Source organism: Lontra canadensis, unplaced genomic scaffold, assembly GCF_010015895.1.
Source record: "Lontra canadensis isolate GAN:19392208 unplaced genomic scaffold, GSC_riverotter_1.0 scaffold33, whole genome shotgun sequence".
NCBI classification, from domain to species: Eukaryota; Metazoa; Chordata; class Mammalia; order Carnivora; family Mustelidae; genus Lontra; species Lontra canadensis.
This window is the reverse complement of record NW_022631027.1, coordinates 16,063,804-16,135,892: the sequence shown is the minus strand read 5'-3', so window position 1 is coordinate 16,135,892 and position 72,089 is coordinate 16,063,804. Positions and strand designations below refer to the sequence as shown.

The 72,089-nt window shown below is 35.8% G+C and overlaps 1 protein-coding gene across 1 annotated transcript; it reads right to left on the bottom strand.

The window, feature by feature from the left end:
- Window positions 1-40,940: 40,940 nt before the first annotated feature.
- On the bottom strand, window positions 40,941-49,517 carry LOC116873421 (pancreatic alpha-amylase). The gene is made up of 10 exons (XM_032867247.1): window positions 49,304-49,517; window positions 48,837-48,983; window positions 47,822-48,019; window positions 47,178-47,408; window positions 45,925-46,058; window positions 45,026-45,148; window positions 44,832-44,931; window positions 42,695-42,813; window positions 42,460-42,585; window positions 40,941-41,165 (listed from the first exon to the last, which is right to left on the bottom strand). The coding sequence occupies exons 1-10, from the start codon at window positions 49,469-49,471 to the stop codon at window positions 40,976-40,978; spliced, it is 1,536 nt and encodes a 511-aa protein (XP_032723138.1). The 5' UTR covers window positions 49,472-49,517; the 3' UTR covers window positions 40,941-40,975.
- Between the last annotated feature and the right edge of the window lie 22,572 nt (window positions 49,518-72,089).

Genomic DNA, 72,089 nt, shown 5'->3' with positions numbered 1-72,089 from the left:
ATTTTCTATCTCTTGCTTTTTCCTCTGTTTCCTAAGATGTTTCCTTAGTTTTACATTCCAACTTTCTATTAAGTTTTTTTTTAATTTTAGTTAGCACATTTTTAATTTCAGAATAATTTTCTGAAAATTTAATTTTCTTACTCATATGTACAAATATATTTCCATTGCCTTTTTGTATTATCTTAAAACATTATAGAATTTTCCTTATAGTGTTAATTTCCATTTTTGTTAATGTATTCTTATATTCCTTGTGGTTTTGTTGTTATTATAAATTATGTTTTTAAATTACTTTTTCCAAATTTTTTGATGTTTTTTAGGAATTGATTCTGTACTGCTATCTTTTGTTTATCTTCCTTTCCACCTTTTATAATTACTTAACATGGGTCATGTGTCATTTAGTTTTTTATTATTAACGACTTTTATTATGAGTAGGTCTCAATCTAGCTAAAATTTTGCATGTGTGTGTTTGAGTTTAGGTGGCCCAGGTGAGCTGGGACAACATCATTTTCTGTACATTGTCTCAAGACACTTTTTTCACCAACTTTTCTGTGTCAGTTTATTTGTTTGTTTTCTTCATAGTACTTTTGCCTGTTTCTAAATATGTTTTTGGAATGAACGGAAAATCTGTATGGCTCATTATAAAGCTTCTTATGTTATAGATTTCCTCTGTAGTGTTAGTCCATTTTGTTTCCCCAAGTCAAACATGGAACTGGATTATCAAGTCAGAGATCTTATTTCAGCATCAATCTTACTAATAATTTCAAAGTTATAGTCAGTCAAGAGGTTTAGACAAAACAGAGAAAAGCCTAAGATATCAAAAACAGCTCCCCAGGTCCCATCTTCCAGCACTGTATATGACTATCTGGCTCAGAACAATAGATAAGGTCTCTAAATAAGGATCATAGAGTCACCTCATACACAGAAGCTTTTAAGATATAAAATATCTCCATTTTAAATATGAGCATTGTATAATTTATAAGACATCACCATGCCTCATAGATTATAGATTCCTGTTACTATAGGTAACCCTTACCCCTGGACACTCCACAAAGGGCATTTGAAAGATAAAGTTTCTTCCTCCCACCAAGTATCGGTAGATCCTTTCCCCAGAAATATAGCTGACAAAGGGATTCTAACTCATCTACCTTGTGCCATCTACCAGGGCATCTGACAGATTTTAGGTAACTGCTTTAATTACTTCTAGATAGCTCTAAATGGACTTGATACAATTATCAGGCTGATCATCAAGCATATTCCTTGCTACTACTTGCAACTCCAATTAACTTCTTCTGGAAAAGATAGATTTTCTTTGTGGCTTTTCCATTCTCACACTATGGAATAGGATTTGTGTAGTTTCAACGCCCCCACTATATTCTAGTAACTCACTATTCAAAGAAAGAAATATTTGATTAGACCTTTAAGGTCAGAGACCACCATATTTCTAAGAGGTTTCTCCCATGTACAAAATCTGGTGGTACTACTTCCTCTATAGATTATACCAAATTCCACTTGATTGGTATTTCTGTGTTGGTTCTTATTATTTATTATTTGGTCTGGAAATCCCACAATTTTATTAGAGATGAAGGGAATTTTTTTTCCTATGGTTTTTGTTCTTGTTATTTTCTATTTTCACCAAGCAGGGGGGTTGGAGTGGAAATAACTTTGTAATCAGCAAACATAAGAAAATGGAAATATTGTTTTAAAGGTCTTCTATTGTTGTAACTAAAAGTTCTACAATTTGAAGAAGTTTCTAAAAACAAGATTTGCTTCAAAGTCATGTGTTTTTTTTTTTTGTAAATCAGTTTTTAAAACTTTATAATTAAGAAAAACCCTATCAATTTAACTTTGAAAATACACAAAAAAAAACTTTTGGAAAGTAAATGCTTAAATTTTAAAATAATTTTTGGATATTACCTTAAATAATAGGCAGACAAATATAAGGGTAAATAAAGACAAATAGAACTAAAGTTTAGATTTCTTTTCAACTATTCTAAATCAGTATCTACAGAGGGAAATTTTATCTGCAGCAAAAAGGAATTTAATTCATTTCAAAGATGTGGAAAACATTATATTTTACTATATTCTTCTTTATTCCTATTTTTGAATTATCGTTCTTAGATATTATTGGGTTACAGAAGGATAAGATGCAAAATTCTCTGATCTGTCGGGAACTACTAGCCAGATTTCAGTAAATGACAGGCTCTTCAGTGTACCTTGTTTATCTTTTTACCTCTCATACCTAGCATTTTATCTTGTTGGTGTTAGTCTCTCTTCCAGTATGTGTGCATTGTACTGTTGTCAAAAATGTGCTAGAAATATTTAAACAATATCCTTTTATTATTCTCATTCTAATAATTATTATATGTCAATTATAATGTTGGTACTTTCTATCTCATTAGTCTCTATGGACTTTAAATGTTATTTGCAATGAGTTAAAAGAAAACAAACTATTCTTTCTAGGAAGGGAAATAGAAAATCTTCAGAAAAATAACACTTGTCAAATAAAAAGAGAGAGAGAAAGAGAAAAAGAAATATCCCAGTCAAATTAAATTATAGAGAGGATTGATATTAATAGAATCAAGTATCTAAGATAGAACTGTGCAGAATTCCTAAAGTAACACCCAATTCTTATAAAATGTACCACTAGGAAACAGAGGTTCCATTTTACATCTCATTGCATCTGAAAAAGCAATCTTCTTTAGCAGAGTCCCAATATCCCTTTACAATTTCAATATGACATTTTATTCTGAGGTTAATAGATATTAATAATACACACAACCACAGAATATCAGTTACAACAAAACACTAAATATAGAGAAGGCAATTCTGTGGCTTCTATTCCATTAGGACACTATCACAGGGCCCAAATATGACCAGATGTAAGATCTTTACACTTTAACTCACTCAGTCCACTATTGCACCATAGAGCATCTGAGCAAGCCCCTCAGTGACAGCGTTTTAACGTTACATCTTTCCCGACATAGTTCGCTCTCTCACAGAATCTCATAGGAACAAAAATTTGAAACTGCAAGTGTACCATCAAAAACAGGGTAGTTGCAAAAAGATTTGGGGTTCAAATAAGATAGGTCATTAAATGCTAATAATTATCACAGCACTGAGTCAAAGTATATTTCAAAATATAAACTTTGCCATATTTAAATGTTATAAAACCCATATTGGTAACCTAATAAATACATCAAAGTAACTAAGTAAAACAATAAGTCAATTCCCAGTAGAACTATTGATATGTTGTGCTCAAGGGTAGGTGGCTTGGAGCAGAGTTAGGTGTTAACGTGGACCCAAAATAACCATCCCAGATAGTCAAAAAAGGAAGCAAAGAGTAAGTCTGATGATCAAAATAATTCTATTAGGGTACCTGGTGTCTCAGCCAGTTAAGCCTCTGCCTTCAACTCAGGTTATGTCCCACAATCCTGCGATCCAGCCCCCGATCAGGCTCCCTGTCCAAGGGGGAGTCTGGTTCTTCCTCTGTCCCTCTCCCAGTTGATACACACGCTCTCTCTCACACACAGTAAATAAATAAGTTAATTAATTAATTAATTCTAATAGTTCTCTAATTTCTATCAGAGAATGACAGATCCATTGAGAATTCTGAAGTGTTCCTGCTTGTCTATGCCTACAAGGTATACTCCATTCTATCTTAGTGTTAAACTTCTGTGATCTTAACCCTCATTGATCTATTTGCTTGCTATTCTGAGAATAGGATGGGATAATGAAGCTAATTTAGCCTGTAAGTTTAATGCCTATAAGAACCCATTAACCCAATATAACCAATCTGAAATGTTTTATTTATTTATTTATTTATTTTTTTGTGGTGGATTCTTAACATGACCAGAAGCTGTAATAATGATAGAATTCCACCAATGAAGAAGACTGCAAGGGGCAAGTCCTCTCTCTTTCCCAAAAAATCAAGAAAATTTGAGGAGAGAACTCATAGAAAGAAAATCAAAACCTGGGGCGCCTGGATGGTTCAGTTGGTTAAGCATCCGACTCTTGGTTTCACTCAGGTCATGACCTCAGGGTCATGAGATCGAGTCCCATGTCTGGCTCCATGCTGGGTAAGGAAACTAAAGATTTTCTCTCTCCTTCTCCCTCTGCCCCTATCCCTCTCTCTCTCCCTCTGTAAATAAAATCTCAAGAAATAGAAAGGCAAAACCTGATCAAAGGGTTAAAGGAAAGGAATAATTCTGAGTACCATAATATTGCCTCCATCACTCAAAAAAAAAATTTTTTTTTACAAGTACCCATAGATTAATTGGTAAGGTCTGGAGAAGGAAACTATGCATATAAATTGATAATCTTTGTGATATATTTTAATTAAAAGACAATACTGATTTAAGACTTATATGTTCATCATTATTGAGAGAAAGGAATTCAAAACAAGACTTTGACCCATCAAGAGTTCCCAACCATCAGTAAGTACATGAGCTCTCTTAGTAGTTTTGGCATAGAAGTGTGGCTTCAGTACACCATGATCTTTTTACAAGGAGACTTAGCATCAGCAGGGAAGGGACTGGCAATCTATATTGATCAAAAGGCAATTTCACGTGGTAGCTTAACAAGCATTGAGGAAACCAAAAAATTTTCAGGTACCACATGGTTTAGAATATGTTCAGCCATGAGATATGGCATCAAGTCTTGCAGACAGAGAATTTAAGAGACTTGGAAGGAAAGCTGTCAATACACAGTAATAGATGTAGTTAGAATCTAAGAGATACAATGAAATACATAAAATTTGGGACATTTTCACTGAGATCTGGGACTAATATGAATGCTTAACTGAGGAAATTAAAATGTTGGTTAAAAAGCCATTTTATTCAGCAAGTCTTCACTTTTAAGACAAAATAACAAATGAATTAGTATGGTGAAAAACTAAGATCATAAGAAAGTAGATGATTCATGAAAGATGCAGGGACACGTGTGTCCTGTATCAATCAAGATGATATGACACAGGAGTCCAGAGAGAAGGGAGGATTTTGGAGACCCTACAGAACCTAAAATAGCAATAAGTATTAGTATGAATGGAGTGGGTTTCAAGGGACAAACTGACTCAAGCACAATGAAAATTTTTTAGTTTTATGGCTGGGAAATACAGGGATACAGATGGCTTCAGACTGGAATTAGCAGCTCAGAAAAACCTCAAAACATTTTCTCTCTCCATCTCTTGGCTCAGCCTTACTATATCTTGGGTATATTCAGTCAAGCTTTTCCCATACAGTGTCAAAGCTGTTCAAACATAGTGTCAAACTTACTTCCTAACAGATTGGCAAACTTGGAAAAAAACAAAAAAAGAAGGAGCTCTTTCCCAGCAGTTTAAGCCAAAGACCAAAGGGTGACTCTTAATTGATTTGGCTTGATTTTTAAGCCTATCCTGGAACCCAAACATTGTGAGAAGGAAATGGGATGTTGTGATAATAATCAACATAGATCACATTCCTTCCCCTGAAGATGAGAAATGAGCTCAACTGTGCCTTCACAGCTTGGGTGAAACATGGTCTCTAGGTGGTTTATTAACGGGAGGTGATGTATTGTTACCAATAAAGAAAGAAATGATCTTTGACAGCAATAAACAATAAATATTCATCACATGCATATGTTGAAAACTTCTGGTTCAGGTGGCCCTAAAAGATACTATCACTAAAGTTATTGCTAACCAAAATAATTATAAAAGGGAACTCTAAAATCTTAGAATTATGGTAGTGGAAAGTGTGCACATGCATGTAATGCTGTCTAAGACATTGCCAATTCTGAATTCAGAATCATACTTGTCCTGAAATGTTCATGATAAAATCTGAGTTGTTTTTTTTTTTATTTTGTTTTCCTTTGATTTTTTCATTTGGGTTGTTATTCCAAACTCTTTAATTGTCAGTGTTAGAGAAATATATACCCATGTTTTTTGCTGTATGTCTTTGCAATTCCTATTAGAATATACAGAGTACTTTCCCACTCAATCAATTGATACTGGGCTTGTCCATGTGTCTTCTTTTGACCAGTGGAATTTTTACGTATTGAGGCAAGCAAATTCTTAAATGTCCTTTCAGCGTCTTAGTTCCTTGTATTTCCGCCTTGTAGCATGAAAAGAACATATCTGGAGTAGTCACTGATTGAAGAAAATGAACAGACTTGACTTTACCCCATAGCCTAGAGTCAATCCCAGGTAACTGCAGCATGAACCAGTCTCCCCAAATAACCTGAAGACAAGAAAAATAAACATTTGTTGTTTTAAGTTACTGAGATCTTGAAATCATTGATTGTGCAGCATTATTGCAGCAGAAAACTAAACATTAAACTTTTTACCTTACTTGTGAGTTATATTCCACTTATTTTTCAATATAGCATATTATATAAAAATGGTGCAGTTAAAAATAGTAAGAAAATTTTGACATGTAACATGTTTTACAATTTAACACAATTTAACTCTTACGCTGCTCAAAAATTTTTCCACATAAGATAGTAAAATTTAAAAAATATCTTAAAAATGCATTTTATAGATTTCTTCCCATACTTAAGTTTATAAACAATGTATCATGCCCCTCTAGGTGCTGTCAGGCTGTTCTGAATAGGGAGGGAGAAGATGGGGGAAAATTTTCCAGTTCCTCACCCCATCCCACTGCAACTTTAGAGAACTCTCATTGCTAGGTTTTTATACAGTGAAATTCCACATAAAGTTTCAGTTTTTACGGAGGGAGAGGGGATTTTTCTGCTACATTAACATAGAAGTTTGTAGTCTATTCACTACACAGTCATCTTATCTAGAAAAATACAAATTTTCTCCTTATTCCTAAAAGTAATTTGTTTATATATGTATATAGTAATTAAATCCAACTATAAATGGTTAAAAATAATAAATAATTACGCTAAATTGTGCCTCATAGAGGAAATACTCCTTTCTCCCACAGCCTAAATAATCATGTTATGAAATGCAAGTGTTTTTCTTATCACTCTTTTAATCATCTCCTTACCAGAATATGTATCAGGTTAAAAATGGTCTATTTTAATTTTTTTTTTTTCCTTGGGAAGGATACTCTTGAGGGAGGAGATGAACCATTCTTTGTCATTTGCATTCTTAAGGGTCTATACCTGTAGAATACACATGATACTAATAAGTAAAAAATTTTAAAAAATATTTTCATGCCACTTTTCAGCTGATGTATAGGTAGAAATGATTGACAGATTTTTACATTCAGAACATTTGTTAACCTTAATTGGAAAAGGAAATAGTAGGTAGTGACTGACACTTAGAGGTTGGAAGACTATCCAGAGACTTCTTATATATTTTCACCATTATGATGTCAATAATTACTATCACTGAAGTCACACCTTTAAGTTAAGACATTATCTCCAGATTTTTAAATAACTATTAAAATTTAATTCAGTTAAAATTTTTAATTTATTTAATAAAAACTATATTAAAGGATTAACATCAACTAAATATTTGAAACAATGAAGAGAGATAAATTCAGTATTCTTTGAAGACTCATTTCCTCTTCTGTTTGGATAGCTTACCAACAAGCTGACACCACAGGTCTGAATAAACTCAATGGGAGAAAAGGTATTAACCAGAAGCTGGATTCCAGAAGCCACATTTTTAACAGAGTCACTTATTTACTGTTCTTTCTCCATATTTATGTCACATTGTTAGGATTTGGGGGTGGGGAATTTTTACTGAAGTATTTTCAGTGGTCACCCACTCCAGGTGTGCTAGTCAAAACATAACACCCAGTAGGACAACAAATTGTCTATAATATTTGTTTGTAACATTCCTCAGTAAACCTTCTTTTATTTTTACTATAATGGAGTTAGAATCTTTTTTGAAGGACAAACATGTTACCTTTGACATGAGTTAACAAAAAGGGAAAAAGTTTTAATGAAAGGATTTTGGAGAGTAAAATCACATAACTGCAGGATGCTCTTCTTGTTCCATAAGGATAGGAGGGCTCCAAAAAGGAAAAGAAGACCAAAGACAATCATGGGGTATGCAAAGGAATTCCAATGCAAATTTACTACTCTAGAAAGCTCTGAAATTCTATTGAAATGTCACTAGCAAAGAATAATGAAAGAATAGAGAAAGAAACTACAATTCAGAAGTTATTTTCTTCATACTCTTTTTCTTCTCCTTCTTTCTTTTCTCCTTTTAAATTGTTGACTTTAACATAAAACACTTATTACCTTTCTAAAATACCAAAAAAATGAAGATGATTTTTCCCTACTCATTATTTGTTTTCGTAAGGAATAGCTACAGTCACAGAACACTCTGGCTTCACTGTGTTATTCCACTCACTAGAGGAAGAGGGCAACATCTTCTTGATGTTTAGAAAGAAATTCTGGGCACATGTAACTTAGCTCCTTCTTCTCTTTCCCTTGGGATTGATTCAGATATTCTGCTGATAAAGATATTCTGCTTTCTTTGTTTTTTTCTAGAGATGTTTTGCTCATCTTTTTGGGATACCTCTGTCCCATTTCAGGCTGTTGAGTGGGAATTTCTAACTAAGTCTTAGGTTCACCATTAGAAATGCCACTTGCCCATATTGGAAAGCATTTAAGTCTGCATACAGTAGCTCTAAAATATTTCGGTATAGTATCTCTAAAATTAAGCCTCTGTAAAATAACACTGCATTTTGCTGATACATTCACTTCCTCAGAAAAATTTCTACTGAGCTATTAGTCCTTTTTTTCTACCTTTTTAAGCTGCTTTTATTAAATGCATATACATTTCTTCATTGTTTTGTTACCTTTAGAATAAAAGGAAGCCAATATACCAAATGTTTTTCCTCTCAAATGAAAATTATAGGTTTATTCTCACTGAAGTAGAATTTTACAGGATATAATTCCATATTTTAATTTTAAAACATATTAATACTCATATATTATAGGGAAGCATTTTATATATTAACTTTCTTCTACAAAGCCAGGAGTATTACAAAAATCATTAGTTCCAGATTGAGAGGCTTTGTTTGGTTTATAGCATGCTTGAGGTGCCAATTGATTGATAGTTAAATCAAGGGATCATTCAATTATTTCTATCCCCAATGATGTTAAAATAGTAAGCAGGAAGCAGGTTGTCATTCAAAATCAATTATTTCAACATAAGACAATAGAAGCCTGGAGTGAGGACTGTCAAATACAGGTTCATGTAAATCTGAAACAATAAAAAGACTGGCAGACCCATGAACTAGTGGACTGCAGAATTCAGTTTCATTTAAACTACATAGCTGGGAGACGGTGAGATGAGGGAAGCAAACCATAAAGGTAATATACACTAAAACTTAATAAACTAATTCCGTATTAATATAATGAGTGATAATTTCTAGAATTTCATTATCTTACATAGACAGTGATATCCTTTATATTCAGAAATGTCATTGCTGGTATCAATATATCAAACCTAATAGGAAAGTCGTGACAGAAAAACGTATTCTGTTTTTAGTCTTACTCTACCTTTCCAACCTATGTTCCATTAGTATCCTAAAAGTTCTTTTCTCCAGAACTAATCAAGTAATCTATTCCTTGCCATGAAGTCTCATTCCTTTGTGCTTCTGTCATTCCCTTTTTCTTCTTGGAATATCCATGACTCTTTTCTCTTCCTTATAAATTTTTCTTAGCCATATCAAGACCTTCCTTTTCCATAAATCTGTCTCAGATCATTTCAGCACATGCATTATCTCCTTCATTTGAAATCAAGCAACCTATTATCCATACTTTGATTTGCATAACTTTAAATATTTTCCTCTAATTTCATTAATGTATCATGTAGTAATATTTTATTTTCCAAACTATACTTTGTACTTAAATATAGATAACATATTTCAAAGTATTAAAAGAGTGCTGTATACTTAATATGTTGGATTGGTTGATGTGCATTTTTATCATAATATACAGATTTGTTTAATCGTTACTTATAGCTCTTACAGCACGTTTAAGATTGTAATATACAAAGCTGAGGCTGAAGTCTCTGATAGAGGAATTCCTACAGATCTTATATCGGACCTAGAACTGAATTAGAAACACTATACAGAGACAAGATGGCGGAGAAGTAGGAGGAAGTGCTGTTTCAACCTGTCCCCTAAAATGAGCTGATTATCTACCAAAGAACTCTGATAACCCATGAAATCAGCTTGAGATTAGAATTATACACTTCTGGATCTCTATGGGGGCAGAAGATGCCAGTGAACAGGTAAAGCAGAGTGGGAACATTGGACTGATATCAGAAGATAAACAAAAGGGGGAGGGAGCCACCAGAAGTGACCCATTGGAAAGTAATACCCCAATACGAGAGTGCCCTGTGATAGGGGACCAGCATTAACTTGGAGTCTGGTTGAAAGAACTCAAAAAGAGCAAAAGATCTTAAGGGGAAATTGGTGTATTGGGTGGTTAGGGAAAGGAACTTAAGCCCACAGACCCAGGATGGCCACCACCGGCAGGAAACCAGAGAGCGCAGCAAAGATGCCAGGTCTTGGTCCCTGGGCCACCGGCGCACCTGAGAGCATCTGGGTGGTGGCACCCATGATGGTAAGGGAGCTTACTGTGGACATCAGCTGGCAGAACCACAGCCTTTTGCACTCTGTATGCATGCTGCACGACCAGGGTCTGAGTCGTGTCCCACACCCTCCCCTGAGATAGGTCTGTGCAGGTGCCAGCCAGCACTCTTTAGGACCCGGAGAGTCTAAGCACTCTCAACCCAGGCCAGCATGAAAATCTCAGTGTGCCATCTCTGCCTGGGACCTCTCTGGCAGTCTGGAGCTGCCCAAACAGCCATGACTAGTATTTCTCATGCTTTTGGGTACAAGCAAGAGTTCCTATGACCTCAGAGACCATGAGTGGGGACATGCTCTGCCAGCAGCAGGGGGGAATTTATGTGCTCTGGAGCACCCAGAGGGGAACAGACTGAGGCTTCTCTCTGAGATGGAGGTCTGGGTGCAGTTAGCTTTCCTCTAAACTTCCAAAGAACTGCCAAAAGCTGCCATGGGGAGAAAAAACAAGCTAACAAACAAACAAACAAAACCTCCAGAGAACAAAAGCCCGGAAATCCCGTATCCTCAGAACCCAGCCCCTTGATGGGGGCAAGAGAACTCAACTCCCTGAAAAACCATGTGGCAGGCCCCTACCCCAGAAAGCCAGAAAAAAAAAAAAAAAAAAAAAAAACAACAACAACAACAACAACAAAAAAAACAAGAGGACAACCACCACTACTTCATAGATACAATTTTTATAAAAACAAGAGGACAACCACCACTACTTCATAGATACAACTTTTATTTTTAATGCATTCCTGCTATTCTGGTTCTTTTCATTTTTTTTAAATATAATTTTTTTTTACCTATTTACCATCACAATGAGCTGTTCATACAATCAAATTCCATAATAACCTTTTAACCCACACTACTCTGATACATACACCTGTGTTTTTCTTTTCCTTTTCTGTTTTTTAATTTTTTTAATTTATTTTTTTAAATAATAATATAGAGATAAGCTTCAAGGTAATCCCCTTTCCCCAGTCAATGCTACCTCTATAGGTAAACCAGTTTTAATCCCTCTTTATCTCAGGAAAGTTCAGTCCGTTAACGAGATATCAAGATACATCCAGGAAGAATAAAAATAACATTCCTAGCCCACACTGAGAATTTATAACCACCCTCCCATCTTTTTCTTATGTCAGTGTTTCTGTGTATTTGTTTTTGTTCTGGTAGTATATAAATCTTATACTTGGGTTCATTTTGATGGGGCTGTTTTTTAAATTTATTTACTTATTTTTTTCTCTTGTCATCTACATTTGTCAGTCCTTTTGTTTGTCTGTTTTTGTTTTTATACTGCATAAATTTTACCTGTGGGGCCCATTTGGGCTAGGCCTTCTCTTTTATTTTATCTTTCTTTTTTTTTTCTTTCCCTGTCTCTCTCTCTCTCTCTTTTTCTTCTTTTTTCTTTCTTTTTGGTGGGAACTCTCGATTGCTCAGAAGCGTTCCAGAGTGCACCTTGCCTGCACCATGGTTGATACATTCAGCTACACATCCATTCAGCTATCTCTCATCAAAATGACTAGGAAGAGAAATGCCCAAGAGAAGAAAAATTCAGAGACTGGGCCCTCTCCATCAGAGCTATTGGATATGGACATAAACAGTATGTCGAAAAGGGAATGCAGGCTAACAATTATCCAGGCAATAGCTAGGTTGAAGAAAGCCTTTGATGACAAAATAGAATTGACTAGGGAAGAAGTGAAAGCCACCAGGCATGATGTCAACAATGCACTCAATGAGTTCCAATCTAATCTAAATTCTCTAAAAGCTAGGGTAAGTGAGACAGAAGATAGAATTAGTGATCTGAAGGACAAAGAGATAGAGAAAAGGGATCAGGAGGAAGCCTGGAACAAACAGCTTAGAAGTCCTGAAAAAAGAATTGTGGAAATAAATGATGCCATGAAACATTCCAACATCAGAATTATTGGAATTCCTGAGGGGGAGGAGAAAGAAAGAAGACTAGAAGATATAGTTGAATAAATTCTCCATGAAAATTTTACCAATCTGGTGAATGGAACCAGTGTTTGTGTGCTAGAGACAGAAAGGTCTCCCCCCAAGATCATAGAATCTAGAAAGACCTCAAGACACCTGATTGTGAAAATGATGAATCATAATTTTAGACAAGAGCTCCTGAGAGCAGCTAGGGGGAAGAAATCCCTTACTTACAGAGGAAAGCCCATCAGAATAATGTCAGACCTGTCCACAGAAACCTGACAAGCCAGAAAGGGCTGGCAAGATGTATTCAGGGCACTAAATGAGAAAAACATGCAGCAAGACTGACATTCAAAATGGATGGAGAGATAAAGAGCCTCCAAGACCAGTAGGGTTTAAAAGAGTATGTGACCACCAAGCCGACACTGCAAGAAATATTAAGGGGGAGTGGGGGTTTCTATAAAAGAGGAAAAGAAACCAAGGAATATCATTGAACAGAAATGTATGGAGACAATCTATAGAAACAAAGATTTCACAGGTAACACAATGTCAATAAAAACGTATCTCTCAATAATCACTGTCAAGGTGAATGTGCTAAATGTGCCCATAAAATGACACAGGTTTGCAGATTGGATAAAATGACAGGACCCATCCATATGATGTCTCCAAGAGACCCATTTGAACCTAGAGATACAACCAAACTGAAAGTGAAGAGATAGGGAAGCATCTTTCATGCCAATGGACCTCAAAAGAAGGCTGAGGTAGCAATTCTCATATCAAATAAATGAGATTTTAAACTAAAGACTGTAGTCAGAGATTCAGAAGGACACTGTGTCATTCTTAAAGTGTATATCCACCAAGAAGATCTATTTACAATTGTAAATATTTATGCCCCTATTATGGGAGCATCCAAATACATAAGCCAACTGTTAATGAGGATAAAGAGTCATATTGATATGAATACATTAATAGTAGGGGATCTTAACATGCCACTCTCAGTAATACATAGATCATCCAAGCAGAAAATCAAAAAAGAAACTAGCATTGAATGACACATTGGACCAGATAGACCTCAAACAGAACTTTCCACCCTAAAATAAAAGAATGCTCATTCTTCTCTAGTGCACATGGAACCTTCTCCAGAATAGACTATATACTGGGTCACAAATCAGGGCTCAACCAATGCCAAAAGATGGTATATTCTCAGATCACAATGCTTTGAAACTGAAGGTCTACCATAAGGAAAAGTATGGAAAGAATTCAAACACTTGGAAGCTAAAGAACACGTTGCTTAAGAATCTTTGGATCAACCAGGAAATCAAAGAAGAACTTAAGCAATTCATGGAAACCAATGAGAATGAAGACACTTCAGTCCAAAACTTATGGGATACAGCAAAGGCGGTCCTAAGGGGGTAATACATAGTCATCCAAGCCTCCCTCAAAAAAATTGAAAAGTCCAGAACACCAGCTCTCTCTACACCTTAAAGACCTGGAGAATCAACAACAAATTAATCCAACTCCACACACAAGAATGGAAATAATCAAGATTAGAGGAGAAATCAATGAGATAGAAACTAGAGATACAGTAGAACGCATCAATGAAACTAGAAGCTTTTTTTTTTTTTCAAAAGAATCAATAAGATCGATAAACCATTGGCCAAACTAATCCAAAAGAAAAGAGAGAAGGCCCAAATTAATAAAATTATGAATGAAAAGGGTCAGATCACAACTAACACCAAGGAAATAGAAAAAATCATCAGAAATTATTATCCACAGTTATATGCCAATAAGTTAAGCAATCTTGATGAAATTGATTCACTCCTAGAAAACTATAAACTTCCAAAATTGAATCAGGAAGAGATTGACAACCTGAATAGACCAATATCTAGAAATGAGATTGAAGCAGTGATCAAAAACTTCCCAAAAAAGAAGAGCCCAGTACCAGATGGATTCCCTGGGGAATTCTACCAAACTTTCAAAAATGAAATAACACCTATTCTCCTGAAGCTGTTTCAAAAAATTGAAGCAGAAGGAAAACTTCTAGACTCTTTTTATGAAGCCAGCATTATCCTGAGCCCCAAACAAGACAAAGACCCCACCAAAAGGAGAATTTCAGACCAATATCCCTGATGAATATGGATGCTAAGTTTCTCACAAGATTCTAGCTAATAGGATCCAACAGCACATTAAAAAGATTATCCACCATGACCAGGTAGGATTCATCCCTGGGTTTCAACATTCACAAATCAATCAATGTGACAGAAAAAATCAATAAGGGAAGAGAGAAGAACCACATGGTCCTCTCAGTTGATGCAGAAAAAGCATTTGACAAAATTGAGCATCCCTTCCTGATTAAAATGCTTCAAAGTATAGGGATAGAGGGAACATTCCTAAACTTCATAAAGTTTATCTATGAAAAACACACATAAATATCATCCTCAATGGGAAAAAGCTCACAGCCTTCCTGTTGAGATCAGGAACATGACAAGGATGCCCACTCTCACCAATCTTGTTCAACATATTATTAGAAGTTCTAGCAACAGCAATCAGACAACAAAGAGAAATAAAAGGTATTCAAATCAGCAAAGAAGAAGTCAAACTCTCTCTCTGTGCAGATGACATGATACTTTATATGGGAAAATCAAAAGACTCCACCCCCAAACTACTAGAACTCATACAGCAATTCAGTAATGAGGCAGGATACAAAGTCAATGTATAGAAATCAGTTGCTTTCTTATACACTAACAATGAAAATACAGAAAGTGAAATTAGAGAATCGATTCCAATTACTATAGCACCAAGAACCATAAGATCCTGGGAATAAACCTACCCAAAGAGGTAAAGGATCTGTACTTGAGGAACCTCAGAACACTCTTAAAGAAATCAAAGAAGACACAAAATGATGGAAGACCATTCCATGCTCATGGATTGGAAGAATACACATTGTTAAAATGACTATACTGGGGGAGGAGTCAAGATGGTGGAGAAGTAGCAGGCTGAGACTACTTCAGGTAGCAGGAGATCAGCTAGATAGCTTATCTAAAGATTGCAAACACCTACAAATCCAACGGGAGATTGAAGAGAAGAAGAACAGCAATTCTAGAAACAGAAAATCAACCACTTTCTGAAAGGTAGGACTAGCGGAGAAGTGAATCCAAAGCGACGGGAAGATAGACCGAGGGGGGAGGGGCCGGCTCCTGGCTAGCGGCGGAGCAATGGAGCACAAAATCAGGACTTTTAAAAGTCTGTTCCTCTGAGGGACATCGCTCCAGAGGCTTAACCGGGGTGAAGCCCACAAGGGGTCAGCATGGCCTCAGGTCCCACAGGGTCACAGAAGAATCAGGGGTGTCTGAGTGTCGGAGAGCATACAGGTATTAGAACGGGGAAGCTGGCTACAGAGACAGAGCCAAGGAGTGAGCTCTAAGCTCGGGGTTACCTTGAACCGGTCACTGGCTCGGGGAGCTCGAAGCACGACCGGAGGCCAGGGTGACGGGAGTAATTGGGCGCTGTTCTCTGAGGGTGCACTGAAGAGTGGGGACCCGGGCTCTTGGCTCCTCCGGGCCTGAGACTGGGAGGCCGCCATCTTCATTCCCGTCCTCCGGAACTCTACAGAAAGCACTCAGGGAACAAAAGCTCCCGAAAGCAAACCCGAGCGGATTACTCAGCCCGGCCCTTGGTAAGGGCGGTGCAACTCTGCCTGGGGCAAAGATGCTTGAGAATCACTACAACAGGCCCCTCCCACAGAAGATCAACAAGAAACCCAGCCAGGACCAAGTTCACCTACCAAGGAGTGCAGGTTCAATACCAAGGAGAGCAGCGGAATTCCAGAGGAGGAGAAAGCAAATCACGAACTCATGGCTTTCTCCCCATGATTCTTTAGGCTTGCAGTTAATTTAATTTTTTTTTCTTTTTCAATTTTTTTTTCTTCTGCTAAATTTTTTTAACGTTTACCCTTTTCTTTTTTAACGTTTTTTAACTAGTTTATCTAATATATATATATATATATATTTCCTTTTTATACTTTTTCTTTATTGGTTTACTTCTTTTAATTGTTTCCTTTTTTTTTTTTTCTTTCTGAACCTCTTTTTATCCCCTTTCTCCCCCCTCACGATTTGGGATCTCTTCTGATTTCGCTAAAGCATATTTTCCTGGGGTTGTTGCCACCCTATTAATATTTTACTTGCTCCTTCATATACTCTTATCTGGACAAAATGACAAGGCGGAAAAATTCACACACAAAAAAAGAACAGGAGGCAGTACCAAAGGCTAGGGACCTAAACAATACAGACATTGGTAATATGTCAGATCTAGAGTTCAGAATGACGATTCTCAAGGTTCTAGCTGGGTTCAAAAAGGCATGGAAGACATTAGAGAAACCCTCTCGGGAGATATAAAAGGCCTTTCTGGAGAAATAAAAGAACTAAAATCTAACCAAGTTGAAATAAAAAAAGCTATTAATGAGGTACAATCAAAAAGGGAGGCTCTCACTGCTAGGATAAATGAGGCAGAAGAAAGAATTAGCGATATAGAAGACCAAATGACAGAGAATAAAGAAGCCGAGCAAAAGAGGAACAAACAGCTATGGACCACGAGGGGAGAATTCGAGAGGTAAGTGACAACATAAGACAAAACAACATTAGAATAATTGGGATTCCAGAAGAAGAAGAAAGAGAGAGGGGAGCAGAAGGTATACTGGAGAGAATTATTGGAGAGAATTTCCCCAATATGGCAAAGGGAACAAGCATCAAAATCCAGGAGGTTCAGAGAACCCCCCTCAAAATCAATAAGAATAGGTCCACACCCCGTCACCTCATGGTAAAATTTACAAGTCTTAGTGAGAAAGAGAAAATCCTGAAAGCAGCCCAGGAAAAGAAGTCTATAACATACAATGGTAAAAATATTAGACTGGCAGCAGACTTATGCACAGAGACCTGGCAGGCCAGAAGAACTGGCATGATATATTCAGAGCAATAAACGAGAAAAACATGCAGCCAAGAATAGTATATCCAGCTAGGCTATAATTGAAAATAGAAGGAGAGATTAAAAGCTTCCAGGACAAACAAAAACTGAAAGAATTTGCAAATACCAAACCAGCTCTACAGGAAATATTGAAAGGGGTCCTCTAAGCAAAGAGAGACCCTAAAAGTAGTAGATCAGAAAGGAACGGAGACAATATACAATAATAGTCACCTTACAGGCAATACAATGGCACAAAATTCATATCTCTCAATAGTTACCCTGAATGTTAATGAGCTAAATGCCCCAATCAAAAGACACAGGGTATCAGAATGGATAAAAAAGACAAAACCCATCTATATGTTGCCTACAAGAAACTCATTTTAGATCAGAAGACACCTCCAGATTTAAAGTGAGGGGGTGGAAAACAATTTACCATGCTAATGGACATCAGAAGAAAGCAAGAGTGGCAATCCTTATATCAGATCCATTAGATTTTAAGCCAAAGACTATAATAAGAGATGAGGAAGGACACTATATCATACTCAAAGGATCTGTCCAACAAGAAGATCTAACAATTGTAAATATCTATGCACCTAACGTGGGAACAGGCAACTATATAAACCAATTAATAACAAAATCAAAGAAACACATCGACAATAATACAATAATAGTAGGGGACTTTAACACTCCCCTCACTGAAATGGACAGATCCTCCAAGCAAAAGATCAACAAGGAAATAAAGGCCTTAAATGACACACTGGACCAGATGGACATCACAGATATATTCAGAACATTTCATCCCAAAGCAACAGAATACACATTCTTCTCTAGTGCACATGGAACATTCTCCAGAATAGATCACATCCTGGGTCCTAAATCAGGTCTCAACCGGTATCAAAAGATTGGGATCATTCCCTGCATATTTTCAGACCACAATGCTCTGAAGCTAGAACTCAATCACAAGAGGAAATTTGGAAAGAACACAAATACATGAAGACTAAACAGCATCCTTCTAAAGAATGAATGGGTCAACCAGGAAATAAAAGAAGAATTGAAAAAATTCATGGAAACAAATGATAATGAAAACACAACAGTTCAAAATCTGGGGGACACAACAAAGGCAGTCCTGAGAGGAAAATATATAGTGGTACAAGCCTTTCTCAAGAAACAAGAAAGGTCTCAGGTTCACAACCTAACCCTACACCTAAAGGAGCTGGAGAAAGAACAAGAAAGAAACCCTAAACCGAGCAGGAGAAGAGAAATCATAAAGATCAGAGCAGAAATCAATGAAATAGAAACCAAAAAAACAATAGAACAAATCAATGAAACTAGGAGCTGGTTCTTTGAAAGAATTAATAAGATTGATAAACCCCTGGCCAGACTTATCAAAAAGAAAAGAGAAAGGACCCAAATAAATAAAATCATGAATGAAAGAGGAGAGATCACAACTAACACCAAAGAAATACAGACAATCATAAGAACATATTATGAGCAACACTATGCCAACCAATTTGACAATCTGGAAGAAATGGATGCATTCCTAGAGACATATAAACTACCACAACTGAACCAGGAAGAAATAGAAAGCCTGAACAGACCCATAACCAGTAAAGAGATTGAAACAGTCATCAAAAATCTCCAAACAAACAAAAGCCCACGGCCAGACGGCTTCCCGGGGGAATTCTACCAAACATTTAAGGAAGAACTAATTCCTATTCTCCTGAAACTGTTCCAAAAAATAGAAATGGAAGGAAAACTTCCAAACTCATTTTATGAGGCCAGCATCACCTTGATCCCAAAACCAGACAAGGATCCCATCAAAAAAGAGAACTACAGACCAATATCCTTGATGAACACAGATGCAAAAATTCTCACCAAAATACTAGCCAATAGAATTCAACAGTACATTAAAAGGATTATTCACCATGACCAAGTGGGATTTATTCCAGGGCTGCAAGGTTGGTTCAACATCCGCAAATCAATCAATGTGATACAACACATTAATAAAAGAAAGAAAAAGAACCATATGATACTCTCCATAGATGCTGAAAAAGCATTTGACAAAGTACAGCATCCCTTCCTGATCAAAACTCTTCAAAGTGTAGGGATAGAGGGCACATACCTCAATATTATCAAAGTCATCTATGAAAAACCCACCGCAAATATCATTCTCAATGGAGAAAAACTGAAAGCTTTTCCCCTAAGGTCAGGAACACGGCAGGGATGTCCGCTATCACCACTGCTATTCAACATAGTACTAGAAGTCCTAGCTTCAGCAATCAGACAACAAAAAGAAATTAAAGGCATCCAAATTGGCAAAGAAGAAGTCAAACTATCACTCTTCGCAGATGATATGATACTATCTGTGGAAAACCCAAAAGACTCCACTCCAAAACTGCTAGAACTTGTACAGGAATTCAGTAAAGTGTCAGGATATAAAATCAATGCACAGAAATCAGTTGCATTTCTCTACACCAACAACAAGACAGATGAAAGAGAAATTAAGGAGTCCATCCCATTTACAATTGCACCCAAAACTATAAGATACCTAGGAATACACCTAACCAAAGAGACTGAGAATCTATACACAGAAAACTATAAAGTACTCATGAAAGAAATTGAGGAAGACACAAAGAAATGGAAAAATGTTCCATGCTCCTGGATTGGAAGAACAAATACTGTGAAAATGTCTATGCTACCTAAAGCAATCTACACATTTAGTGCAATTCCTATCAAAGTACCATCCATTTTTTTCAAAGAAATGGAACAAATAATCCTAAAATTTATATGGAACCAGAAAAGACCTCGAACAGCCAAAGGAATATTGAAAAAGAAAGCCAAAGTTGGTGGCATCACAATTCCGGACTTCAAGCTCTATTACAAAGCTGCCATCATCAAGACAGCATGGTACTGGCACAAAAACAGACACATAGATCAATGGAACAGAATAGAGAGCCCAGAAGTAGACCCTCAACTCTATGGTCAACTAATCTTCGACAAAGCAGGAAAGAATGTCCAATGGAAAAAAGACAGCCTCTTCAATAAATGGTGCTAGGAAAATTGGACAGCCACATGCAGAAAAATGAAATTGGATCATTTCCTTACACCACACACGAAAATAGACTCAAAATGGATGAAGGACCTCAATGTGAGAAAGGAATCCATCAAAATCCTTGAGGAGAACACAGGCAGCAACCTCTTCGACCTCAGCCGTAGCAACATCTTCCTAGGAACATCGCCAAAGTCAAGGGAAGCAAGGGCAAAAATGAACTATTGGGATTTCATCAAGATCAAAAGCTTTTGCACAGCAAAGGAAACAGTTAACAAAACCAAAAGACAACTGACAGAATGGGAGACGATATTTGCAAATGACATATCAGATAAAGGGCTAGTGTCCAAAACCTATAGAGAACTTAGCAAACTCAACACCCAAAGAACAAATAATCCAATCAAGAAATGGGCAGAGGACATGAACAGACATTTCTGCAAAGAAGACATCCAGATGGCCAACAGACACATGAAAAAGTGCTCCATATCACTCGGCATCAGGGAAATACAAATCAAAACCACAATGAGATATCACCTCACACCAGTCAGAATGGCTACAATGAACAAGTCAGGAAATGACAGATGCTGGCGAAGATGTGCAGAAAGGGGAACCCTCCTACGCTGTTGGTGGGAATGCAAGGTGGTGCAACCACTCTGGAAAACAGCATGGAGGTTCCTCAAAATGTTGAAAATAGAACTACCCTATGACCCAGCAATTGCACTGCTGGGTATTTACCCTAAAGATACAAATGTAGTGATCCGAAGGGGCACGTACACCTGAATGTATATAGCAGCAATGTCTACAATAGCCAAACTATGGAAAGAACCTAGATGTCCATCAACAGACGAATGGATAAAGAAGAAGTGGTATATATACACAATGGAATACTATGCAGCCATCAAAAGAAATGAAATCTTGCCATTTGCGACGACGTGGATGGAACTAGAGGTTATCATGCTTAGCGAAATAAGTCAATCGGAGAAAGACAACTATCATATGATCTCCCTGATATGAGGGAGAGGAGATGCAACATGGGGGTTAAGTGGGTAGGAGAATAGTAAATGAAACAAGATGGGATTGGGAGGGAGACAAACCATAAGTGACTCTTAATCTCACAAAACAAACTGAGGGTTGATAGGGGGAGGGGGATTGGGAGAGGGGGGTGGGGTTATGGACATCGGGGAGGGTATGGTGAGTGCTGTGAAGTGTGTAAACCTGGCGATTCTCAGACCTGTACCCCTGGGGATAAAAATACATTATATGTTTATAAAAAATAAAATTAAAAAAAAATGTCTATACTGCCTAGAGCAATCCATACTTTGAATGCCGTTCTGATCAAAATTCCACAAGCGTTTTTCAAAGAGCTGGAGGAAACAATTCTAAAATTTGTATGGAATCAGTAGAGACCCCAAATTGCTAAGGAAGTGTTGAAAAAGAAAACAAAACTGGGACATCACATTGCCTAATTTCAAGCTTTACTACAAAGCTGTGATCACCAAGACAGCATGGTACTGGTATAAAAACAGACACATAGGCCAGTGGAACAGAGTAGAGAGCCCAGATATGGACCCTCAACTCTATGGTCAAATAATCTTCACCAAAGCAGGAAAAAATATACAGTGGAAAAAAGTCTCTTCAATAAATGGTGCTGGGAAAATTGGACAGCTATATGTAGAAGAATGAAACTCGATCATTCTCTTACACCATACACAAAGATAGACTTGAAATGGATAAAAGACCTCAACTTGAGGCAGGAATCCATCAGAATTCTAGAGGAGAACATAGGCAGTAACCTCTTCGATATCAGCCATAGCAACTTCTTTCAAGATATGTCTCCAACGGCAAAGGAAACAAAAGCAAAAATGAATTTGGGGGACTTCATCAAGGTCAAAAGCTTCTGCACAGCAAAGGAAACAGTCAACAAAACAAAGAGGCAATCCACGGAATGGGAGAAGATATTCACAAATGACAGTACAAACAAAAGGCTGATGTCCCGGATCTGTAAAGAACTCCTCAAACTCAACACACACAAAACAGATAATCACATCAAAAAATGGGCAGAAAACATGAACAGGCACTTCTCCAATGAAAACATACAAATAGCTAACAGACACATGAAAAAATGTTATTTCACTAGCCATCAAGGAGATTTAAATCAAAACTACATTGAGATACCACCTTACACCAGTTAGAATGGCCAAAATTAAGAAGATAATGTGTGTTGGAGAGGATGTGGAGAAAGGGGAACCCTCTTACACTGTTGGGAATGCAAGTTGATACAGTCACTTTGGAAAACAGTGTGGAGATTCCTTAAGAAATTAAAAATAGAGCTTCCCATGATCCTGCAATTACAATGCTGGGTATTTACCCTGAAGATCCATATGTAATGAAAAGAAGGGCCATCTGTACCCCAATGTTCATAGCAGCAATGGCCACAGTCACCAAACTGTGGAAAGAACCAAGATGCCCTTCAACAGGCAAATGGATAAGGAAGATGTGGTCCATATACACTATGGAGTATTATGCCTCCATCAGAAAGGATGAATGCCCAACTTTTTTAGCAACATGGACGGGACTGGAAGAGATTATGCTGAGTGAAATAAATCAAGCAGAGAGAGTCAATTATCATATGGTTTCACCCATCTGTGGAGCATAAGAAATAACACGGAGGACATGGGGAGATGGAGAGGAGTACGTCATTGGTTTTTGATGTAGTGTTCCAAGATTCATTGTTTACGTATATCACCCAGTGCCTCATGCAATATGTGCCCTCCTTTATGCCCATCACTGAACCAACTCATCCCCCACTGCCTCCCCTCTAAAACCCTCGGTTTGTTTCTCTGAGTCCACAGTCTCTCCTGGTTTCTCTCCCCATCCGATTTTCCCCCTTTATTTTTCCCTTCTTCTCTTAATGTCCTCCATGCTATTCCTTATGTTCCACAAGTAAGTGAAACCATATGATAATTGGCTTTCTCTGCTTGACTTACTTCACTCAGCATAATCTCCTCCAGTCCCATCCATGTTGATGCAAAAGCTGGGTATTCATCATTTCTGATGGCTGAGTAATATTCCATTGTATATATGGACCACATCTTTAGCCATTCAACTGCTGAAGGACATCTTGTCTCTTTTTACAGTTTGGCTATTGTGGACATTGCTGCTATGAACACTGGGGTGCACACGGATCTTCTTTTCACTACCTCTGTATCTTTGGTTAAATACCCAGTAGTGCAATTGCTGGTTCATAGGACAGCTCTATTTTTAATTTTTTTGAGGCACCTCCACACTGTTTTCCAAAGTAGCTGCACCAACTTGCATTCCCAGCAACAGTGTAAGAGTGTTCCCCTTTCTTACATCCTCTCCATTTGTTGTTTCTTGCCTTGTTAACTTTTGCTATTCTAACTGGTGTAATTTTTGGTGGTATCTCAATATGGTTTTGACTTGAATTTCCCTGATGGCTAATGATGATGAACATTTTTTCATGTGTCTGTTAGCCATTTTACATCTTCATTAGAGAAATGTCTGTTCATGTCTTCTGCCCATTTTTTGATTTGATTATCTGTTTTTTGGGTGTTGAATTCGAGAAGTTCTTTATAGATCTTGGATCTTTTTCTGTAATGTTATTTGCAAATATTTTCTCCCATTCCATGGGTTGCCTCTTTGTTTTGCTGACTGTGTCCTTTACTATGCAGAAGGTTTTTAATCTTGATGAAGTCCCAAAAATTCATTTTTTGCTTTTGTTTCCCTTGTTTTTGGAGATGGGTCTTGAAAGAATTTGCTGTAGCCAGTGTTAAAAAGGATACTGCCTATGTTCTCCTCTAGGATTTTGATGTCTTCGTGTCTCACATTGAGGTCTTTTATTCACTATGTGTTTATCTTGTGTATGGTATAAGAGAACGTTCCAGTTCCATTCTTCTGTATATAGCTGTCCAATTTTCCCAGTACCATTTATTGAAGAGACTGTTCCCCAATCCCCCTCCCCCCCCACCACTGGATATTTTTCCCCTGCTTTGTCAAAGATTATTTGACCATAGAGTTTAGGGTCCATATCTGAGCTCTCTTTTGTGTTTCAATGGTCTTTGTGTCTGTTTTTGTGCCAGTAAAATGCTCTCTTGGTGATCACAACTTTGTAATAAAGCTTGAAATCAGGCAACATGATGCCCCAGTTTTGTTTCTCTTTTTCAACATTCCCTTGGTGATTCAGGGTCTTTTCTGGTTCCATACAAATTTCAGGATTGTTTATTCCAGCCCTTTGAAAAATGCTGATGGAATTTTGATTGGGAAGACATTAAAAGTATAGATTGCTCTAGGCAGCACAAACATTTTAACAATGTTTATTCTTCCAATCCATGAGCATGGGGTGTTTTTATATCTTTTTGTGTCTTCTTCAATTTCTTTCATGAGTGTTCTGTAGTTCCTCAAGTATAGATCCTTTACTTCTTTGGTTAGGTTTACTCCAAGGTATCTTATGGTTTTTGGTGTTTGTAAATGGAATTGATTCTCTAATTTCCCTTTCTCCAGTTTCATTGTTAGTGTATAAGAAAGCAATTGATTTCTGTACATTGACTTTGTATCCTGCCACATTACTGAATTGCTGTATGAATTGCTATAGTAATTTGGGGGTGGAGCCTTTTGGTTTTTCCATATAAAGTATCATGTCATATGAGAAGAGAGAATTTCACTTCTTCATCGCCAATTTGAATACATTTTATTTCTTTTCTTTTTTTTTTTTTTTTGTCTGATTGTTTTTGTTAGGACTTCTAGTATTATGTTGAACAATAGTGGCAAGCATGGGCATCCTTGTCATGTTCCTGATCTCAATGGGAAAGCTCTCAGCTTTTCCCTTTGAGAATGATATTTGCTGTGGGTTTTTCATAGATGGATTTTATGAAATTGAGGAATGTTTCCTCTATCCCTATACTCTGAAGGGTTTTGATCAGGAAAGGATGCTGAATTTTGTCAAATGCTTTTTCTGCATCAATTGAGAGGGCCATGAGGTTCTTCTCTCTTCTCCTATTAATTTGTTTCTATCACATTGATAGATTTGTGATTGTTGAACCACACTTGCATCCCAAGGATAAATCCCACCTGGTTGTGGTGGATAATCTCTTTAATGTACTGTTGTATCCTATTAGCTAGGATCTCTTTGAGAATCTTGGCATCCATATTCATCAGGGATATTGGTCTGAAATTCTCCTTTTTAATGGGGTCTTTGCCTGGTTTTGAGATCAAGGTAATACTGTCCTCAGAGAAAGAGTCTGGAATTTTTCCTTCTGTTTCTACTTTTTGAAACAGCTTCAGGAGAATAGGTATTATTTCTTCTTTGAATGTTTGGTAAAATTCTGCAGGGAATCTATCAGGTCCTGGACTTTTGTTTCGGGGGGAAGTTTTTGATCACTACTTCAATATTGTTATCAACTATTGGTCTATTCAGGTTGTCAATTTATTCATGATTCAGTTTTGGAAGTTTGGAAGTTTAGAGGTTTCCAGGAATGCATCCATTTCTGTTGCATGTTTAATGCATCATGTGTTCTACTGTATCTCTAGTTTCTATTTCATTGATCTCTGCTCTAATCTTGATTATTTATTTCCCTTCTTGTGTGTGGGTTTGGCTTAATTTGTTGTTGATTCTCCAGTTCTTTAAGGTGTAAAGAGAGCTGGTGTATTCTGGGTTTTTCGATTTTTTTGAGAGAGACTTGGATGGCTATGCATTTCCCCCTTAGGACCGCCTTTGCCGTATCCCATAGGTTTTGTACTGGTGTGTCTTCATTCTCATTGGTTTCCATGAATTGTTTAAGTCCTTTGAATTCCTGGTTGATCCAAACATTCTTAAGCAAGGTGGTCTTTAGCTTCCAAGTGTTTGAATTCCTTCCATACTTTTTCTTCTGGTTGAATTCCAGTTTCAAAGCATTATGGTCTGAGAATATGCAGGGAATAATCTCCATCTTTTGGTATTGGTTGAGCCCTGATTTGTGATGCAGTATATAGTCTATTCTGGAGAAGATTCCATGCACACTTGAGAAGAATGAGTATTCTGTTGTTTTAGGGTGGAAAGTTCTATATATACTTATAAAGTCCATCTGGTCCATCATGTCATTCAATGCTCATTTCTTTTTTGATTTTCCGCTTGGATGATCTGTCTATTACTGAGAGTGGCATGTTAAGATCCCCTACTATTAATGTATTCATATCAATATGACTCTTTATCCTCATTAACAGTTGGCTTATGTATTTGGATGCTCCCATATTAGGGGCCTAAATATTTACAATTGTTAGATCCTCTTGGTGGATATACACTTTAAGAATGACACAGTGTCCTTCTGTATCTCTGACTACAGTCTTTAGTTTAAAATCTCATTTATTTGATATGAAAATCGTTACCCCAGCCTTCTTTTGAGGCCCATTGGCATGAAAGATGCTTCTCCATCCCTTCACTTTCAGTGTGGGTGTATCCTTAGGTTCAAATGGGTCTCTTGGAGACAACATATGGTTGGGTCCTGTCATTTTATCCAATCTGCAAACCTGTGTCATTTTATGGGCACATTTAGCACATTCACCTTGACAGTGATTATTGAGAGATACGTTTTTATTGACATTGTGTTACCTGTGAAATCTTTGTTTCTATAGATTGTCTCCATACATTTCTGTTCAATGATATTCCTTGGTTTCTTTTCCTCTTTTATAGAAAACCTCCACCCCCCCCCCCTTAATATTTCTTGCAGTGTCGGCTTGGTGGTCACATACTCTTTTAAACCCTGCTGGTCTTGGAGGCTCTTTATCCCTCCATCCATTTTGAATGTCAGTCTTGCTGCATGTTTTTCTCATTTAGTGCCCTGAATACATCTTGCCAGCCCTTTCTGGCTTGTCAGGTTTCTGTGGACAGGTCTGACGTTATGCTGGTGGATCTTCCTTTGTAAAGAAGGAAAAAGGAAGGAATCTCTTCCCCCTAGCTGCTCTCAGGAGCTCTTGTCTAAAATTATGATTCATCAATCTCACAATCAAGTGTCTCAAGGTCTTTCTAGATTCATCGATCTTGGGGGAGTGATCTTTCTGTCTCTAGCACACAAACGCTGGTTCCATCCCCCAGATGGGAAAATTTTCATGGAGAATTTGTTTAACATATCTTCTAGTCTTCTTTCTTTCTCCTCCCCCTCAGGGACCCCAATAATTCTGACATTGGAAAGTTTCATGGCATCATTTATTTCCTAATTCTGTTTTCTTGGTTTCTAAGCTGTTTCTCCCATGCCTCCTCCTGATCCTTTTTCTCAATCAGTTTGTCCTCTAGATCACTAATTCTATCTTCTGCTTCAGTTACCCTAGCTGCTAGAGAATTTAGTTTAGATTGGCTCTCATTGATAGCATTTTTTTTTTTAATTTCTTCCCAAGCAGCTTTCACTTCAGCCCTTAGAGATCTATGTTGTCACTAATGGTTTTCTCCAACCTAGCCATTGCCTGGATAATTGTTACCCTGAATTCCCTTTCCAACATACTATTGATGTCTATATCCAATATTTCTGATGGAGAGGACAAAGTCTCTGAATTTTTCCTCTATTGAGTGTTCCTTCTCCTAGTCATTTTGGTGACAGGTAGTTGAGGGGATGTGTAGCTGAATATATCAACCATGATCAAGGCAAATGGACCCTGGAATGCTTCTGAGCAATCAGAAATCACCACTAAAAGGAAAGAAAAAAAGAAAAAAGAAAGAAAGAGAGAGAGAAAAAAGAATTGAAGACCCAGCCAGAATGGACCCCAAAGATAAGATTTATAAGCTATACAAACAAAAACGGACAAACAAAAAGACTGACAAAAGTAAATGACAAGGGAAAAAAAAAAAAGAACCCAGCCAAAATGAACCTCAAGGATAAGATTTATATAATACCAGAACAAAAACAAATACACAGAAACACTGACAGAAGAAAAAGATGGAAGGGTGGTTATAATTCCTTGATGGGGGGGAGGAAGGTTATTTGTATCTTGATATCTTTGTTAAAGGACTCAACTTTCCAGTGACAAAGGGAGATTAAAACTGGTTTGTATATAGGGGTAATATTGATTAGAGACAGAGGATTACCTTGAAGCTTATATCTACATGTATATTTAAAAAATAGAAAAGAAAAAGAAAAGCACAGACATATGTATGAAAAAAGTTCAGGTTAAAAGGTTATTACAGAATATGTTGTATTGAAACCCTAGTAGTAATGGTAAGTAGGTTAAAAGAATTAAACAGAATAAGAATAGTGAGAATGAATTAAAAATAACAATTATAGCCATGAAATACACAGATTTTAGGGTAATACTAGGAGCTTAATATCTTGTTTTCCCCTGATATTGGGGTTTTACAGTTTTATGGTGACACTGTGGTGGTTGTCCTCTCATTCTTTTGGCTGGCTTTCTAGGGGAGGGGCCTGCCACATTGTTTTTCAGTCAGTCTTGCTTGGGTTGAGTCCTACTGCTCCCTATCCAAGGGGCTGAGCTCTGTGGAAACCAGTTTCTCAGGCTTTTGTTCTCTGGAGGTTTTGTTCTTTGGCAGCTTTTTGCAGCTTGTTGGAGCTTTAGTGGAAAGCAAACTGCGCCCAAACCCCCCATCTCAGAGAGAAGCTTCTGTCTGCTCCTCTCTGGATGGTCCAGAACACACAGACTCCTCCTCTGCAAACTCCGCTGAACCATGCAACCTCCCACAGGCAGTGCACATCCCCAGCCACTCTCTCAGGTGTTGCCCAAAGTGCCCACTTGTCTCTGCACCTCTGTGCCACTAAAACCATGAGTGATATTGGTCCAGGGAGCCCACTTCTGGTGGTTGCCTTTGCCAGGACTGCTGTCTGGGGTCCAGACCTCATGGTTTCACAGGTCATTGTCTGCTGAGAGATCATGACAAGAGATAGTGTGCTGAGTTCTTTCAAGCCCGGGTTGAGAGTGTCCAGACTCTTGGCAGGTCCTAGAGCCAGATGGCTAGTGCCCTCATGGAACACTCTCAGGCATGGATGGAGAGCAAAGTTCAGAGCCTGGTCATGCAGTGCACACAGAGCACAAAAGGCTGTATCTCTAGAGAGCACAGGCTGGCACCCACATCAGACTCCCTCATGTGGGGGACGGGAGTGTTCCCAGCTGAGTGGTGGTGCAAGCCACACAACCTGGGGAGCTCCAAGACCAAGAACTGGAGGCTCTGCCACCTCATTCTCTCTGGCATAGGTCGTTGCTGGCAGTGGCCATCCTGGGTCCATGGGCTTGGGCCTGTGCCCGTGACCATCTGATTCCACCAGTTGTTCCTTAAGATCTTTTGCTCTTTTTGAGTGCTTTTAACCAGACTCCAAGTTAATGCTGGTCCTCAATCACAGGGCACTTTCATATTGGGGTATTACTTTCCAATAGGTTGGTTCTGGTGGCCCCTCCCCCTCCTCTTCATCTTCCAATATCGATTCAATCATTCTTACTTTGCTTTACCTCTCCACAGGTATCTTCTGACCCCATAGAGATCCGGAAGTGTATAAGCCCATCTCAGGTTGATTTCATGGGTGTTCACTGTTCTGGTAGATAATTAACTCACTTTAGGAGACAAGTTGAAACAGTGTCTCCTCCTTCTCCGCCATCTTGACAGTCCTCCTCTTTTAATGTTTTTTAATTATTTTAGCTTATCAATACCTTTTTTAAAAAACCTTTTTAAATTTTTATTGTTATAGTCACATTTTATCCCTTCATTGTATTTAACTTCATTTTTTGTATACATATAGGTTCTTTTTCTTTAAGATTTTGGGATATATTTCTTCTAATAGACCAAAATACACCCTAAATCTAGCTCCAGCCTGAACACATTCTCTCTTTTTTTTCTTCTTATATTTCCAACCAACTTATCTTATCAATACCTTTTTTAGAATATTTTTCATTCTCATCTTTAAAGTCATATTCCAAGGCACCTGGGTGGCTCAGTGGGTTAAACCTATGCCTTCAGCTTGGGTCATGGTCTCAGGGTCCTGGGATCAAGCCCCACATCATGCTCTCTGCTCAGCGGGGAGCTTGCTTCACCCTCTCTCTCTGCCTGCCTCTCTGTCTACTTGTGATATCTCTCTCTGTCAAATAAATAAATAAAATCTTTAAAAATATAAAAAAATAAAGTCATATTCCATCCCTTCATCACGCTTACCCTTATTTTTTGCATATACATATAAGTTTTTCTTTCTTTAAAATTTTGGGAGGTAGTTTCTTCTAAGAGACCAGAATACACCCAAAATCAAGTGGGGGGCTCTGCTTTTTTTCACCAGTCTACTATATATATACACATATATGTGTATATATATATATTTATTTATTTATTTATTATTTTAATTTTCCCCCTTTCTACATTCTGCCCCCACCCAGTGGCTAACATATATTTTTCTGAGGTCTTTGTCACCCTTTTAGTATTTTAGTATCTTAATCTCTCATTCATATATTCTTATCTGGATAAAATGACAAAGTGGAAAAACTCACCACCAAAAAAAAAAAAAAAAAAAAAAATCAAGAGGCAGTACCAACAGCCAGGGACCTAAGCAATATGGACATTGGTAATACGTCAGAACTAGAGTTCAGAATAATGATTATCAACATGCTAGCTGGGCTGCAAAATGGCATGGAAGATAGAGAATCCCTTTCTGGAGAAATAAAAGAACTAAAATCAAACCAAGTTAAAAATCAAAAAATCTATTAATGATGTTCAATCAAAAATGGAGGCTCAGGGCGCCTGGGTGGCTCAGAGGGTTAAAAGCCTCTGCCTTCAGCTCATGTCATGATCTCATGGTGCTGGGATCGAGCCCCACATCAGGCTCTCTGCTCAGCAGGGAGCCTGCTTCCTCCCCTCTCTCTTTGCCTGCCTCTCTGCCTACTTGTGATCTGTCTGTTAAATAAATAAATAAAATCTTTTTTTTAAAAATGGAGTCTCTAAAAGTAAGTCACTCCGAGAAAGATAATTATCATATGATCATCCTGATATGAGGAATTTGAGAGGCAAAGTGGGGTATTTGGGGGTGGGGAAGGAAAAAAAGAAACAAGATGGGATTGGGAGGGAGACAAACCATAAGAGACTTAATCTCACAAACAAACTGAGTGTTGCTAGGGGAAGGGGGGTAAGGAGAAGGTAGTTGGGTTATGGACATTGGGGAGGGTGTGCTATGTGAGTGCTGTGAAGTTTGTAAGCCTGATGATTCACAGACCTGTATCCCTGGGACTAAAAATACATTATATGTTAATTAAAAAAAAAAAAAAAAAAAAGACAGAGCAAAATAAATAAATAAATAAATAAATAAAATGAAAACCAGTGGGGGGAAAAAAGATATTGCTATATACACAAGATGTTGTTCTTCTGGATTTCCAATGAATAAGAAATGTAACTATATTTATAGTGCACATAAATATAATAATAGTCAATAAGTGAGTTTGTCTAACTAAATCCAAATCATATTTTAATGGTTTCTAAACATTTTCCATTAAAAGTAACCATGTATCATGATAGTTCTTAAATACATTTTTAAGCCTGAAAAAAAAAAAATGGAGGCTCTTACTGCTAGGATGAATGAGGAGAAGAAAGAATTAATGATACAGAAGACCAAATTACTAAGAATAAAGAAGCTAAACAAAAGAGAGACAAACAACTACTGGACTGAGAGGGGAGAATTTGAGAGATAAGGGATACCATAAGATGAAACAATATTAGAATAATTTGTATATCAGAAAGAGAGGGTGTGGCAGAAGGTATATTGGAGTGAATTATAGTAGAAAATTTCCCTAAGATGGCAAAGGGAACAAGCATCAAAATCCAGGAGGCACAGAGAATCCCCCTCAAAATCATTAGAAATAGGTCCACACCTCATCACCTAATAGTAAAACTTACAAGTCTTAGTGACAAAGAGAAAATCCTGAAAGCAGCTCAGGACAAGAGCTTTGTAACATACAGTGGTAGAAATATTAGGCTGGCAGCAGACTTATCCACAGAGACCTGGCAGGCCTGAAAGGACTGGCATGCTATATTCAGAGCACTAAATGAGAAAAATATGCAGCCAAGAATACTATATCCAGCTAGGTTGTCATTGAAAATAGAAGGAGAGATAAAAAGCTTCCAGAACAAAAAAAGGAACAGAATTTGCAAACACCAAACCAGTCTATAGGAAATATTAAAAGGGGTCCTCTAAACAAAGAAAGAACCTAAAAGTAACAGATCAGAAAGGAACAGAGACAATATACAGTAAGACCTTATAGGCAATACAATGGCACTGAATTCATATCTTTCAATAGTTACCCTGAATGTAAATGGGCTAAATGCCCCAATCAAAAGACACATGGTATTAGAATGATTTAAAAAAAAAAAAAAAAAAGACCCATCGATATGCTATCTGCAAGAAACTCATTTTAGACCCAAAGACACCTCCAGATTAAAAGTGAGGAGATGGAAAATAATTTACCATGCTAATGGACATCAGAAGAAAACTGGGTGCCAATCCTTATATCAGATAACTTAGATTTTAAGCCAAAGACTATAATAAGAGATGAGGAAGGACATTATATCATACTCAAAGAATCTGTCCAACAAGAAGATCTAACAACTTTAAATATCTATGCCCCTAACATGGAGCAGCCAACTATATAAACCAATTAAGAACAAAATCAAAGAAACAGATTGACAATAATACAATAATAGTAGAGGACTTTAATACCCCCCTCACTGAAATGGACAGATCATCCAAGAAAAAGATCAATAAGGAAATAAAGGCCTTAAATGACATCAACAAGGAAATAAAGGCCTTAAAGGACCATTGGACATCACAGATGATCAGAACATTCTACCCCAAAGCAACAGAATACACATTCTTATCTAGTGTACACAGAACATTCTCCAGATTAGATCACATCTTAGGTCACAAATCAGGTTTCAACCAGTACCAAAAGATTGGGATCATTCACTGCATATTTTCAGATCACAGTGCTCTGAAGCTAGAACTCAATCAGAAGAGGAAAGAATTAGAAAGAACTCAAATACATGGAGGATAAAGAGAATCCTACTAAAGAATGAATGGGCCACCCAGGAAATTAAAGAAGAATTGACTAAAGTCACAGAAACAAATGAAAATGAAAACACAAATATTCAAAATCTGTGGGACACAGCAAAGGCAGTCCTGAGAGGAAAGTGTATTGCTATACAAGCCATTCTCTAGAAACAAGAAAAGTGTCAAGTACATAACCTAACCCTATATCTAACGGACCTGGAGAAAGAATACCAAAGAAAGCCTAGACCCAGCAGGAGAAGAGAAATCATAAAGATCAGAGCAGAAATCAGTGAAATAGAAACCAAAAGAACAGTAGAACAAATCAACAAAACTTGGAGCTGGTTCTTTGAAAGAATTAATAAGATTGATAAACCCCTGGCCAGTCTTATCAAAAAGACAAGAGAAAGACCCAAATAAATAAAATCATGAATGAAAGAAGAGAGATCATAACCAACACCAAAGAAATACAAACAATTATAAGAACATATTATGAGCAACTATATGTCTGCAAATTTGACAATCTGGAAGAAATGAATACATTCCTAGAGACATATTAACTACCACAACTGAACCAGGAAGAAATAGAAAACCTGAACACACTCATAACCAGTAAGGGGATTGAAGCAGTCATCCAAAGTCTCCCAACAAACAAGATCCCAGGGCCAGACAGCTTCCCAGGGGAATTTTACCAAATACTTAAAGAATTAATACCTAGTCTCCTAAAACTGTTCCAAAAAAATAGAAATGGAAGGAAAACTTCCAAACTCATTTTATGAGACCAGCATTACCTTGATCCCAAAACCAGACAAAGACCCCATCAAAAAGGAGAATTACAGACTAATATCCTTGATGAACACAGATGCAAAAATTCTCACCAAAATCCTAGCCAAAAGGATCCAACAGTACATTAAAAGGATTATGCACCTCTACCAAGTGGGATTTGGGCTGCAAGTTTGGTTCAACATCCCCAAATCAATCATTATGATTCAATAAAAGAAAGAAAAAGAACCATATGATACTCTCAATAGAGGCTGAAAAAGTGCAGTATCCTTTCTTGATGAAAACTCTTCAAAGTGTAGGGATAGAGGGCACATACCTCAATATCATCAAAGCCATCTATGAAAAACCCACAGTGAATATCATTCTCAATAGGGAATAACTAAGAGATTTTCCCCCACGGTCAGGAACACAGCAGGGATGTCCAGTATCACCACTGCTATGCAACGTAATACTAGAAGTCCTAGCCTCAGCAATCAGACAACAAAAAGAAATAAAAGGCATCTGAATCAGCAAAGATGAAGTTAAACTCTCACTCTTTGCAGATGATATGATATTTTATGTGGAAAACCCAAAACACTCCACTCCAAAACTGCTAGAACTTGTACAGGAATTCAGTAAAGTGTCAGGATATAAAATCAATGCACAGAAATCAGTTGCATTTCTCTACACCAACAACAAGACAGAAGAAAGAGAAATTAAGGAGTCAATCCCATTTACAATTGCACCCAAAATCATAAGATACCTAGCAATAAACCTAACCAAAGAGGCAAAGAATCTGTACTCAGAAACCTATAAAGTATTCATGAAAGAAGTTGTGGAAGACACAAAGAAATGGAAAAGTATTCCATGCTCATGGATTGGAAGAACAAATATTGTGAAAATGTCTATGCTACCTAAAGCAATCTATACACTTAATCCAATCCCTATCGAAATAAAATCAATTTTTTTCAAAGAAATGGAACAAATAACCCTAAAATTTATATGGACCCAGAAAAGGCCCCAAATAGCCAGAAGAATGTTGAAAAAGAAAGCCAAAGTTGGTGGCATCACAATTCCAGACTTCAAGCTCTATTACAAAGCTGTAATCAAGACAGTATGGTATTGGCACAAAAACAGACACATAGATCAATAGAACAGAATAGAGTGCCCAGAAATAGACCCTCAACTCTATGGTCAACTAATCTTTGATAAAGGAGGAAAGAATGTCCAATGGGAAAATGATAGTCTCTTCAACAAATGGTGTTGCCATTAATAGTTTAATCCAGCCTGACCATTATCTTCATAACTGCTACCATGAAGTCCATTTCTGATATTTTGTTTAGATCTATATCCATTAGATCTGCTAAAGAGGCCATTGTGTCTGGGTTTTCTTTGTTGGGAATTCCTCCCCCTTGTCATTTTGTTGAGTTGTGGTTGAGGAGATGTATAGCTGAAAATATCAACCGCTATCCAAGCAAGGTGCACCTTAGGAATTTTCAGAGCAACTGGAAGTCACTGCCAAAAAGCAATAAAAAACAAACAAATAAAAAACCCAGCCAAAATGAGCCCCAAGAGTAATATTTATAAAGTACAAAAAAAAAAACAAACAAAAATACCAACAAAAGAAAGAAAGAAAAAAAAAACAGCCAACTGAGCCCCAAGAATAAGATTCATAATGTACAAAAACAAAAACCAACAAACAGAAAGACTGACAAAAGAAAAAGAAAAAGAAAAGAAAAACACAAGATAAAAAGGGCTAGTAATGGGATGGTGGTTATAATCCCTCAGTGTGGGTGAGGAAGGGTACTTCAGTTCTTCCTGGGTATATCTTGATATCTTTGTTAAAGGACTTCACTTTTCAGAGAAACAGGGAAATTAAAACTGATATGTGTATATATATATATATATATATATATATATATATACATATATGTCAGTGTATATATATATATATATACACATATATACGTATATGTATATAGAATAGGGAAAAAAGGACTACATTGAATCTTACATCTATACATATTTAAAAAAGAAAAATAAAAAAGCATATGTATGAAAAAGTTCAAGTTAAAAAGTTACTATGGAATATGTAGTATTAAGCAATCAATTTGAATGGTAAGTAGGTAAAAAAATAAAAGAACAAGAATCATGCAAAAGAATTTTAAAAAGAGAGAGAGAGAAAGAGAGAGTGAGAAAAGTTGTATCTAAGAAATACACAGGCCTCAAGATAATACCAGGAGCTTAATATACTGTTTTCCCCTGGTGTTGGGATTTTACAGTTTTATGCGGACCCTGGGGTTGTGATCCGCTTGTTCTTTCAGCTTGATCTTGTTCTTTCAGCTGCCGTGTTGTTTTTCAGTCAGTCCTGCTTGGGTGGAGTTGACCTGCCTGCTATCAAGGGGCTGGGATCCATGGAAAGAGGTTTTTCTGGGTTTTGTTCTCTGGAGGCTTTGTTCTCTGGTGGCTTTTCACAGGCTTTTGGAAGGTCAGAGCAACATAAATTCTCCACAACCAGACTTGGCCTCAGAAAGAAGCCATGGTCTGCTCCTCTCAAAATGGTCAAGAACACACAGACTCCCCCTCTGCCAACCCCATTGAATACTGCAGCCTCCCACAGGCAGTGCACACCCTTACACATTGTCTCAGTGGTCACCCAAGACCTCCGCTTTTCTCTGTACCCCTGTGCCACCCAAACTGTGAGTGATATTGGTCCAGGTGAGCACAGTCCCGGCAGCTGTCATTCCCAGGGCTGCTGACTGAAGTCCGTGCTGGGTCCTGCCAGCTATGGCGGAGGTGGCAGCAGCTGTGGTCACGGCAGCAGCCACCAGCCCCCAGGAACTGCTGAATGGAGTCTGTACCAGGTCCTTTCAGGCATGGATGGGCCATGGCTGGGACCTGTCCTGGGACCGTCAGCTTAGGTCTGCTCTTGTGGCCACCTGGTCCCAAGAATTACCCCTCAAGTCCCTTTTTTCCATTTGAGTATTGTTTTCAATCCCTTACCGTCTCTCAGCCACTGGTCTCCAAGCTATTGCTAGTCTGCAAGCACAGGACACTTTTGCATTGGGGTGTTACTTTTCAATGGCTCCCTTCTGAGGGCTCCCTCCCCCTTCTGTTTATCCCCTGATATCTGTCTGCACACTCCCAATATCTCTGTACCTCTCTGCTGATGATCCTCTGTCCCTGTAGAGATCCAGAAGTATAATCTTCATCTCAGGTTGAGTCATGTGTGTTCAGAGTGCTCTGGTAGATATCTAGCTCAGTCCAGGGGACAAGTTGAAAGAGAGTCTCCTACTCCTCCTCCATCTTGTGCCCTCCCCCATAAAGACACATTGTTACTGAAGATATGAAGAAGTGTGTATTTAACCAGAAATAGTGGTTAGTGTATAATGTATAATTTCTCATTCAATACACCAAACTAAAAAAGTAGATGTTACTTTCCTTTTATAGAGGAGGAAACTGAGATTCATAGAGACATTTTTAAAATGTCCACTGAATTGATTATGAAAATATATTTCATTACTCAAAACAGATCTTTAAAAACATCAAAGAAAAATATTGAGTTGGATTTAACAGATTTGCAATTATAAGGAAATAATAAATATCACCTTTTATTCTAGTGTAAGTAGTGCTTTCAACACAACTATTTCTTTCTAAATAGGTTATCACATTTTTCCCCCCAGACTTATGTTCAAAGGCAAAAAGAGCAAATAGACTGTGTATTTACCCATCTGTTCCAATTCTTGTGAAAGACCTTTAAAGGTCTTTTAATATATCACTTTACTTCTGTTGTTTTCTTTTTTTATTGGAGTTCTTAGATGATTTCTTCTAAAGCCTTTGGATTTTCTGCAACAAACTGTAAGCTACTACTGACATATCTAGATTTTTCTGGCTTTGTATCTATTTGTGTGTATGTGTGTGTGTGTGTGTGTGTGTGTAGAGAGAGAGATTTGTAAGGGCAAACAAAGCAGAAGAAAAACTCTTATTTACTTAAACTAGCCCTGAGTTAAGCTCCTGAACTTTTTTTCCAGTCAATTCCAAATTGGAGAAGGAATTTACTTTAATATTTAAATATAAAATTTAAATATAAAAAAGAAATACAGGAGTTTCTTTTAATATACAAGAACAAAATGCAAATGTTCAAAAACTGGTTTAAATACTCAGAGATATTTCTATCCCTTTCAAAAACTGTCTCATTTCTCTCTTAATACCACAGGAAAGTGATCTCTTTAGAGATTTGGTTTATTGAACATAAGTGTCTTTTTGGAAACTTTGATCATTTATTGGTCCAACATCTAGATGTACTTTATTTGAAAGTTTAATGATAATAATAATGATACTATTAATCATAATGCTGAGATTAGTCTGGAAGGGTATGACACTGAGCTTGTTTCAATCATTCTCTGTGATCATATTCCATGATGATTTTTAGTGGTTCAGTTTTGACTTGCAAGTGAAAGTCTAATCATGAACAATGATTCTTCAACATATTTTTCCTTCCATGAGAAGAGAAATTACTCAGTATTCACAGGCAGAATTGCTTCTATACATAAAATGAAACATCTAAAGGAAGAAACTATTAACAAGTTCTTAAGTATGAGAAATCACTAAGAACAAAGCATAAATTTATTTAACATGTATTATATTAAGATCAATGTGGCCTCATTTTTCCTGTTTGAAGAAAACTACATTGACATAAGAGGGGCATAGCTTACAAAAAAAAAAAATTTGAAGGTTGCACTTTGTATATATTATGTATAAGATATCTGTGAATCTTAAAGTGGAGTAAACATCTGTTAGAAATGTGAGGTTAAAGTCCAAGTAAAGATCTGAATTGGAGGTATAGGTCTTCATGTAAAAGTCTGTGTTTTAAATCCATGGAAAAGTTTGCAAATACTTAGAAGAGAGAGGATGAATAAAAAGAAGAGAATTAGATCCAAATGAGTCTTTAGGTCAGACAGAAGATAAGCCAGAAAAAGAATCTGAAAAAGAGCCACCAGTGAGAAAAAAAGGAAAACCAGAGAGTAGATGGAGACTGAAGGAAGAGAGGAGGAGAGGTTGGCTCACATGTTGAATACTGTTGTGAAATAAAGTAAAATGAAGATAGAGAAATACATTGGATTAGTAACATTAGTGTTTTTGGTGATGTTGACAAGAGTAGATTCAGTGAAGTCAGGATTAGAAACTGGACAATGAGGAGATGAAAATGACTAATGTTGAAAATGTAGAGATTGTGTGGTAAAAACAGAAGCTCAGCTAGGAAGGGATGAAAATAAGTGGGTTATACTTAGAAAAATTCTGGAAGTCATGGATTTTTTAGTTGGAAGACTAATAAATGTAATCTCAGGGTACTAATCTAGCAAAAAAGAAAAGATTATTAAATTAGAAGAGAAAGAATAATCTTTTTTTTTTTTTTAAGAGAGAGGGAGGTGGGTAGGAGGGACAGAAGAAGAGGGAGAGAGAGAGAATCTTAAGTAGATTCCATTTCCAGGGCAGAGCCCCACATGGGTCTTGATCTCACAATCCTGAGATCATGACCTGAGTGGAAATCAAGATTCCAATGCTTAACCAACTTGAGCCACTCAGGTGCTCTGAAAAAAAGGGTAATTTAAGAAATAAAGTTACCCAACAGATAAAAATGGAACGGTATTAACACAAGTGAGGAGAATGGCCTTTGATAAAATGAAGTACACTTTCTTCATTATGACAGGAGGAAAGAAAAAAAAAAATAATAGGGACCAGGTGTCTGCGTGGCTCAGTTGTGTAAGTACCCAGCTCTTGATTTTGGCTCAGGTCACGATCTCAGGGTTGTGAGATCAAGGCCCCCGCTGGGGCTCCGTGCTGGGAATGGAGTCTGCTTAAGATTCTCTCTCTACCTCTGCCCCTCCCCATTTGCTCTCTCTCTCAAAATAATAATGATAATAATATTAAGAATAATTATAGATAAATTTACAGGTGAAAGGAAGAGGGAGTTCTAAATTATGGCTTTTATTTTATCACTCAAGCATAAGAAAAACAACTGATAGTTATATGACACAGATGAGATCCTTACCAAATTCCACATTAAAAGTCAAGGTGAAGGAAAATGAATAGCTGGAGGATCAGGAAGAAAATCCAGAACATATAGTATAATGAGAGTCCTAAATAATTACATCCATTCATATGGAGATTAAGAAATGGAACAAAAAACCCCTACATCTACATCAAGTTAAAGACCTTACAAAGAGAAGAGAAAAAATAGAGAGAAAGTGGAAGATTTTTATGAGTTCCATATAACTGAGACTTATATCTTACATAATTTAAGTTTATTTTTTAACTTATTAACTGTAAAAGGACTTTCATAAAGTTGAAGTCACTCAAATGTTATAACTTTGTATGGGAATAATTAAATCAGATATCCCTAACTATTAGAAACACTTGATGGAAGAAATACATAAATACATACTGGGAAATAGTGTTAATGGCAACAAGCATATTTGTTAAGATGACTACCTGAATTCTTAGAAATTCTTTTGACAAATAAGTCATCATGAGTTTTCTAAAATATAACATGGTATCAATTGTAGCTATATTATAATTATATGTGATTTTTATGCTTTTCTGAGCTTTTCAATTTGATTACTTACAGCTTTTACCAAAAATTAATGAATTGTAAGAATACACACACACACACACACACACACAAAGAAAAACACTTGGTTATTTCTCTGAGTATGCGTACTTATTTATTTCAAGTTTTATAATTTAGATTCAGCATGAATTGCAATAAATGGATCTTCAGCAGAATTACTAATAGAAAAATGAGCATTTCCATCCCCAGAAACATAGATTTTAATTCCCGTACAATTGCCATCAATTTTATCTCCAGAAATAACATCACAATATGTGCCAGCAGGAAGACCAGTTTGCAAAGTTAAAGATAATGACCTGTAAAATAAAATTTAAGATTTAACTTGAATTCAGCACAATTAAAAGCAAGATTTCAGACTATCTCTAAAAGCTTAACTGTGTGTCTAAGCAGTCAAAGACTCAGTGAGAAGAAAATATAAAGACCTCTCTAGTAGATGTGAACAGTTTTCCAAGACTAAAAGTAATTTTACAGAAAGCTTAGCAATTTCTTAGCAGTAAATATTATCACAAAATTATGGTTGAGGAATATCAGTGAAAATTTGAGTGAATTGTCACTCTTAGATAAAAGTATTTCCTGTGGTAAACACAAATATTTTAAATTTGTCCTCATTAAACTTAAGAAAATACTAATTACTTTCAATAATTTAAATTTGGTTATTTCTGCAAAAGTCTTTCACAAGAGGAGAAAATGAATTTGGGCTGGAAATAAAAATAAGATAGCATTTTATGAAGAAGTATATGGTTTTAAATATAAAGCTCTCTTATAAATTTATTTTGCTTTTCCCATCCAAAAGACAGAAATTAAAGAAGAATTTAAGAAGCCATAGCTTCCTTTGGCAAGAAAGAGATATAGTCGATTTATCTTTTTGTCAGTAAAATATAATGTAGGCTAAAATGAATTAAGCATAAGTGAAAGCTGGCCTTGGAACTGAGACATTTCAACTGCTTGCAAAGACATCTTCTAAGTCATAGTTCTATATATTAGGAAATCAATATACTAGAGGTAAATGATGTAAGTATAACCAATGAAAGTAAGAAGAAGTCTCAGAACTAAAACTTGAAAATCTTCTGAAGTGAATCACTAACCAACCATAAGATATAGGTTCTTTATACATATGCTTTAAAAAATATATTATTTGTCAGAAAGGGAAGTGAAAAAAAGAAGAAAAAAAAAACAGATACAAGAATACTTGAAAGAGAGAACTAAAAAAAGGCACTTCAGTATTGAGGCAATAGTTTTCCATTATTTAAAAAGAGAGGGGGGTTACTAGACAGTTCTAGTGATTTCACAACCTTTATATTAACTATTCTGCGTATTTTGTGTGGGGTGTATGTGTGAGCCTATGTGTGTGCCTCATATATCTGCATGTAACAGGCAAGGATGCACATAAAATCACTCTACTTAGAACATAGAGCCCTTATAAAGAAGAGATCAGAATAAAAGCCATCATCATTTTTCTTCTGATTTCTGTGGTTTCTTAATCCATTAAGGAATTTTTCAGATATGAAAAAAGTAAATGTGCAAGAAGAGAAAGTAGTAAATCAAGAACATATTAGTATAAAACGTTATTTCTAATTGAGATCTGCTTACCAGTCATCATTGTTAAAGACAATGAATCCTCTGTTTCCTCTTCCAAAAGCTACTTGGTTGCTACCATTATCCCACCAGTTTGTAAAAGGTTGGCCATCAACTATATTACGGAACATAACCATGTTCCTAAAAATATAATACCACATAAAATGCTGATGAATACATCAACAGTTTAATAAAATAAAATGTTAAGAATGTTTATTATTAGAAGATATCTCTAAATAAGAATGCCCACCTTATTTGACGCCATCGATGTTCACAGACCCAATCATTACCACAAGTAGTGTCTGGATTAATAGTAACTTCTTTAATTACCCCATTATTATTTGGTGGCCCAATCCAATCATTAACATCCTTAAGTAAAGAGAAAAAAAGAAAAAATTTAAAAAGCCCTGACTTTTAACATTTCATGTATTTGTCTCTTTTCTCTCCAGAACACCAAACCTCATCTGTCTTGTGTCTCTGCATTGTCTTCATTTAGAATCTAAGTCCCTCGGTATTTTTACAGCCTTTTACCAAGTCCTCACCATTTTCTCCCCAATTTTTCATTCTCTAGTGCCATATTTTAAAGGTAATTTTTTTTCGCCCTTTTATTTTCTTTCCAAGGAATTGCCATGGAATTTTTTTTTAAGATTTTTATTTATTTATTTGTCAGAGAGAGAGAGAGAGAGAGAGCACAAGTGCACAAGCAGGCAGAGGCAGAGAGAGAAGGAGCCCGATTCGGGACTCAATCCAAGGACCCCGGAATTATGACCCAAGCTGAAGGCAGTGACTTAACCGACTGAGCCACCCAGGCGTCCCCGCCATGGAATTTTTAATAAATATCACTGTCAATAGTGCAATGATATTGAAGTGGCAAGGACTTCAGTGTCAGAAACAGCAGAATGGAAACAAAGATTCTATTACTAGTAGTTAAGAAAACTTAGTTAATATACATATCTTCTCTGTATCTAATTTTCTTCAGTAAAATGGGGATATTGTTTAGTTGCTATAAAATTTAAATAATACATGTGAAATGCCTTGAATATGACAAATTGCTAAATAAGCATTCATTTCCTTCATTCTTTCTTCTGGATAAATGTGTTAATCAATACTTCACAATATTCTTTATTAAATTGATCAAAGTTTTAATATTGTGGTTTTCTGATTGGCACTTTTAATGATAGTCATAGAAAAAAAAATGGAAGAAACCAGGTAACTATCAGTCTGATTTGTACAGTGTTTTTTACTTTCGGTATGAAGTTGCTGTACAATGATGCATCTGAAATCTTCAGTTTAAAAATTTTATTTATTTATTTGAGAGAGAGACAATGAGAGAGAGCATGAGAAGGGAGAAGATCAGAGGGAGAAGCAGACTCCCAGTGGAGCAGGGAGCCTGATGTAGGACTCAATCCCAGGACTCTGGGATCATGACCTGAGCTGAAGGCAGTCGCTTAACCAACTGAGCCACCCAGGCACCCTGAAATCTTCAGTTTAAAAAAGAAAAAAAAAATTTTCCACTAACTTTCCAAATACATTCATAATTTTATTTCTCAGTTCCCTTTTTAAAATTGCTATTCAGGGTGCCGGGGTGGCTCAGTGGGTTAAGCCTCTGCCTTCAGTTCAGGTCATGATCTCAGTGTCCTGGGATGGAGCCCCATGTCGGGCTCTCTGCTCCACAGGGAGCCTGCTTCCCCCTTTCTCTCTCTGCCTGCCTCTCTGCCTACATATGATGTCTGTCTGTCAAATAAATAAACAAAATCTTTAAAAATAAGTAAAATTGCTACTTAATATCCCCTATTACCCCAAATATTTTTCTCATCTTTACATTTCCCAAAATACTTTGCAAATTTCTCCTCTTTAATACATATATTTTCTTTCCTCTTAAAAGATACTTTCCCTATTTAATCCCAGTTCAACTGAAAATTTCTTTGGATTCCATACAACTTTTTTTTTTTAAGTATTTAAAAAAAATATATTGTTTGTATTATGGGCAGGTACTGTTTTAAGTTCTTTACAAGTGTTAACTTATCCTTATATCAACCCTATGAAGTAGGTATTTATAAAAAGTGCATATTTTACTTACTATATCCTCATCTTTTTTCTTTCTTTTTTTTCACTATATCCTTACTTTTAAGTGCTTCTTTGGGGTGAGTGTATTTTTGTCATATTTCTGATATTGCTTGAATACTCTGACAATAGAGACCATGAATTTTAATTCTTTAATATCTACTGCATTACTAACAGTGTCCTATATCAGGTTTATACTTCAATATTTGATAAATAGTAAATATAATAGTACATGTATGTACTATCACATATCATGTACAATCACAACAAAACTGCATTCCCTTCCTTGAGAAAAATATATTTTGGATAACACCAAAACTTACTTTTCCATTTTCAAAGTACCTTGGCCAACGGAAGCTTGACATTACTCGTGTAAATCCATATGGATGAGCAAGCATAAATCCAACTCCCATTTTGTACAGTCTGAAGGTTACAAAATGATATCATCATAGAAGAAAATATTTTTAGCATCATTAAAAGGTAGGTTAAAAAAAGGGGGTGGTGCTTTATTACTTACCTAGAGTCCCAGAATGTAAGAATAGATGCTCCTCCAGCTCCATGTCCTCGCTGACTGTCATGGTTATCAACAAAGACAAGTGCTCTGTCAGAAGGCATAAAACCCCATCCTTCTCCCCAGTTCCTATTAAAACACACACAAAGATATGTATTCTTTTCCAACATCTTTAGGGTAACCTAAATGTGTATTTCTTTTGGTATAGCAGGCCCAAATGAAATTTTCTAATTAAAATGATTATTCTATAGGAGTTTTTAAAAAATATATAAACAATATACAGATACATTATACATTCCATGAATATATATATGTATGAATTACTTGTATTACATTCACATTACAGTTATAAGATTTTTGTTATAAAAAAAGTCATTTTAGAGATTTTAGTACATTATAATTTAGATAAAACTTCAGAATGATCAATATCCATATGATATCATACAGAATGGAAAACTGGATTAAAAGTAGGTTTCAATATTATATTGTTATAATGTAAATATTCTAATATTTGAAAATAATTGATAATATATGGAAATCATTTTATATAAAATATGTAAATAAGTATATGTAAATTAAACATAGTCACCTTGTAAGTACTTCATAAATGATGCAATCATTTTAACAATAACGTGGCCTTCACATACTATATGCAAACATGAGTCAAATATAGTATAGTTATATAATATAAAAGTCTCTAGGGTATGTTTTGGGTTTCTAGATACCCTCATGATTGACATTCTTAATAATAAAGATGATAAATTGGAGTGTGGGGAACTATAACCCTCATTACTAGTAACTGAATCCTTAAAAGTTCTAAATAAGTTCTGAAGATAACTCAGATTGGGATAATAAGACTAATACATCTTTGAAATAATTTAATAGACAAATTATATTTCATTTACTTTAAGTAAGCCATCTTCTCTCCATTCCACTTGCGCAGAACTGTGCCTAGTTTTGCACCATACTTGAATTCTGTCACACGGCCATTTCCAAAGTACTCCTCACTTTTAATTGTCTCACCACCCAGATCAATTACCTAGAAGAAATATAGGGAAATATCATTTTAATTTTCTAACTTTTTTTTACCCCTAAAAATATTTATTGCCCTAAATTGAAACACTAAAATCAAGTTCATCCTTTTTTTAAAAAATATTTTCTTTAGGTCTACTGGGTTTTTTTTTTTGAAATATCATTTTAAATCAGAACTTTAAAGACTTTTAACGAACAAGGTACTATTATATAGAAAATGGCTTGAAACTATTTATATTATTTGAAAAAGTGTAAATGGCTTTCCCTAAAGAAAGATTCTTATTTTTGTGCTAAATTATATGCTACAATATTAAAAAAATAATATAACAAGGTGAACTGTTGGCCTGTGAGAATGTTGGCGTAATTTTAGTCTTACACATAATGATAATAAAAAGGCTTGCATTTCTATAGCACTTGATATCAGGTTCACAACATTTCTAAGTGCTTGCTTGACTATGTTAACTCATTAATATTTAGACAAAAACATAACTATTATCATCAACCCTTTTTTTTCATATGAAAAAAAAATGTTGCATAGAGAGGTTAATCAATTTGCCTAAGTGAACACAGCTAATAGTGCTAAAGCCAGGATGTAAACTCAGATAGACTGGCTCAAGAAAACCACTGTAATATTATCTGTCTTTTCTAATGGTCTCTGGGGAGATGGTAAAAGACACAGATGTCTGCAGCATAAATAAATTCTCTGCACTTCCATAAAACTTCTTGTGATAAAGAGTTAGGTATTAAGATACTGTCTCACTAAAAGAGGTTCAAGAAAACTCTTCTATATAAATGATTTAGCCCATAAACAACTGAAATTGTATTAATTAAATCTATCACTTATTTTCTTTTTTAAATTTATTTTATATTTTTTTGTTTATTTGTCAGAGAGATAGAGAGCACAAGTAGGTAGAGCAGCAGGCAGAGGGAGAGGGAGAAGCAGGCTCTCCAGAGAGCAGTGAGCCTGCCAGGCTTGATCCCAGAAGCTTGGGATCATGATCTGAACCAAAGGCAGCCACTTAACTGACTGAGCCACCTAGGCACTCCTATCACTTATTTTCTATTGAATTAAATTATATTATTCCATATACACATGAAATATAGATACATATATGTATTAATGTACCTCCTGGTAAATGAAAGGTTTACTTCCTTCAGAGAACCACTTTGTATTTAGATTATGCAGCTTATCCAAAATTGCCTTCATGTCTCCAGGCCACATGTGCTTAGAAGCATCAATTCTGAACCCTGCTACACCAATGTCAATGAGGCGGTTCAGATATTCAGCGATTGTGGAACGCACATAATCTTTCTCCAGTGCAAGATCAAGAAGACCAACCAGACGACAATCTCTGACCTATTAAAGTAAACATTTTGTGAGCGATAGACAAAACATCACCTTTACCTGAGAATCCATTTGCTTATGCATTCATTTATTCATTACCAGATATTTCTGTAGTGTCTTCCTTGCATTGGGAACTGGAGATACTGACACTCTAGTAGGGACATACCTTTGAAATATTTTCTAGTATAAAAATGGAGTATGTAGGAAATAAAGTAGATGAGCTTTTTGATTGGGACAAATTAAATAGGGAAAAATGTTTTACATATCAATTCAAGTTTCTTATTTTTAAAGAGTCATAATTAGAATCCTATTTTCCTAAGGAATCCAGGCCAGTATTTAAAATGAAGATCAATAAACTATATGTAGATAATTAAAGGCACAGATAGCTCTTTATTTAGATCACTGTGGTTTTTTTCTTTAATTACCTGATAGGGATCATTATAGCTCTCAATATCTCCACTTCCAGTTTTACATTTACCATCATTAAAATCCCAACCAGAGAATGGGACTGCTGGAAAATCTCTATATCCAGGGTTGAAGTAACTTCCACAAGTGCTGCTCGTTCCTGCACCCACACCATTCCCACACATATGATTAATTACAGCATCCACATAAATATGGACCTGAAAAACAAAGTTTTTATTTCAGTTTGACTTATACAGAGGTAATAATCTATGGTATTATTGACTGAAGTTTATGGTATGTTAATCACACTCCAAAATAGGTCTTTGTTATTTTTTAATTTCTCTTCTTAGTAACTCAAAAGTCAAGAGTGAAGGGAAATTAATGTGAACTGAATACCTATCTGCTTTCTATCATCTTGGTAAAATACTTACATGTGTGATAAAATTATAGAACTGAAACTACCATAACTATGAAAAAATGCAGCTTTTTTGGGGGGGAGGTAAGAATCAGCTGAGATGCAGAGTAGTGTGGTCTTTGAAATTTCCATGCATCATCCTAAGAAAGAAGCAGATAGCCTTTATTATTTATTAAGCATCTGAAGGTAAATATTGTCTCTCATGCTCCTTGCCAAAAAGAATATAATTATTTACCATCAAAAACCCTATGTGAAAGAAGACCCAGGAATTATAGGTGGAGATACAAGTCACACAAAAATTACAGCAAATATCACAACTAGAATTTCCAATTCCTAACTAGAAAAGTATTCCCCAGAAATTTGTATAGTTTTAGAACTAAAAGTTGATACTTGCTTTATAAGTTCACTTTAAACTTTGACTTAAATTTCTTTAGTACACAAATAGCACATATACAAAAATTTACAAAAGCTGAACATAAGGTAATAATTAAATTTCAGTTATAGCTTAAGTGTAAAGTAAAATAAAAAATAAATATGGAAAACATTTTCTTCAAAACAAGCAGGAGAGAGGAGAAATTATTTTCCTAAATATTTTATAAAGGAAACTTTAATTCACTTACACCAACATTGTTACATCTAGTCACCATGTCATTGAATTCATCTTCATTTCCTGATCTTGTGCATAACTTGTAGCTAACTGGTTGGTATCTTTCCCACCAAGGTCTTGAAGGGTTATTAATCACAACATTTTCATTGGGTGGAGAGATCTACAAATAAAAAATCATAGTAAGTATCAAATTATGGGTTACTTTATATCACTGGGTACTCTAGAGACTAATCAATAATCTAAAATAATTTCTTAATCTTTGCATATACAGCTACATTTTTAACAAATACATGAAAATATTAACAACATATTGGAAACGTCCTGCTAAAGAAGGATTATATCAGAAACAAAACATAACGTTGCCAACAATACTAAACTTTTTTCTTCCTCAGTAAAACATTTCAGCTTCATAGATACAGATCATCATAGCCATTTACTATAAGCATAGCAAACCCAGTTTATACTGTGAACAATACCCACCTGAACCCCTCCAAATCCTTTTGGAGCTAAGTATCGCTCACATTCAAGAGCAATGTCAATCCAGCGCCACTCAAACAGATGGACAATAGTTGTCCGTCCAGGTTTGGTATTTGGGGCATACTGAGCCCAGCAGAACCCAATGACTGAAAGCAATAGAAAGATCTTCATTTTGCTTTGAAGTTGCCAGCATTCTTTCTAGCAAGTATTTATCTTCCTGTAAGAAACATGTTTTACTAAGTAAATGTTAACATGAATAAACACATAGAGAAAGTGTTTATTCAAAATCAGAAAAGGATTATCAATAACAATATTAACAGGTGAAGAATATCTATAAGCAACCTACTAGGAAAACAATCTAAATGACCTTTTAGAACTTAATGTTTTCCTTACTGAGGGAATATTAACCTTTTTAAACATCTGGCAGCTTATATGTAAAGAAACCTTAATCATGTATTATTTAATTAGGATTAGGTTTTATTTCTGAAGTCCTTCACTAATAGGACAATCACAATCAAAGCCAACTGAACTTATAGTCAAAACATTGCCTTAACTATTTATTTGTAAACATTATAATGTTTCAATTTCAAAAAGAAATAGGATATTCAATCTCATTCTATTTTTACACCACCAACCCTAATTTTTAGCTATTTAAATGTCTGCATTAAGATGTAAGAAACTAATTGGAAGTTGAATGCCCATGAATTGAGGAAACAGACCCTTTCCCCACCTCCATCAAATCATGTGCTTAATGCAAAGCCTATAGCAGTAGAGTGTTTTGTTTTTTTCTCCTTTTGGCTAAATCTCTCTCTCTCTCAATTATTGTCTTTTTTTTAAAGATTTTATTTATTTCTTTGACAGAGAGAGAGAGACAGCTAGAGCAGGAACACAAGCAGGGGGGAATGGGAGAGAGAAAGCAGGCTTCCCACTGAGCAGGGAGCCTGATGTGGGGCTCGATCCCAGAACCCCAGGATCATGACCTGAGCCAAAGGCAGACACCTAATGCTGGAGCCACACAGGCGCCCCAAGCTAAATATCTCTTATACTTGATAGGACATTAAATTGATGAATTCAATCCCATTTTTTTTCTTAATATAAGTAAAAACCTATAAAAGAGAATAACAGTACAGATGGGGAAAACTTAAACCATTTATCCAAAAAGCACTTTGCTTAAACTGAATGCTGTTTTTGCTTAAGCATGTAGATGATTTTCAGGATACAGTGATGAATAAGACAGGATTCTTATTCTCAAGAAGCTTACATTCTATTGAGGAAAGAAAATATATGAATGCTCAACATTACTCACAATCAGGGAAATACAAATCAAAATTACAACAAAGTATCACCTCACACCTGTCAGAATGGCTAAAATTAACAAGAAACAACAGGTGTTGGCTAAGAGATGGATAAAGGGGAACCCTCTTACACTGTTGGTGGGAATAAAAACAGGTGTGACTACTGTGGGAAACAGTACGGAGGTTCCTCAAAAAATTAAAAATAGAACTACCCTATGATCCAACAATTGTACTAGTAGGTATTTACCCAAAGGATACATAAATATAGATTCAAAGGAGTCCATGAACCCCTTTGTTGATAGCAGCATTATCAACAACAGCCAAACTATGGAAAAAGCCCAAATGTACATTGACTGATGAATGGATAAAGAAGTGGTGTGTGTGTGTGTGTGTGTGTGTGTGTGTGTAATGGAATATGAGCCATAAAAAAGAATGAAATCTTGCCATTTGCAACAATGTGGATGGAGCTAGAATGTATTATGCTAAGTGAAATAAGTCAAGCAGAGAAAGACAATTATCATATGGTTTCACTCATATGTGGACCATAAGGAATAGCACAGAGGACCACAGGGGAAAGGAGGGAAAACGGAATGGGAAGAAATCACAGACAGAGACAAACCATGAGAGACTCTGGACTCTGGGAAGCAAAGGAGAGAGGGTTACAGAGGAGAGAGGGTTTGGGGAATGGGGTACCCCGGTGATGGGTATTAAGGAGAGCACATGCAGTGATGAGCACTGGGTATTATACAACTAATGAATCATTGGCTAACTGAACATAATGGGGAAAAAAAAGGAAAATTAAATAAGATAAAAACAAAAAGGAAGGCAAACCATAAGGGACTGTATAGTTAAAGAGAACAAACTGAGGGTTGCTGGAGGGGAAGTTTGTGGGGAATGGGCTAAATGGGTGATGGGTTTGAAAGAGAAAACTTGTTAGGATGAGCACTGAGTGTTATATGTAAGTGATGAATCACTAAATTCTGCTCTTGAAACCAATACTACACTATATGTTTACTAACTTGGAATTTAAATAAAATTTAAAAAATGAAATCTTGCCACTTGCAATAACATGGATGGACCTGGAGTTTATTATGCTAAGCAAAATAAGTCAGTCAGACAAAGATAAATATCATATTATTTCACTCATACGTAGAATTTAAGAAATAAAACAGATGGTGCACCTGGGTGGTTGGTTCAGTCAGTTAAACATCCGCCTTCGGCTCAGATCATGATCCCAGAGTTCTGGAATCGACTTTCACATTGGGCTACCTGCTCAGTGGGGAGTCTGCTTGTCCCTCTCCCTTTGGCCCTCACCTCCACTACTGCTCTCTCTCTCTTGCTCTGCACTCTTTCTCAAATAAATAAATAAATAAATAAATAAATAAATAAAACCTTTAAAAGTAAAAAAATAAAATAAATTTTAAGAAAGAGGGCGCCTGGGTTGCTATGTGGGTTAAGCCTCTGCCTTTGGCTCAGGTCATGATCTCAAGGTCCTGGGACTGAGTCCCACATTGAGCGCTCTGCTTGGCGGGAAGCCTGCTTCCTCCTCCTCTCTCTCTCTCTCTCTCTCTCCGCCTGCCTATCTGCCTACTTGTGATCTCTCTGGCAAATAAATAAATAAAATCTTAAAAAAAAAAAAAAAAAAAAAGGAAAGAAAACCTATGAACATATGGGAGGGGGAAAAAAGAGGAGAGAGGGAAATAAACCATAAGAAACTCTTAATAATAGAGAACAAAGTAAGGGTTGAGGGAGGGAGGTGGGTGTGGGATGGGCTAGATGGATGATAGGCACTTGTTAGGAGGGCCCTAAGGAGAGCCCTTAAGGAGTGTCCTTCAGGAGGGCACTTGTTATAATGAGCACTGGGTGTTGTATGTAAGTGATAAACCACTTAATTCTACTCCTGAAACCAATTTTGTACTATATGTGATCTAACTAGAATTTATATAAAAAGCTGAAAAAAGAAAAAGGAATTAAAAAAATATATGAATTAATAATAATAATAATAAGCAACTGAAGATAAGTTCAATAAGTTCAATAAGAACTAGTATGAATTAACAGTAATAAAATAGAAAGTGACTTTGTCATCAAGGTATTTTAATAGTCAGGAAGTCAGGAAGATTTCTCTGTGGAAATGATTTTCAGCTAGGATTTGACAGATAAGAAGGAGCCAGTCATTTGAAGATGAGAGAAAGAACAATCTAGAGGAAAATACAACAGAAAAAACCCAAGGAAAGAAAAAAACCAAAGTGACATTAAAAAAAAAAAAAAGTAGCTAAGCAATGTGTAATAAAGTGAAGGGTAAACTGACATGAGGTCTATTAGGCCAGATCACTTAGGACCTTGTAGAATATAATGAGAAAGTCTTTGAGTCTGTAAAAAGCAGAGCGAAGAAAGTTTGTTATATTTGAAAAGAAAATCATGCTTGCTATCATGAAGAAATTGGATTATGTGAAAAGAGTAGAGATAAGGAGATCAGTTGCAATTTTTTTGGTGATCTAGGAAAGAGGTGAGTGGCTTGGACTAAGGGCACTGACAGGATATAATTCAGAGACAGAAAGGCAATAGGTTTACGGATAGATTAGAGCTGAAGAATGAGGGAAAGAGAAAAAATCTGGAAAGGTATTTGGTGATATCATTCGTTAAGATGAGGAAAAACAAGGAAGTACCAGTCTTAGGGAAGGGTCATGCGGAACACTATGGTCCATAATTACTCCTCTATCAACCCTAATGCTTTCCTTTGGTCCTTCTTCTATCCCACGATATAAACACAATTTGTCCTACTTTCTTAGTCAGTTCAAGTTGTTAAAATAAGATTCTTTTAACATATAAAATATTTTTTATATGTTAAAACATATAACTGGTGGCTTAAACAACAAATATTTATTTCTCATAGATCTGGAGGCTGGGAAGCCTGAAATCAAAATGTCAGCAGTTCCAGTGTCTGCTGAGACACAGATAGCCATTTTCTCCTGTATCTTTACGTGGTGGAGAACAGAGAGTGCTCCAGTCTCTTTCTCTTCTTATAAGGACACCGATCCCATCATGGGGATCCACTCTCATGACTTCATCTAAACCTAATTACTTCTCAAAGCCCCACAGCCTTATACCATTGCACTGGGAGTTAGGGTTTCAACATGTAAATTTTGGGGGAAAGGAGACATAAATGTGCAGACCCTAACACTTATCCATTGAAAAACTAAAATTCCCTCACATTTCACAAAAAATTTAATTGCTCCATGATTTTCCAAATATCACCTTCCAATATCCTTATGTACTTAGCCAACATCCTTGTGCACTTAGCAACTATCTTCCTTCCAGATGCAGCTGAAGTAGCAATTTTTGAAGGTTATCTTGATATTTCCAGGCATAGTTAATAACTCCTCTGTATGATAATTTTTTAACTTATATGACATTATTAAGCTATATTTGATTTATATTATAAATATACTATAAATAGCTAAGTATTTACATGCTCATCATTCTATACCAAACTTCTTAAAGGTAGACCTTCTACCTAATATTCTTAGAAACTAGCAAAACACATAGCATAATGGCTTATATGATCAATAAATTTTTGTAATATAAGGCTCTAAATTCCAAAGACTCCTGGGTGGCTCAGTTGGTTAAACATCTGCCTTTGTTATGATCCCAGGGTCCTGGGATTGAGTCCCACAATCTGGCTCCTTGCTCTCCCTCTCCCTTTGCCCCTTCCCCTGCTTGTGCTTGCGTTCTCTCTCTCTCTGTCAAAATAAATCAGTAAAGTCTTAAAAAAAAAAAAAAAGACTAAATTTCAGGCATTGTATAAAATTCTGGCATAACATGGGTGATGTCCTCAATGATTATCCAAAGTAAACAAACAGTGTCAGAAATTATGTGATACAATCTAATCTTTGTAAAACCTTTGTACAAATGAAGGAACTAATGCCAGATAAACTGAATAAATTGTCTGGGCTCATATGGTAAATAGAGCCAGTGATTTGACAATAGATTCTACCACAAATCAACATTCTCTGTATTACACCAACAGTTATCATAGAATTCTAGAGGTGTAATGTCCAATATCATAGCCACAGGCAATATTTGGCTACTGAGATCCTGAAATGCTAGTCTGAGAGGAGATGTACTGTAAGTGTAAAATATACTCCAAATTTTGAAGAATTAGTATTAGAAATTAGTGTAAAAAATAATTTTATGTCATTTATGTTGAAATAATATTTTGTGATTCATTAGGCTAAATAAAATTTATTATTAACACTAATTTCTCCAGTTTCTTTTGACACCTTTCTCTTTTTTTAAAGATTTTATTTATTTATTTCAGACAGAGAAAGGGAGAGATCACAGCAGTGGGGAGGGGCAGAGGGGGAAAGCAGACTCCCTATCGAGCAGGGAGCCTGAGCAGGTCTCAATCCCAGGACTTTGGGATTGTGACCTGAGCGGAAGGCAGACGCTTAACCGACTGACCCACCCAGGCACCAGAGAAAGGTTTTCAAAAACAAATAGGAAGAAGAATTTTCAGGGAGGACAAGAGACCAACTGGATGAAGATGAATATCAGAATAAGAAAAAAGAGCGAAGACTGACTAGACAGTGGATGATAATAGGGCTGATGGTGATAATGAGTTGAGAATTAGATAAGAGCATGGTTTGAACTTCATAGTTAAGCTTTCAAATGTTAAGAAAATGACCTTACGAGTTAGGTAAACTACAGTTTAAATCCTGACCTTGTCATTTATTATCTATGTGGCCCTGGAAAATAATCTTTTTTTTGGGGGGGGCGGGGAATAATCTATCTATGAACTAGAAAATGTAATATGTACCTCATAAAGTTGTCATCATGATTGAGTGAATTAACATCAATAATACTGTTACCCCAGTACATGATATATTAAAAACCCAATATATTTGGTTTCTGTGATGTTGCTATTACTGTTTTATTATTTTTATTGCTGGTACTATTCAAACTGCTCTAAACTCATGCTCTCTTTCTACTTTCACTTATAGTCACTTGGACATTCTCTCTTTCCATTCCATTCTTTCCAAATTCTAATAATAGCTTCTATTCTCAGAAGTATTTGCATACTCCCCCCTCCATGGGAATAGGGATAAGAAGGAACCAACAAGGTTTTCCACCTGCTCTTTTTTCCACACTTTCTTTTCTGTTTCTCTCTTTTTGTTTTAACCTCTTTAGAGCTTATAGGAGATCACATGTTGATTTTGAAATAACTTCTCATCACTGCCTCATCCATTATCTCTGAACTGTTTTTAATACTGTTTCACATGTATCTTATGATGTTATTATTAAAATAATAGATAACTTGCAGACATAAGCTGAGAAATTTTACTAGCATCACAGCATAGGTGGATGTATACAATTATACAATAATCTTCTATCAAGGGTCAGTCATTGTCAAAGATTTCCTCATTTAATCTTAATTTTTATCTCAATCAATCTAAAGAGTTATAAACTCCATAGGAGAGACATTAAAACAATTAAAGCCTCTTTAAATCATGTGAAGTAAAATCTGCAAACAAATCCTTGACATCTTTGATATCAATAACAAAACAAAAAGGGGGGATCTGGGTGGCTAAGTCAGTTAAGCCTCTGCCTTTGGCTCAGGTCATGATCATAGTGTCCCAGGCTCAAGGGCCGAATCAGGCCTGCTCAGTGGGAGCCTGCTTCTCTCTCTCCCCCAGGCCCTCCCACAGCTCATCCTCTTTCTCTCAAATAAACAAAGAAAATATTTTAAAAAACAAAACAAAACAAAAAAAAGAAACTTGAAATCATTGTTATGTCTACTTCCCATTATGGATTTCCTAAAATTGTTTTCCTCAGAGAAGATATTCACAGTTATTAATACTAATATCAATGCTCCATTGCCCATATCTCATTGCTTGGATTGCCTTACAAAGAGGAAATTTCCTTCTATTTTAAAGCTTTAAGGGCTACTATAATATGTCAAATGAGATTTATTGGGAGTTCCTTAAAAACTTGAACTAGGACATTTGGTAAAAAAAGCAATACTCCTTAAGAGTTATTTATATTTGGGGGCGCCTGGGTGGCTCAGTGGTTAAAGCCTCTGCCTTCAGCTGGGGTCATAGTCTCAGGGTCCTGGGATCGAGCCCCACATCGGGGTCTCTGCTCGGCGGGGAGCCTGCTTCCCACTCTCTCTGTCTCTGCCTGCCTCTCTGCCTACTTGTGATCTGTCTGTCAAATAAATAAAAGAAAAAAAAAGAGGTATTTATATTTGAAGTGTCAATAAAACATATACAATGCTAAGAAGTAAAAAATAGGGTCTCAGTTGGTTAAGCCACTGCCTTTGGCTCAGATAACGATCCCAGAGTCCCAGGATAGAGTCCCAGGGTCCAGTTCCGCAGGGAGTCTGCTTCTCCCTCAAACCTTCTCCCCTCTCATGCTCTCTCTCTGTCTCTCTCTCAAATAAATAAATAAAATCTTTAAAAAAAAAGAGAGAAAAAGAAAAAGAAGAAGAAAATACTATTAACTTAGACTTCTCCATAAGTTTGCTAGTTTCTGATGTTCTCAAGTATTTTTTTTCTCAATCAGTATTGAGATATTTGTTATTTTATTTAATGTCCACAATATAAATGACATCCTGGGGGAAAAGCTCTAGAATAAATTCAGGATTTCTCTTGATACATGAAATACCATAAACTTAGTGATTCAGCTTAAAGTCTACTTAAACCATACCATGTCATAAATAGAATAAAGGAGCTCTATTAAAATGTTAGGTAAAAAGTAGTAGTAAAAAAACTAGTATCTATTTCTATGGCTTTTCTATTTATATAAATGTCAGTCAGTTACCTATATAAGTATTAGCTATGACAATGTTCTTTCCCCCTATCCAAAGCAACCTCGCATCTCAGGCAGATAGTAATATATTTTTTAACATGTAAATAAACTAACATTAACCAAGAAGAGACAAGTTATCTACTCTTATCATTTGTAGTTATTAGCCTGGATACCTCATAGCTAAATTTCTTTAGGTTGTTTAATTAAAGTATCATAAAACATTTTAATGGAAATACCTCATACGTCACATCTATGGTTATTTTTCACTTTTATTTATCTGTAAGTATTTTTTTCTATTTTCATTGTTTTGAATATTTTAGAGCTTTAGGTAGTATTATTACTACAGTATTTGGTCAAGTTAGTGGTTTCTCTTACTGAAAAAGTGATAATTCTTCTAAACTTTGCATTGAATCATGTACAATTTTCTCAAAACTGTCTCCTACAAGCTCTCTATTCTCACGAAAAAAAAAAAGAAAAAGAAAGAAAAGGAAAATAAAAACAGGAAATTGAAACTGAGCTCAAGATAATAAATCACATGGGAAAGTTAGAGAAAAGAAGCAAATATAATCAAGTTTGTCTACCAGATTTCTTAAATGAAAGAAATATTTTGAGCCAAGGCTCAGACACACTTCAAACACAAACAGTACATTTTGTGCCGCTGGAAACTGAAAGTTGAGTTGTCAACAAACCTAAAATATGTCGTGAAGCTTTGAGCAATATCAAATCATATGATAGAAACCATTTCTTTCAAGAAAAAAGTGGGGGGTAGGGACTACATGATACTCATAAAACATTAAAATAACTTACATCACTTCTTTAAATCAGCAACCTCTCAAATCCATAGGTCAGTCTTTTCAATTATAGAAAAACAAAAATCAGACGTTTTGCTTTCTCTTCAGCAAGGGAAAAAAACGCTGAATTTAGGACTTTATAGATTTTCTATAATTCTTTTCTTTCCAATAGGTGCTCTACAACCCTTTCCAATTCTTCAAACCTAATTTGTTAAAAAAAAAAAAAAAGTCTAATGTGAGCTCCACGATTATACTTGATTGGCTACCATCACTCCCGGTTGCTGAACAAACCACAGTCTTCTCTCCTCTGCTCAAGTTGCTGTCCTACCACCACTTCTAATTACACTGAGCCTTTTCAGTTGTTTGCTTTCTTTTTCTCCTTCTCTTTTTTTTTCTTCCTTTCTCTTTCTTTCAATATCCTCTCCCAATCTCAATTAGTCTTTTTCTTTCCTGAACCATCTATAGCAATCTGTAAGAAAACTTTTTTTGATAAAATAACCTTAAAGACAAAAATTAAAATGATTGTGTCAAATTAAACAAGTGTGACTAGGATGTACACAAAGTCTCTAAGCCAAACATCTAATTTTGAATATAAGCTTTGCCATCTTCTGTGTGAACCTTAGGGAAATCAAAGACTATTGCATTTAGGTCAGTTGGAAAATGGGGGTAATAGTATTATTGATAAACATGATAGAAATATAAAAATAACTAAAACCAACTAACTATATATTGAGTACAACTATGTGTCATTTCAGTGTATTATCACTTTGATTCCTCACACAAACATAAATGCAATATAGAATTATGATTATACCCAGTTTTAAATGAAGGGAACTGAAGTACACTAAGTAAGGTAATCTGTCCATGGTCAAATTTCAGTAAATGCTGAAACTGAAATTCAAAACTGAGCAGTTTAACTCTATAGTGTGTTTGTAGCCAATACTTAGGCTTATCAGTCTCCGTCACTGAGTTGTAAAAAAAAATCAAATACTTTATCTGAAGATATTTTAGAATCTGGTAATTCCTGTTTAGCTAATATTAATATGTTTAGAAAATTGCAAAAGTAGTTCATCTCCTATTTCCTGTTTTTTGAATTTTTACACTAAACAAAATTAATATTTCTCTATTACAGTGTGAGGTTTTTGTTTGTGTGTTTGTTTTATAGAGAGAGAGCATAAGCATGAGAAGCAGAGGGTAAAAGAGAATCTTAAGCAGGCATCACACTTAGTGCAGAGCCTGACATAGGGCTTCATCTCAGTACCCTCAGATCATGACATGAGCATAAATCAAGAGTCCTCAGATGCTTAACCAACTGAGCCACAGAGAGGCACCCCTCTCTGTTACAGTTCTTATTCCAGATCTTATTCATAAATATTCAGTGCTCCTCCCTGCAGGTGAATTACACACCTTGTCCTGTTGAATTTGGGAATATCTATGTAATTTCCTTTGGCAATGAAATAAAAGCAAAAGTAATACGTTTTACTCTGGGGCCTCTGTGATTGTTAAAGCATGTATCAAAATGAAGTTTCAGTGACAGACTGTAAAGTGACTAATAGGACGAGTCTCCTTGCTGATTTAAGGTAAACGTGCGAAATAAACTTGGCTATTGTAAGCCACTGAGAATTCAGGGTTTTTGTTATTATGACATCACCTATTTTATCCTGATTGATGCAACCATTAAGTTCCCTTAATTAAGCTCTTTGATTCTTAGACATTCTACTTGACATTTCTTTTCCCTTGTGATGTAGGAAGAAAGAATAAATCATAAGATCAGAGAACATTAATATTGAAAGAAACTACTGGAATAAGCTAGTCCAATGGTTTCCAGATTTTGAGCTCTTAAGTAATCAGTAGAATCTTTAAAAAATTATATAAAAACATATTCTCATATAAAAGTCATGAAATTCAGTTTCATAAAAAAACTACCACTGATATATTATTCTTTTATTCACATTTTTTATAAACATATAATGTATTATTAGCCCCAGGGGTACAGGTCTGTGAATCACCAGGTTTACACACTTCACAGCACTCACCATAGCACATACCCTCCCCAACGTCCATAACCCCACCACCCTCTCCCAACCCCCCTCCCCCCAGCAACCCTCAGTTTGTTTTGTGAGATTAAGAGTCACTTATGGTTTGTCTCCCTCCCGATCTCATCTTGTTTCATTTATTCTTTTCCTACCCCCCAATCCCCCACGTTGCATCTCCACTTCCTCATATCAGGGAGATCATATGATAGTTGTCTTTCTCCAATTGACTTATTTCGCTAAGCATAATACCCTCTAGTTCCATCGACGTCATCGCAAATGCCAGGATTTCATTTCTTTTGATGGCTGCACAGTATTCCATTGTATATATATATACCACATTGATATATTATTTTTATATTTTTACATTTAGATAAGAATATATTATTCTTATCTAAATCTAATACTCTCATTTTATTGATATAAAAAAACAAGACCTAGGAATGAGATAAGCAGTACTTATACTGAACAAATAACAGCTTAAAAAAACTGACTGTGATGTCAGCATCATGGCACTGTGAGTGATTCCTTTCTCCTCTCCTCTTTTACAATTAATTAGTCACCTATAACTGTATTAAAGTGCCTCTCTGTATTATACCAATTTCTATCTACTTGTGCATCCAAAAGTAAGTGGATAGGATCTCAGAGTGGACTGTGGATTCAAGGGAATTGGTGAACCTGCTCCATCTGGCATAACATCAGAGTGGGATAGATGGCAGAGGAGGCAGAGGACAGGGAGTAACCCACTGAGGCAGCTCCCTCTTCAGGGCAACAATGCAACACTCTGGGCTTTGGGCAACAGAAGGAGCTACTTCCCTGGCAGAGGAAGTGATAAGTGAAAGAAGCTGACACACTACCTAGCTGCATGTGGGTTGCAGCTGGAGCGGCTTGTTTCTTGCTTGTGACACAAGAGTTTTAAGGAGGGACCTCCATGACTTGGGGGAGGGATAGGGAAGGGAAGGAGGCAGACAAGGAATATTAAATGGCACTGAAGGAACTTAATTTCCTTCTGTATGCTTCAGAATTTCAGCAGTAGGTCTATTCATAGATCTCTTGAAGTTCCCTACACTAGGATCCACCTAATGGACTGTGGGCATCCCCAAAGTTCCAGGTGCTAAATCCATATCTAGCCCAACTCGCTGCCAACTCTTTTTGCATACTTCATCCCAAGAACGAACACCCATGGGAGAAACCAAAAACTTGAACTATAGTGCCACCTCCTGGATTACAAAAGAAAGTTTTCTAGTTGCTAGCCTGTTGAGCTGTAATGACCAAATAACACAAATTTTTAAGTAAGAAAAGTGTTTGCTATTTCAAATGTAAAATCAGAGACACATATTGTCAGACACAATGAGAAATCAAGGTAATATGACATCATGAAAAGAAAATAATTCTCCATATACTGAACTCAAAGACACAAAATATTGAAATGAAACTGATAAGAGAATTCAAAATAAATTTTATGAAGAAATTTAATGAGCTACAAGAAAACGAAGAAAGGCAACTCAATGAACTCCATATAAAATTAATGAACAGAATGAGTTCTCTACCAAAACAACTGAAATTAAAAAGAAACAAACAAAAAACAAATTCTGGAGCTGAAGAAGTCATAGAATGAAATAAAGAATGCATTGAAGAGCATAGGTAACAGAGCAGATCAGAAGAAAGAAAGTATAAGTGAGTTGGCAGATAGGATTTTAGAAATGATTCCGTCAGAAAAGGAGAGAAAACTAAGATTTTTAAAAAGTAAAGAAACCCTATGAGCACTATCAGATTCTATCAGAAAAGAAAATAGAATAATTGGTGTACTTAGAAAAAGAGAGAGGGAAGGGGGCAGAGAGTTAAAGATATAATAGCTGTGAACTTTCCAAACCTAGGGAAGAAACTGAACATACAAGTCTGCAAAGCTAGAATACCCTATTATTTCAATGCAAAAAGACCATTTCCAAGACGCTTTATAACAAAACTGTCAAAAATTACTTATGAAGAATGCTAAAGGCAGCTGGGGAAAAAAGAAAGTAATTTACAAGAAAACTCCCATTTAACTATCAGTGGACTTTTCAGCAGAAACTATAGGACAGGTGAGAATGAAATGAAATATTTAAAGCATTAAAGCATTAAAAGATAAAAGATAAAAATTGATAGCTAAGAATATGCTATCTGGCAAAGTTGTCCTTCAGATATTAAGGAGATATAAAGAATTCCCAGACAAACAATAATATCATCAAGGTTTATCTTCATTGTAACATATGACAAATTTTCCTTTTTAAAGGCTGAATATTATTCCCTCATATGGTATTACCACATGTGACTTATCCATCCATCTGTTGAAGTACACTTGTGTTGCTTCCACCTTTTTGGCTATTGTGAGTAATGCTGTTAAGAACATGGGTGTATAGGGTGCCTGGGTGGCTCAGTGGTTAAGGCCTCTACCTTAAGCTTGGGTCACGATCTCAGGGTCCTGGGATCGAGCCCCGCATCAGGCTCTCTGCTCAGCATTCTCTCTCTCTGCCTGCTTCTCTGCCTACTTGTGATCTCTGTCTGCCAAATAAATAAAAATAAATAAATCTTTAAAAAAAAAAAAAAAGAACATGGGTGCGTGAATAATTACTTTGAGAATTTGCTTTCAATTCTTTTGGGTATATACCCAGAAGTGGAATTGCTGAATCATATGGTAATTCTATTTTTGTTTTATTAAAAACTGCCACACTGATTCCCACAGCAACTATACCATTTTAACTTCCCACCAAAAATGCACAGGATTCAATTTTGCCACATCCTCAAAAACACTTGTTTCTTGTTTTTTTTTGTTTGTTTTGATAATAGACATCCTGAGAGTGAAGTAATATCTTTGTGCATATTGATAACTTATACATCTTTAGAGATAAGTCTACTTAAATGCTTTGCCCATTTTTTAATTAGGTTGATTTTTTTGTTGAATTTTAGGTGTTCTTTGTATATTCTGAATATTAATCACTTATCAGATTTTAGGATTTGAAATATATTCTCTCATTCTGTATACATATTTTGATGAAAAATTTTTTAAAATTTTCATGAAATCCAATTTGTCTATTTTTTCTTGTTACCTATGCCTTTGGTAATGTATAATGTATGTATTACATAAATGATTTATGTAATGATTCACTGTCAAATCCAATGTTGTGAAGCTTTAGTTCTGTTTTGAGAGGTTTTTTAGTTCTTAAATTTATATTTTTTGATCCATTTGGAATTAATTTTTGTATACAGTCTTAGGTAATGGTGCAAATAAAATCTTTCATGTGTGGTTATCCAATTTTCCTACCACAAGCTGTTGAAAATACTGTCCTTTCCCATTGAATGGTTTTGGCATCATTCTTGTCATCATTTGACCAGGAGTGCCTGGGTGGCACAGCCAGTTAAGCGTCTGACTCTGGGTTTTGGCTCAGGTCATGATTTGGGGGTCCTGGGATCAAGCCCTATATCAGGCTCCATGCTCAGCAAGGAGTCTACTTGGGACTCTCCTTTTTTCACTCTGCACCTCCCACTTATAGTTGCTCTCCCTCTCTCACTCAAATAAGATAAATCTTAAAAAAAAAAAAAAAAGAATCATTTGACCATATATGAGAGGCTATATTCCTGGATTTTATTCAATTCCATGGGTTTATATGTCTGTCTTTATGCCAGTACCACAATGTTTTGATTATTATAGGCTTATAATAGGTTTTGAAACCAGAAGTGAGTCCTCTAGTTTTGTTCTTTCTCAAGATTGTTTTGGCTATTCAGGGTCCCTTGAGAGAGGAATTTTAGGACAGAATTTTCTTTCATTTTTTTCAAGATCAGTGGGATTTTGATAGAGATTGCACTGAAGCTGTAGATTACTTTGGATGTACTGATATTTTGATTCCACTAAGTATTCCAACCCATGAAAACAGAAATGTTTCAATTTATTATGTCTTTAACATCTTTCAGCAATGTTTTATAGGTTTTTACTGTACATTTTTCCACCTCATCGTTTGATTTGTATTTTATTCTTTTTCATGCTATTATAAATGATTTTTTTTCCATAATTTCCTGTTCAGATTGTTCATTAGTGTACATAAATGCATGTTGCCTTTGCATCCTACTATGCTGAACTCATTTATTCTGACAAGTTTTTTTCTGACATGGTTTTTTGGTGGAATCTTTAACATTTTCTACATATAAGATTATATTTACAACTCAATAAAATAAATAGCAATTAAAAAGTGGACAAAGGCCTAAATAGACATTTTTCAAAGATATACAAATAGGAAACTGGTACATGAAAGGTGTTCAATATCACTAATCATCAGGAAATGCAAATCAAAACCACAGATAATTAGGGCACCTGGGTGGCTCAGTGGGTTGAGCCTCTGCCTTCAGCTCAGGTCATGATCTCAGGGTCCTGGGATCAAGCCCCACATCAGGCTCTCTGCTCAGCAGGAAGCCTGCTTCTCCCTCTCTCTCTCTGCCTGCCTATCTGTCTACTTGTGATCTCTCTCTCTCTGTGTCAAATAGATAAATAAAATCTTTTAAAAAAAACAAAAACAAAAAACACAGAGAAATAATATCTCCCACCTGTTAGAATGGTTATCATCAAGAAGATGAGATAATAAATGCTAGAAAGGATGTGAAAAAGAGAACCCTGTACACTGTAGATGAGAATGTAAAGTAATACAACCACTATGGAAAATAGTACAGTTTCCTCAAAAAAGTAAAAACAGAATTACCATATGATCCACCAATCCCAGTAATCTGTGACAACATGGATGGATTTGAAAGGGCATTATGCTAAGTGAAATAAGCCAGAGAGATTAAGGAAAATACTGCATTGTTTCACTTGTAAGTGGAATTTTAAAAAGAAAGGAGAAAAAGTCAAACTTATAGTCAGAGAGTAGAAAAGTGTTTAATAGGGACTGAAGGGTGGCATAAATACAGAAAAGGTTGATAAAGGGTATAAACTTTCAGCTATAAAATGAATAAGGTTTGATGATCTAATGTATAACATGGAGACTATAAGTGATACCACTACTCTGTAATTGAACTTTGTGGAGAAACCTTAAAGGTAAATATGTCAAATGATAGATGCGTTAATTAACTAGATGGGGGGGGGGTGCAGATTCTTTCCACAATATATGTATATATTAAGTCATGTTGTATACTTTATCTGAAGATTTTATTTCTCAATTGTATCTAATTAAGCTGAAAATCATATCATCTGTAAACAGAGATAATCTCATTTCTTCCTTTTAAATTTGAATGCTGTTTATTTTCCTAAATCCTCTGGCTACAATTTCCAGCACTAGGTTGAACAGAAATAATTAAAGTGGGAATTTTTTACTTGTTCCTGGTTGTACAGGAAAACTTTTCCCTACTTTTCAGCATGGTGTATGATGTTCACTGTGGGTTATCCATATATAGCTTTTATTATGTTGAGATAGTTTTCCTTCTATTCCTAGTTTACTCAATGTTTTTATCATGAAAATATATTAAATTGTGTGAAATGCTTTTTATGTATCATGAAAATGATATGAAAAAACTACATGAAATGACCATATAGTTTCTGTTCTTCATTCTTTTCATGGTTTATATTACATTGATAAATTTTTGTATGTTGAACCATCCTTGCATTCCAAGAATAGATTCCACTTGGTCATGATGAGTAATCCTTATAATATGCTGCTGAATTCAGTTTGCTAGTATTTGGTTGAAAGGTTTGTTTGCATCAATGTTCACAAGGGATATTGGTCTGTATTTTTTCTCTTGTAGTGTTTTTTTCTGGCTTTGATATCAGGGTAATGTCAGTTTCACAGCATGAGCCAAGAAGTGTTGCCTGCTCTTCAAATTTTAGGATGAGTCTGGGAAAGACTGGTATTATTTCATCCTTAAATGTTTTGTAGAATTCACTAGTAAAGCTGTCAGTCCCAGGGCTTTTCTTTTCTTTTTTTTTTTTTTTAAGATTTTATTTATTTATTTGACAGATCACAAGTAGGCAGAGAGGCAGGCAGAGAGAGAGAAGGAGAAGCAGGCTCCCTGCTGAGCAGAGAGCCTGATGCGGGGCTCGATCCCAGGACCCTGGGATCATGACCTGAGCTGAAGGCGGAGGCTTTAATCCACTGAGCCACCCAGGCGCCCCCCCCCAGGGCTTTTCATTGTCAGAGTTTTGATTACTGATTCAATCTCCCTATTAGTTACAGATCTATTCAGAATTTCTATTTTTGTGTGTAATTTATTCTTAGTAGGCTTTGTATTTCTAGGAATTTGTCCATTTCATCTAGTTATTCAATTTGGGTAGAACTGTTCATCATACTCTTATAATCCGTTTTATTTTTGTAGAATCAGTAGTAATGTACCCACTTTAACTTACAATTTTAATAATTTGAGTCTATTTCAATTAGTCCATCCAGTTATAAATATGTCAAATTTGCTGATGTTTTTTTCAACTAATCAACTTTTGGTTTCACTGATTTTCTCTATTATTTTTCTATTTTCTATTTCATTTATCTGTAATTTTTATTACTTCCTCCTTCTACTAGCTTTGGATTTAATTATTTTTTTCTTTTTCTAGTTCCTTAAGTTATAAAGTTTTCTTGCTGGTGTGAGAGCTTTGTTTTTTAGTGTGATTTCTAACAATAAATTCTCCCCCTAGCACCACTTTTGCTGCATCCCATAGTTCTAGTACATTGTTTTGGTTTTCAGTTGTCTCTAAGGGTTTTCTAACTTCCCATGTGAATTATTTTTTGACCTACTGGTTGTTCAAGAATGTTGTCTAATTTAAATCATAAAATGAATTTTCCAACTTTCCTTCTGTTACTGATTTCTAATTGAAATCTGCTGCAGTCAAACATACTTTGTATGCCCCTTTCTATAAATTTACTGAAACTTAATTTGTGGTTTGATAATGAAGTCTACCCTGGAAAATATCTCATGTGCACTTGGGAAGAATGTGTATCCTGCTGTTCTTAGGTAGAGTGTTCTGTTATATGTTAGATTAGTTGGTTTATTGTGTGAGTCCTCTATTTCCTTATCTTCTGTTTCATTCTATCATCATAAAAGGAGTACTAAAGTTTTGAAGTATTATTGTAAAACTATTTCACCTTTCAACTCTCAGTTTTGCTTCATATTTCATTCATTTCATATTCTTAAGGCACATAAATGTTTCTAGTTTATAATCTACAAATATATTATTTTGCTCTATTAAACTTTTATTAAAATCCTTCTTGTCTCTTGCAATCTTTTCAATTTAAGGTCTCTTTTGTTAGTATCAGTAAAGCCACTCCTGCTCTCTTTTGATTACTATTTGCATGCATTTTCTTTTCCCATCCCTTTTTTCCATCCTTTCACTTTAAATCTCTTTGTGTCTTTGAATCTAAAGTGTGTTTCTCGTAGACATCATATAGTTGAATCAGGTGTCTTTATACACTCTCCCAATTGTGTTTTGACTAGAGTTAAGTTCATTTATACTTAATTACTTAAAGTGAGGATCTCCTATCAATTTGTCTGTTTTCTATATGTCCTATAGCTTTTTTGTTGTTGTTGTTCCTCATTCCTGCCTTACAGTCTTAGGTTGAGTTGATTTTTTGTAGTGACGTGTTTACTTTCTCATTTTCTTCTGTGTTTATTCTGTAGCTCTTTTATTTGTGGTTATCATGGGGTTTACATTTAACAATCCTAAATTAACACTTCTTAACTTCAGTATCAGACAAAAACTCTGCCTTTACAGTTGTCTTAACTTCATTGTTGAAGTCCCCCAAAGGACATCTTCATACATTGTGTACTCCAAAACCCAAAACATAAGTAATTATTTTAAATGTCATTAGTCTCAAATTATGTAGAAAACAACATGTGGAGTTACTAGCCACAGTCACAATACTGGCTTATAATTGTTTTAAAAATGTATTAGTCTCCCAAATCATGTAGAAAACTGGTATAGTTATAAACCACTATTACCATATTAACTTTTATAATTGCCCATATATTTCCCTTTATTGAGTGCCGCATTTCTCCAAATAACTTTGAATTACTATCTAGTGACCTTTAAGTTCACTATGCAAGACTCCTTTGAGTATTCTTCCAAAGCAAATCTGATGGTAACAAATTTTCTCCAACTTCATTTGTTATTCCTAATTTTCTCCTCACTTTTGAAGAAAGGTTTTGCTAGATACAGGATTCCTGGTTAGCAGGTTTTGTTTTTGTTTTGTTTTTTTCCATTTAGCACTTTGTACCCAGTGCCTTCTGGTTTTCCAGTTTTTGATGAAAAAAAAAGATCTGCTGATCTCAGAATCCCCTGTGACAATTCACTTCTTACAGTTTTCAAGATTCTGTTTTTGTCTTTTGAAAGTCTGATTAGAGTGTGTCCTGATGTGGGTCTCTGCGTTCATCTTACTGGCAATTTGTTTAACTTCCTGGATCTCTATATTTGTAATTTTCATCAGATTTAGGAAGTTTTCAGTCATTATTTTTCAAATATTCTCTGTCCCTTTCTCTCTCTTTTTGGGACTCTCACAGTGTATATACATCTGTTTGTTGGTGTCCAACAGGCCCCTCAGGCTCTGTTCACTTTTCTTCAATCTTTTTGGCTTCTGTTCTTCAGACTTAATATTTTCATTGTCTTATCTTCATGTTTGTTGATTCTTCTGCCTATTCAAATCTTCCTTGGAACGCCTCTACAGTGATTTTTTTTTTTTTTTTCATTTCACTTACTGTATTTTTCATCTCTAGAATTCTTTTGCTTTTTAGCTTTCTGGACATCATTCTTTAATCTTTTGATCATCTTTCTAAGTTGTTTTAAATACTTTGTCTAGTAAATGCCATCATCTACTTCAGGTAGTTTGATCTCTTTTGAATGGGTCATACATTTCTGTTTTGTTTGTGCTTTTTGAAATGACATTTTTACAATATCTTAATTCTAGAAATAAATTCCTCCCTGGAGTTTGCTGGGACTTTTTGTTGTTTGTTTTGTGTTTTTTTGAGACAGAGAAAATGTATGTGCCCATATGTGCCTGTACATGAGCAGGGGAGGGGCAGAGGAAGAGGAAGAATCCTAAGCAAACTCCACTCCCAGCGTGGAGCCTGACACAGGGCTCAATCTCAAAACCCTGAGATCATGACCTGAGCCAAAAATCAAAAGTCAGATGCTTAACTGACTGAGTCACCCAGGCAACCCTATCGCTTGCTTTTGATTGTTTTTCGCTCTCTGTGCTAAGGATCAGTCTGAAGTATGAAACCTAAGGTCTTCTCAGATCTTGTTTGAGTCTTTTCCTGGGCATTTGTGGTCAATTTCTCATTTTTCCCATACATGCAGTTGTTTATGAATGCCCTGGTCTTTAATGCCTGGATCCCAAAAAGGGGGGTGGGGAGGAAAAGAAGAGAGAAAAGACAAAAGACAAAAGGAAAGAAAAAGAAAAAAAAAAAGAAAAAAGAAAGAAAGAAACGGGGAATAAAGGGGATGTCAGTCCTTTTATACCCTTGTAAGTCACTTCACAGGATGTGGGTGTGTATGCTTATAATGGAAAGAAGAAGAACCATGGCTTCCCACTTCTTTGCACGCCTGTGATCAAAATCAGGAATCAGCCATCAGCCTGATTCCCAATATTTGGAGGTGGAGGTTCTTTTTGCTACCTTGACGCCCACTAGCTGTGTGCAAGCTGTCCCAGAAACACATGTACAGTTGCCTGTTATATGGCTGAGGTTGGGAAATGGGTCGCTACTACTATGTTAAGATCTAAATTTGAATAAAATTAACTTCAATTTACTGTCCAAGCTTTTTCCTGTTAAACTGAAAGGCCTTAATAGAGTTCCAAAATAGTTACATCAAAAAAATTCTACCACTCCAATTGTCAGCTGGGTGGGGAGATGAATTCATGGTGCTTCCTAGTCTGTCAGTTCCCAGTATCCTTTCACATACAAGGTTTTTTTTTGTTGTTGTTGTTTTTGTTTATTTGTTTGTTTTCCGGGTGACCATACTTCTTTGTTCCTCTTAAACAGGAAGTGTGATAGCTAAGTCACATATAATTGTATATTTCACTTTATATCAAACTTCTTGAAACTGTTTTTTTAAGCAGCTGGACCATTTCGTATTTCAATTAGCAATGTTTGAAAGCTGTAGTGCTCCGTTCTTGACAAGTGTTGGTACTGTCAAAATTCATTTTAAGCCATTCTAATAGGTGTGTAGTGCTATACATTATTTTGGCTGTCTTACATTTGTCTAAGATCTAATGATGTGCGTCTTTTCATGTGCTTATTTGCCATCTCTAAGTCTTTGGTAAAGTATCTTCAAATTTTTTGTCCTGTTTTTGGGCAGGGATTTGTTTTCTCTGAGTTTTCAAAGTTCTTTATATATTCCAGATAAAATTCAAATATATACTTTGCAAAAATTTTTCCCAGTCTGTGACTTTCCTTTTCATCTTCTTAGTTATGTCTTCTGAAAAATACACGGTTTTTATTTGATGAAGGCATATTTATTTTTTTATAGTGTTGCATATAAGAACTTGTTTATGTAAGGCCATGCAGACTTACCCTATTTGTTCCCCCCTCCTCCAGGAATTCTATACTTTTACACCTTATACCTAGCACTAGGACTCATTTTTGAAGAAATTTTTTGCATGAGAAAATATACTGAGATTTTATTCTCAATTTTCAGCACATGGATGTCCAATTTATTATAGCATCATATGTTGAAATGACCATCTTTTCTCCACTGAATTGCCTTCTCACCTTTGTCAAAAATTATGGTACATGTGTGGGTCTATTCCTGGATTTTTCTGTTCCAATGATCTATGTATCCATGTTTGCCAATACCACAACTTGATTATCCAAGCTTTCTAATAAGTCTTAGAATTAGGTAGTCTAAGTCACCCAATTTTTCCCCCCTCTGGCTATTCCAGTTGTTGCTTTTCCAAAGAAATTTAAATCAGCTTGGCAATATCAGCACAATATACTGCTAGGATTTTTTCATAGTAATGAATAAATTTGGCAGAGTTGATATTCTTAAAAATCATGAGTCTTTTGACTCATGTACAGTCTCTCTCATTTAGATCTTCACCTGTCATTATCAAAATTGGTGAAGGGTTGTCAGGGTCAGTACACATTTTGGTAGACTTCTATTATTTGTTTTGGTACTACTAAAAATGGTATTTCTTAGAAAAAAAAATTGATATCCACTTACTGACTTTTAATCTTGCAACATTGCTTACCTTTACTTATTAGTTGTAGGAGACTTAATTCTTTGGATTTTCTACATAAACAATCATGTCATCTCTGAATGGGGACAATTTTACTTCTTCATTTCCAATTTATTTTCTTTTTTTGTTTTATGCACTGGCTGTTAGTAGATGTTGAAAAGAAGGAATTGGTATCTACTTTCTTACCTTGTTCTCAATCTTGGAATAAAATGTTGTTTTTTAACCATTAGGGTAGTAGTAAGTTTTGTAAACACTATTTGCCAGATTAAGGAAAGTGCTTCTCTATGATTTATTATTAGGAATGTTTAATTTTATCAAATGCTTTCATTCATTAAGATGAGCATATGCTTTTTCTTCTTTGGTCTATCGATATGGATTATAGTTTTTTTTTTTAAAGATTTTATTTATTTATTTGACAGATAGAGATCACAAGTAGGCAGAAAGGCAGGTAGAGAGAGAGAAGGAAGCAGGCTCCCCGCCGAGCAGAGAGCCCGAGATGGGGCTCGATCCCAGGACCCTGGGATCATGACCTGAGCCGAAGGCAGAGGCTTTAACCCACTGAGCCACCCAGGCACCCCGATTATAGTTGATTTTCAAAGGTTGGACTAGCCTGCATTTTCCAAGATAAACTGCATATCATGATTTAAAATACTTTCCACAGTGCTTGATTCAGCTTCTTTAAT

Bases quoted from the DNA above. Each gene is read 5' to 3' on its own strand.
- LOC116873421 (XM_032867247.1), bottom strand. From the start codon at position 49,471: ATGAAGATCTTTCTATTGCTTTCAGTCATTGGGTTCTGCTGGGCTCAG. The intron at 48,984-49,303 runs GTGGGTATTGTT...TTTTATTTGTAG, and splicing joins AAGGATTTGGAGGGGTTCAG to ATCTCTCCACCCAATGAAAA. The intron at 42,586-42,694 runs GTGGGCATTCTT...TTATATTTTTAG, and splicing joins CATCGATGGCGTCAAATAAG to GAACATGGTTATGTTCCGTA.